This window comes from Mandrillus leucophaeus, unplaced genomic scaffold, assembly GCF_000951045.1.
Source record: "Mandrillus leucophaeus isolate KB7577 unplaced genomic scaffold, Mleu.le_1.0 Scaffold436, whole genome shotgun sequence".
Taxonomy (NCBI): Eukaryota; Metazoa; Chordata; class Mammalia; order Primates; family Cercopithecidae; genus Mandrillus; species Mandrillus leucophaeus.
In genome coordinates, this window is record NW_012104654.1 from 897,196 (window position 1) to 969,284 (window position 72,089).

A 72,089-nucleotide genomic window follows, 5' to 3' on the forward strand; every position below is an offset into this window, starting at 1 on the left:
CTTTCTGGCTGTGTGTCGCAAGGCTATTAAGGCCTGGCCATGTAGGATTATCCCTGTTGCTTCCAAATTTCAGTTTTGTTTCTGAATTTAATTATCCACAAAGTTTCAGAAAGATCCACATAACTCAAGATCAATTACATTCACTTATTTTCATGTTTTCTGGGATCTGGCTGGTGTATTGGCTGGATCATCTGAAAAGCAGATACCAAGATGGAGTTGAAAATAGAAGAGATTTTAGGGGCATAATTCTTGTGAAAGATAAAGGGGAGAAAAAGCAAGAGAAAGCAAGGAGAGCCTTATACCCAGATCTGACACCTGTAAAAAGATAGAGGGAGGAAAGAAAGATTGGCCAGAAAGGGCCTCAGACTGTGGGACAACCACAAGAAGATTGCTCCTAGAGTCACCTTGCATTGGTTCAATGGTGAGCACTTACACCAGTTCTGTGCTCAGTCATTGGTTAGGGGATGTCCAGGTAGCACATAGTCCCAGCTTGAATACAGAGTCAGATTCTGAAGCTACTCATAGCCAGAAATTGACAGCAGTTTCTCTCTTGAAGGTAGAGCTGACTTGCACACTTCCACAGCTGGGCAAAGGAAAGAAGATGGTCACAGCAAGCTAAGTCCCTACCTGTGTATGTGAAAGGCTTCATCTAGTCAGTGGATTTATGCCATATGACAAGAGCATAGATACAGATTTATCCATGCATCCATGTATCTGTGGACCCATGTATGCATGCATGCATGCATCCATCCATCCATCCATCCATCCTTCCATCCGTCCATCCACTCATTTCTTGCTTTAGATGATGGCAGCAATCTGTGGAAGCTTCTATCAGAAGAACCTCTCCTTGGTGCTGCCTCAGAAATCAAATCTAGATTTTGCCTCTTCTGCTAGTAAGGCTGTAAGTTCTGAATGTCAACCAGCTTATATCTCCACCCAACCTGCCTCCAGCTCTCCTTGTAACCATAAGTCAATGTATTATCCATCTGAGACCAAGCCCTTAACCACACCTTAATTGCTGCCAGTCTGATATACCAATTATTTGAATCCCGCTGGTACTTTGCTCCACTGGATGGATCGTAATTCATGTTATAGTCGCTTTGATTCAGTGTTCCAGGCACAAACAATGCACACCAAGCAAGTGATGAAGTTTACTGCAATGTCCTTGGGTTCAGGGTCAACGAGAGCAACTGACAAGCAGCAGAGGTGGCGAGCTGACTTGGCTGTGTGCCTTCCAGTTCTTAAGTCATTGAAGCTGTTCACCTTCAACATGACCCTGGCTTTTGGTAATAATATTTCATAGCAGCCTCTATCCAACTAATGTGGCAACAAGCCATGCAATTTTGAGCCCAGAGAAATCATGGGCCTTTTGAGAGCACATTATTTTGGAGGATGAAGTCGGTGGAAATGTGTAGGGCTTGGCAGGTAATAAAAAGAGGCTGATTTTTTAAACAAATAATTCTACCAATTAGAATATAATTCTCTTTGAAATCAGCTATCTCTAAGGTCCTTTCATTTCTTTCATCCCATTACTTACTCTATCAAAGAACACAAGTTTCACCATAATAGAAACCAATTCCCCCCCTTTTCCCCCCTAGAACAATGTTTATGTTTTGGCAGGCTTTCTCTCATGTGGCTTAAAGTACCACATGTGTTCTCAGGCATTCTATCAAGTAGTTTAAAGAGCATAAAACTTGCAGTAATATTTTTGGGAGTAAATTTTATTGTTATGGCTTTAAAACACGATCAAATAAAAATAAGAATTCCATTAGTAGTCGAATATTGTAATAATAGAGTTGAGAATAAATTTTACTGTTATAGGAACTATAAAACAGCAATAATAAAACACTATTATTGTGAATAAATTGTGTTGAGATGACTAACTGGAAAGCTATAAAACACAATGATAAGAAATAATCTAATCACACCAGGAAAGATGTGATAATAATTCACCCTTGTTAGTGAGGAGCCCATGGTTCCACTTCATTGGCCCTGAGTTCCCTGGGTTACTGCTTGCATTTCATAAGGTCACAGAAAGCTAATCTTTGGCCAGTGGGGTTGGCAGGAGACCACATATTACAGTGAAATTGGACGTGGGGATTGAGGAAAATCCAATTATCAGTGACAGTTAAGAAAATCCTGTGTAGTAATACCAAATGTCCTCACAACACATTTTTAAAATTATTTGCAGGTTTTTACTAACAATTTGTATGTATTATTTGACTGCATTTTTATGTCTTTTTAAACTTTTATTTATATTCTTTTGTTTCAGAATAACTGTATGGAACTACATATTGGTTGGTGGGGGGAAGCCTACAAAAGTCCTTACAAAAAGTCCCTACAAAAGGGACTACCCATATGTCCCTCTGCCATGAATCCATCTCAGTCCATTCCAATTAGCAAGAGTATGGAAGGAAGACACCCTTAACTTCCAGGTCCCCCTCTCTTTCTGTGGAACTGACAGTGCCATTAGAATCCTTGCCCCAAAATTAGTACTACCAAGGTGCCTGCCAGTCCCCTCACTTGGGCGAGGAAGAGAGTGACATGGGTGTTGCATTTTACCCCTCATTCTGAACAGCAAAATTCAAATTCAGGATTTTTGAATTAACTATATACCAAGGGAAGGATGCAAAATGCTAACAATGCAGTTTTCTTTAAGGTGCCATTATCGTAGGCAAGCTATGCTGAGTTTTCTGTACTCACCGCCTCCACTTTCTCACTTCCCTTTCCTTCTTTAACCAGCTCCAGGCAGGCGTTTGTCCCCACCACATATCTCACCACATATCTACTGAAATTGCTCTTTTCAAGGTCTCTGGGAGCCTCTATCCTGCTGGTTGATTGGTTAGTTCTTCGTCCTCGTTTGACCAGTGGGTAACTCCCAGTTTTTTGTTTTTAATGCTCTCCTCACTTGGCTTCTGGGACAAAATAGTCAGCCATTTCTTAACTACCTCACTGGCTGTTCTTCACAATTCCCTCGCTGGATTCTTCTCTTCTACCAAGTCCTCTAAATGTTAGGTCAGCCCAGGGCTCAGTCTTTGTCTTTCTCTGTCTATACCCACGCCCCAGATGAACTCCTCTGCCCCACTGTCTTTAAACACCATCATGATATTGTGATATCATAGGAAATACATATTTTGTCTTTGTCCCTGGTTCCTGATACAGAGCTCCTAAAACCCTTGGAATTTCCTCAGTGATAAGATCAATAAAGGTGAAACGGCCATTTTTGTTATTCATGATGTCCCTTTTGACTATGTCTAAGTTTAAGTGAACAGGTAATTTTTGGAAAGTTTCTAAGTTTCTGGTTGCCAGGAGAATCAGCCATGTGATTAGAAAGTTGGAACTTTCAGTAATCCCTTCCCATCTCTGGGGAGGAAAGAGGGACTGGAGTTTTATTTAATCACCAATGACCAATGATATGATCAACCATGCCCATGTAATGAAGTCTTCATAAAAATACAAGGGAACAGAGTTTGGAGAGCCTCTGGGTTGCTAAACACATGGAGGGACTGGGTGCATGGCATGCCTGGAGAGAGCATGGAAGCGCTTATCTCCTCTAGTTTTTTAACTGCATTCTCTTTACTTGAAATTGTAACATTTGTTTGTGTACTTGTTTATTTTTCTCTCAACTCTACTGTGAGTTCCATAAAAGAAGGGACTCTGCCTTGTTCACCTTTGTATCCTAAGTATCTAGCGTAGTGTCTTGTATACAGTGGTGCTCATGAGATTTTTGTAGAATGAATGCATGAATACAGGGCAAAAGATTTAAACTGGGTCCCTAAATGCCAGGGACTCCATTTAAATACTCTACCTGCCCTGCACTAAAGTTTGCCTTGCTCAATTAGACTATTAGCAGAGGTCTTAACATGAGTCTTTACTTTTACTGGTCAATGAGACTCAAGCATAAGTTGGCTATGTCTGAAAACATGGTGGAGTATCTGACAGAGTCCTTCATGTAAGAGGGGCGTGGGGGTAAAATCCACTTGGGAAAGGATTGCCATTGTTTTCACTGCTCAGATTTGGAGAGATCTGGGTTTGTTTAAGAAGCTGGTGATGTGGTTCATCAGAAAAAGAGAAGGCATCTGACCCCAATCAAAGCCTTAGATTGAAAGAGGAAGAGGAAATTCTGAATAATGACCATGTCCATTATGACCAGAGCAGAGTATTCTTTCTGGTCTCATGAATAGGCTCGTGATTCAGAAAGACTAGCCTACTATTCCCATCCAACCTGTGTGAGGGGAAGAGCAGGAATGACTGCTCTTGAGTATGAGTGATGGGGATTCCCAGAAATACTCCGAGGTGATTTTACATAGGGAGGAAATTTATTTCAGGATCTGGTGAAGTTGAGAGCTCACATAAATTTGGTTTTAGAGAAGAAATGAAATATCAAATGGTACAGCATTTCCCCCATTGGAAAAGGTGGTTTGAGGACATGATAGAGTTAATAAAGCAATTGCCCGAGTCTCTTTCTGCTGAGACACCCACTAAATGACTTATCTCATCTTGATTGTGGGAGCCACAGTCTTGATGCATTCATTCTCAAGGACACTTGATCCACTGCCAGAGAGGCCCAGAGTTTTCTAACTTACTCTGTGGCAGAATGAAGCCTCTGCTTGAAACCCTTTATCTTTTGGGGATGCTGGTTCCTGGAGGGCTGGGATACGATAGGTGAGTGTAAAGTGGGAAGAGGGACTGATTATTATGATTTAGATTGTCTAAACTGAATGCTTTTTTTTTAAGACCAAGGCAGCTGGCTTCTCCTTCCTTACTACTCATATATACCGCCACGAGACGAGAATAATAAAGACCACTGAAATTTATCACTGAATAATAATAGTCCTCTAATAATCCTTGAATAAATGAATAAATATCTAACAAACATTTCCTAACACAATGCATGACATATACCAATAGACATGTCATGTTTTGTGATTGGAAAAAGAAAATTGTAATGCAAATTCTATATCCCTCATTTTCATAGTATCTCAACTGGTAAATCACATTATCCTAATTATTAAGAAAAATGTTAAAATGACCAAATAATTTCATCTAGAGATAAGTACTATTAATGTTTTCAGATAGCTAGCTAATTATGTATGCAGCACTATTTCTGAAATATTTCAGTTAAATTGTATTACAGAAATTTTCCTATGGCATTAGCAATTTATTTAAAACATAGTTGAAATTGCTAATAATATTCTGTCATTTAGTCAATTCTTGCTCTTTCATTTTTACAAATAATGCTGTGATGATCAACCAGCTACACAATTTTTTGTGCTTTTTCAAATCTTTAATTATTTCTCTAAGAAGTGGAATTATTGGGTCAGTAGCTGAGGAAAATCTAAGAATCTTGCTATACATCACCCAATTATCCTCTAGAAAGATTACATCAATCTACACTTCCAATAACAGTGTATGAAAGCACTTTTTAAGTGTTTGGCAAATTGACAAGTAAAAAATACACATTGTTGACTTCCTTTGAATTTTTTGATTTATAATAAGAGTAAATATTTTGTCTTGCTTATTACTAATTTTATCATTTTATAAATTGCCCATTAATGTCATTTGCCCATTTTTGTGGTCTCTCCCTATTCTTAATGAATCATAAGTTCTCTAAATACATTCTATTGAAATCTGTGTCTGTGTGTGTGTGTATAGTTTCCACAGAAAGTGTGTTTTTCCCTTGTTCATACACAAATAATTATTTTGTTGATTTAGCATATCTCATGAAGCATATGTGGTTATAATTGGTATTCCCTCTTTTGCTTCACAGTTAAAGAAATCTTGCAATGAACTTGCTCTCACATAACATAGAAACTCATTCCAATTTTTGTCCAACAATATTTGTGTGACCTCAGCTTGTTCCTTATCTTTATAGACAGTTCAATTTCAGATATGTACAGAGTCCAGGATCTCTGTAATATCAAAAACCTGTTTGAGTATTTCTTTCTCATTTTTCCATTAGTTTACTTCGTTTCATATACATAGTGCATTTACTTTCCTTTCTGAAATTCCTCATCCATAAATTGGAAACGAAGACTCTTACATTTTACAGGAAAATATGAAAAAAAAAAAATTAGGCTGCTTAAAAATATCAAGAGCCTTAAAACATAAATCTTTTGGCCTAGTGTTCCTGCCTCTGGACATCTATAGTGAGGAAATAAACTAAAGTCTGAAAGAGTTTTATGCAGCTCTGAGATGCAGCTTTATTTATAATATATATATTCTAATATTTGGAAACAATTGAAATGTCTATGTTAGGTTACATAAATGCTGATATGTAATATAGGACAATGAGATATTATTAATACAATAGAAAAATAAGTATAAAACTTTTTAATGGCATAGGAAAATATGTGTTTTATGCTAAAGAAAAGAGGCTGCATATAAATCTAATGGAGTACTTTAAAAAATAAAATAAAAACATGTACTAAAATGGTAATTGTTATCTTTGGTTGGTGATATTTTTCCCTTCCCTCAACTATTATTCATTTTGCAAACATTGTTCAATGAATGTGACATAAAACTTTTATTTAAAAAATTAGATTCCAAGCCCAGGTTAAATTATGGAAGTGATTAGGCTCAGGCAGTGCGACTCAGATAAGACAGCTTCCATTGGACAGTTCCTCATGACTGCACTTGACCATGCTTGTCTTTATTGGCTGTTTTTATTTAAATTATTAGTTATTGATATAAAATAATGGTCCCTTTTATGTAACTCTTGCCAACTCAAAACATATGTTAGCTGCAATTTTTGATGGTCTTTATTCACCATGCGTGGTAGTAGTCTAGAAAATTTAAAATTAATAAAAATTACAAGCTTTGTAATACTTCTCTTGAACATTTAGGAAGGTAGTCTCCCATATATTATACATTGCATACATCCTGAAAAAGTGCAACTCTGTATAATCATGCAGGATTTAGCAATATCAATCAAATGGCTTGAAAATGTTCATCCTCTTTGATCTACTAATTCTTCTTTCTGGAATGTAGCTTAAGGAAACAATAGAAAATTAGAACAAAGATTTACACAAAAAGCTATTATCTCTAGAATTATTTACAATAGCATACAAACAAAAAGGGACATAGCTTTAATATCCAGCATAGAAGAAAATATTTAAATAAATGATACTATGTAACATATGCTTACTGTCAAATAGTGTGCAACCATTAAAGAGGTTTCATTGGTTTGAGGAAATGTCTTTGGTAGGATACAGAATACAAAGAAATGAGTACAAAATTATATATAGATATAGATATAATCTGTACGGCATTTAAGAAAAATAAATGCACAGATTAAAGTCTGGAAGGAAATATGCCAAAATATCAGTAGTTGTTACTCAACAAGATGTAATTATTGATAATTCTTCCTTCTCTTTTCTATTTTTCTCTTCCTTTTTCACCTCTCCATACTTTCTACATTTTCCATGTTAGGCATATGTTAATTTTGTAAGCAGAAAAATAAAGTCTGAAAATACAGAACTATCATGAAATATTTATGTAACTATTTCTTCACCAAGTATTTAAAATACAAAATTTGCCTCAATATTCATTAAGATTTTTTTGCCTCTTTATACATTCCAGTCAAAATGCTATCAGACCATCATCTTTGATCTGCAGACTTTATTAATAATGTACCCCAAAGGATCATTTTCTCTATTAAACATTTTATGAATTCCCGTTCAAAAAGAATACACAAAGTACAATAATCTTTTCATGTGATCGGTGAGATGAGACCGGTGATAATTTGGGAGATAGCCAACTTTTTCCCTCCTTTCTACATGTATTATGCATCACCCAAGAAATTGCCTAGAAACAGAGAATAGCCTTTTCTAAGTATACGGTTTAAGCATTCATTTGAACAAAGTATTCAAGTTTCTGAGGCTTAAGTATTATGTTTTAGTTCCATATACAAGTGATAAGCATTTTTAATATCAGGGGCTTTCACTTAAATCCCAGACCATTCACTTTTTTTGCATATGAAATGGACCCAGTTGTTTAGTGCTGGGCTTAGGGAGTAACAGGCTCACACAATTTGTAGACATTAGCCAAGAGTAAGGCAAATGCCTGAGGATGTTAGGTTATCTTTATTTATTAAATTAAATAAATTAAATTTATTTTTAATAAATTAATATAATAAAATAATAATTTATTTAATCAGTGCTATGGCATTGCCAGGGAATCCCAGCCCAACTGAAACAGGAATTCACCAGGTGCAAACCCCACTTTTTAGTGTACTCACTTTCCTAGACCACTGAGTAGATAACTATGATAAGGGAAAACCCAAACATTTGCTAAACTATGTGAAGGAAGGAAGAGCAGCCATCATCCTTGTTCTCAACACCATTGCAGAACCATCGTCAATGATCTCATTTCCTGGCAGGACAGGATGGGCCAAACAGCCAGTGTGAGGAATGAGAGACAGGGAGTGGGGGGTTGGGGGAAGTTAAAAGAATATCCTCGTCATTTGCTTCATTCCCTCTCCTCTTCTCATTCTGAGAAGGGATTAAAATGATTTTCTAGTGACTTTATAATACTTATTTTTACTATCTTTATAGTCCCAATCAGAGATAGACAATTTGGATGATTTTTTAGCCCCTAAAAGTGGACTAATTAATACTTCACCCTTATTTTCTAGGATGTAATAAAAGAATAGTTAAGCATATGTCACAAAGTCTTCAGGAAAAAAAAAACCTGGGATAGTAGTATATACCTTAAGAATTATTGTTACTATCAAATGAAGATAGATAGATAGATAGATAGATAGATAGATAGATAGATAGATAGATAGATAGATAGCTTATAAACAGATAGATGGACAGACATGATACAGATATCAAGTTTTTAGAACAGTTTCTAGCATACACAATTGCTAGTAAAATATTGGTTGTTATTATTGGCTATGCTTGAGTTTGGAATTCTGCTTCTCCTGACCTTAATATACTTTGTGCACCATTTAATGGGTAGTTAATCAGACACCAGCTTATACCTTATGTCTTGTTATTTAATGGCTAAGTTATTTTGCTTTTGATGTGTTTATGTCATATTGTCTTAAGCAGATTTTTAATTCTGCAAGAAAGAAATCTTCTTTTCAATTACTACTACCTATTACTACTTTTGCATAGAGTAGTAAGAGTATATAGCCACTGGGTTGTTGAGTGAGTTAAATAAGATAATAATATAAAGTGCTTTGACCAGTGCCTAGCATATAGTGCTCAGTAAGGGTTAACTATTGTTAGTATAAAATATACATATTTGCTGGTTAGTTTATAAAGACATGAAATGTGCTCCTGAAAATGTATGTTAAGAATGAATTTTTATGAATTTTAAATACAATAGAAAATACACGTATTTTCTTTACAAAATGATACCCTTTTGTAAAGCAATCAGCCTCAAATATTACTTCCACTAGTATATATTTTTGTATTAAAATTTCTCACTCCAAAGCACCTTTGTTTATTAAAAAATCAAATGAATGGTAAATATTAGAAATACATTTGTGAATAACATGAAGAAAATAAGTGTTTCTCAACTATTACAATATAAATAACATTTATTTCTTTTAATCTTCTTTTAAAATTCATTTTTATTGTTTTAACCAATTATTTAGACACTCCTATCTCATGAAGACATTGAGATTGTCTTTTCATTTGGACAAGCTAATAGGACAAACTTCATTCAACAATGTAATAAAACATTTTTAATTTTGAGGACAAAGAGCTTCTGTTAAGTTCAAATTATTATTAATATTACTAACAATTAATAATAAATCTAACTCTAAGTTTAAAGTAGTGGAATTGTGTGGAGAAATTGATTTCCATTCAAGTAGCTTAATGTGGTACATGATGCTAAGTGAACCAGAAAAAAAATAAAATTAGGACTTACATAGATATAACTGGAACTTGTGTTTTAATTAATTCTATCAAAATATTTTGTAGTTTGGCATTATTTGAGGATAATACTAGTTGGATGGCTAAATTATTCTTCGCACAATTTTTATTTTTAATATCATGAAGCAAAATAGGGCTGCTGCTTTGTTTTGAATTGTATTTTAACACTTACTAGGAATTGACTATGTGTCAGAAATTGTGCTCATTGTTAAACACAGATTATCTTATTTAATCCTCATAAAAATCCCTTGGGAAAGTACTATTATTATTCCCATTTTACAAATAAAGAAATGAAGACTTAGAGAAAGAAAAGATACAATACTACTTTGAGCATTTTTTGAATGCTCAAGAAAATGTAGAAGAATAGGTAAAAGTCATAGAAACGTTAGCTAATTAGACCTCTAACACACTTCATTGCAACTCAGTATCACTATACAAAAGTTTGTACCCCAGCAGCTCCACAAGTTCATACTCCAATGCCATTAACATAGTAGTCATTCTGTACATATTTGCTGGGTAAATGAATTACCACTTAATATGCCCTGACAATAAAAATATAACCCCATTTCTTGCTTACATAAAGCATTTAAACTAGGAAACTAAGTAATTCAACAAATATTTGTGTGGCTTAGAGATAGAATATTAGCTGTATAACTTACTAGCTCTGTGACTCTTTGCAAATTACCTAATTTCTCTTGGTTTCAGTTTCCTCATTTGTAACATATGGAGAATAACAATTTACAGAGTTGTAGTGAGAATAAAATTATATACTGTGCATGAATGTTTCTCTTAGGTGTGAGCACAGTATCTGGTAAAGAGGTGGCACTGAGTAGCTCTATTAAGTTGTTTGTTAAAAAATAAAGCATAAATAGACATTAGGAATAAGTCCATATCTATTAAAAAATTGAATAGATAGTTAATTAGCCAGGCATGGTGGCACATGCCTGTAATCCCAGCTACTCGGGAGTCTGAGGCAGGAAGATCGCTTGAACCTGGGAGGTGGAGGTTGCAGTGAGCCGAGATCACACCATTGCACCCCAGCCTGGGCAACAAGAGCAAAACTCCGACTCAAAATAAATAAATATTTAAAAAATTTTTTTTAAAAATTTTTAAGATAGTTAATAATCTTGTAAAACAGAAAGCACCAGGCCAAGATAGGTTCACTGGTGAATTCTGCCAAACATTTAAGGAAGAAATTATACCAATTCTCTGCAATCTCTTCTAGAAATAGAAGCAGAGAGAATATTTCCTAACTCATTTTATGAGATCAGTATTATCTTAACACCAAAATCAAAGAATTAAAGGAAAAGAAAATTACAGGTCAATATCTCTCATGAACACAGATAGAAAAATCCTCAATAAAATATTGGCAAATCAAATTCGGCAATGTATAAAAAGAATTAGACACCATAACCAAGTGGAATTTGTCCCAGGTATGCAAGGCTGGTTTGACATTCAAAAAATCAATTAATACTATCTGTTCTACCCACAGGCTGAAGAAGAAAAATAACATGATTATATAAATAGATGTAGAAAAAGCATTTGACAAAATCTAACACACATTTGTGATTAAAAAGGTGGTAGGGAACTTCCTCAACTTGATAAACAACATCTCCAAAAAATCTACAGTTAACATTATACTTAATGATGAGAAACTAGAAGCTTTCCTACTAAGGTCAGGGCAAGGATGTTCCCTCTCAGCACTCTTTTTCAACATTGTACTGAAAGTCCTAGCTAATGTAATAAGACAAGAGAAGAAAATTAAAAGTATACAGATTGGGAAGAAAGAAATAATACTGTCTTTGTTTGAAGATGACATGATTGTCAATGCAGAAATCAGAAAGAATCAACAATAAGTCTCCTGGAATAAGCAATTATAGCAAAGTTGTAGGATACAAAGTTGATATTAGAAAGTCAATTGATTTCCTATGTAACATCAATGGACAAGTAAAATATCAAATTAAAAACAAGGTACCATTTACATTAGCATGCCTCAAAATAAAATACTTAGGTATAAATCTAACAAAATTTGTACAAGATCTGTATGAGGAAAACTAAAAAACTCTAATGAAAGAGATCAAAGAAGAGTTAAACAAATGGGAAGTCCATGTTCATAGACAGGAAGACTGAATACTGTTAAGATGTCAGTTCTTCCAAACTTGATAGCAAGTTATTTAGTGGTTATTGACAAACTGATTATAAAGTTTTTATGGAAAAGTGAAAGACCCAAAATATTCAACTCAATATTGAAAGAGAAGAACAAAGTCAAAGGACTGACAGTACCCAACCTCAAGACTTAATATAAAGCCACAGTAATCAAGACAGATGTTATTGGCAACAAAATTAACAAACGAATCAAAGGGAGAAAACCGAGATCCCATAAATAAACCTACATAAATATAGTCAAAAGATCTTTGACAAAGGAACAAAATAGTCTTTTCAGCAGATAGTGCTGAAACAACTAGACATCCAAATGCAAAATAAATGAATCTAGACATAGACATTGTACCTTCACAAATATTAACTCAAAATGTATAATAGACCTAAATAGAAAATGCAAAACTATAAAACTCTAGAAGATAACATAAGAGAAAACCTAGATGACTTTGGTTATGGTGATGAGTTTTTAGATATAATACACATGGAACAACCCATGAAAGTAAGAATTGATAAGCTAGACTTCATTAAAATTGGAAACTTCTACTTTGCAAAAGACAATGTTAAAAAACAAGAAGACAAGCCACAAACTGACAGAGTATATTTGCAAAACACACATCCAATAAAGGACTGTTATCCAAAATATATAAAGAACTCTTAAAACTCAGCAACAAGAAAAGGAATAACTTGATTAAAAAATTGGCAAAAGACTTGAACAGACATCTCACCAAAGAAAATATAGAGATAGCAAGTAAACATAAAAAAAGATATTCCACATCATATGTCACTAGGGAATCACAAATTAAAACAAGATAATAATATTTGTTAATAACACAAGAAGATAATACTTTGCACCTATTAGAATGACCAAAATCCAAAACACTATAAAACAAATGACAACACTAAATGCTGACAAAGATGTGGAGCAACAGGAACTCTCATTCATTGCTGGTGAGAATTCAAAATGGTACAGCCACTTTGCAAGACAGTTTGGCAATTTCTTACAAGACTAAACAAACTCTTACCATATGATCCAACTATTGCACTCTTTAGTATTTATCCAAATGAACTGAAAACATGTCAACACCAAAACCTGTACAGGGATGACTATAGCAGCTTTATTCATAATTGCCGTATCTTGGAAGCAGCCAAGGTGTTCTTCAGTAGATGAGTAAGGATAAATAAACTGTGGTATATCCAAACAATGGAATATCACACAGTGCTAATAAAGAAATTAGCTTATTAAGCCATGACAAGACATGGAGGAAACTTAAATGCATATTATTTAGTGAAAGAAGTCAACCTGAAAAAGCTGCATACTGTATGAGTCCAACTATGTTACATTCTGAAAAGACAAAACTAAGGAGAAGTAAACAGAGCAGTAGTTGCCAGGGGTTAGGGAAAGGGAGGGATAAAGTGGAAGAATACAGAGGATTTCTAAGGCATTAAAACTATTTTGTGCCTGGCTCAGTGGCTCACACTTATAATTCCAGCACTTTGAGAGGCTGCAGCAGGAGGATTGCTTGAGGTCAGGAGTTTGAGACCAGCCTGAGAAACACAGTGAGACCTTGTCTCTACAAAAATTAAAAATTAGCAGAGTGTAGTGGCTTGCACCTGTGGTGCCAATTAATTGAGAGGCTGAGGTAGGAGGATATTCTGAGTCCAGAGCCCAAGGCTGCAGTGAGCTATAATCATGCCATTGCAGTCCAGCTTGGGTGACAAAGTGAGACCTTGTTTCAAAAACAAAACAAAACAAAACAATTTAGTATTATATTATAATGGTAAATATGTGTCACCAAACATTTGTCAGAATCCATTCAATGTACAAAGAACGAGCCTTAATATAAACAATGGATGATGTTGGGTGATAATGATGTGTCAAAGTAAGTTCATTGATTCTGACCAATGTATCACTGTGGTGTGGGATGTCTATAGTGGGGAAGATTCTGCATGTGTGAGAATAGTGGGTAAATGGGAACTATCTGTATTTTCTGCTTAATTTTTATGTGAACCTGAAAGTGTGCTAAATAATAAAGTTTATTTTTAAAAAGATATACCATTGCAAAAAAATATTAGTTCTCACTATTATATGCAGTAGAGTAGTTAATATTGCAGGGTCTTCAGTCAGACTGTCAGGGTTTAAATCCCTAATAACACTTTCCCTGTGATTCAGTTTCTTCATCTCTGAAACGGAGATAACAAGAGTACCTATCTCAGAGTTTTAGAGAGAAGTAAATGAGATTTAAATTGCTTAGAACAGTGCATGTCTTGTAAGTTTCACTTCAATAAATCTTAGTTATTATTTCATATACAAATTTTATTTGTATCTACAACATTTTGTCGAATCATCTTAGCCTCCCTGCAAGGTTGGAATAATTGTCCTCACTCTACAGATGAAGAAATTTCAGCTCAGAGTGGCTCAATGGCTGCCTAAGGTCTCACAATTAGTAAGTCACAGACCCAAGGACTCCAACACAGGCCTTTGTCCTCCAAATCCTGTGCACACTGATTCTACTACCTTTTTCATCAACCCACCAACCCTCAGGATATCCCAGTTTCATCACTGCTTTTCCTCTTACTTTATTCCCTTTGCAGATCCTTAGCACAACACAGACAAGAGATTGTGGACAAGCCAGTCAGTCCACAGAGCCTGGAGACGTATTCCTATAACATATACCACCCCATGGGAGAGGTAAGGAAGGACACATGGCGGGAGGTTGGTGGTGGTCACAACCCACTTTCGAACAGGCAAAGAATGGTTCACTATTAATATCCATGCATTAGAGAGGCTGAAAATGTGGTGTTAAGATCTGTCAATACATTGAGTTCAAGGGATTCCTGAACATCTCCTTATCCACCACCACCACTGAAGCTATAAAAGCTGGTGATATGAAATTTTAACCACTGAAGCTATAAAAGCTGGTGATATGAAATTTTAAAAAATTAATAAGAAAAAGAAAATGGTCAAGAACATCCCAATGAGCCAGTTTTGCTGCTGTGAACATGAACCAGAATTAAATTTTATTTTTGTTTGTCAAGTTCTTAGCAAGTTTAAGCTGGCCAGCATTGCTGTTTACATGAGTGTGAGGTGGAGAAGACTTCTGATTGAATCATATTTAGCTGAAATGTATTTTTTGTAGGATTTACAGGACACATGCAATAGTTCTTAAGAGGGAAAAACTTTAAAAAAAATTTTTATAATCTACGCATCTGACAAAGGGCTAATATCCAGAATCTACAAGGAACTTAAACAAATTTATAAGAAAAAAACATCCCCATCAAAAAGTGGGCAAAGGATATGAACAAACACTCCTCAAAAAAAGACATTTATGCAGCCAACAGACATATGAAAAAATGCTCATCATCACTGGTCATTAGAGAAATGCAAATTAAAACCATGATGAGATACCATCTCACGCCAGTTAGAATAGCAATCATTAAAAAGTCAGGAAACAACAAATGCTGGAGAGGTTGTGGAAAAATACGAATGATTTTACACTGTTGGTGGGAGTGTAAATTAGTCCAACCATTGTGGAAGAGAGTGTGGCGATTCCTCAAGGATCTAGAACTAGAAATACCATTTGACCTGCAATCCCATTACTGGGCATATACCCAAAGGATTATAAATCATTCTATGATAAAGACACAGGCACACATATGTTTATTGCAGCACTATTCACAATAGCAAAAACTTGGAACCAACCCAAATGTCCATCAATAACAGACCGGATTAAGAAAATGTGGCACCTATACACCATGGAATGCTACGCAGCCATAAAAAAGGATGAATTCATGTCCTTTGCAGGGACATGGATAAAGCTGGAAACCATCATTCTAAGCATACTATCACAAGGACAGAAAACTAAACACCACATGTTCTCACTCATAAGTGGGATTTGAATAGTGAGAACACATGGACACAGAGAGGGGAACATCACACTCCAGGGCCAATAGGGGGATGAGAGTCTGGGGGAGGGATAGCATTAGGAGATATACCTAATGTAATTGACGAGTTGATGGGTGAAGCAAATCAACAAGGCACATGTATACCTATGTAACAAACCTGCATGTTGTGAACATGTATCCTAGAGCTTAAAGTATAATTTTTTAAAAAAGGGGATGGAACCAAAAAAAATTATGTTGAATGTACCTTTTAAGTATAAATAGACAAGACCATGTAAATTATACCTTACAACCACACCCTCTGTAATCTCCATACAGTAAAACTGGAAAGGTCAAAATATTATTTAATGTTTTACAATTTATATGAAAATAAACTGAATCATAGCTTTTCTCCCCAAAAAAGAAATATTTGTATTGCTATTAAGTTTGGTGGTTTCCAAAATTGGATACAGTGAAAAATTAGCTTCTACTTATGTACATGTGTGTATGTATGTGACATTATGCAAATCTTTTTTGAGGTATAAATTTCTAAATAGAGTTACTGGGTCACATTGCATGTCTACATTTTTATATAAATGCACAATTTGCCCTTCAAATGACCTTTACCAATTTATTCTCTCAGCACTTGGGAATATATTCATATTTTCCAAAATTTTTTTCAACAAGTACAAGAAAAGATTTACACTTTCTTATATAGTAGTCACCCCAAAGTACTGAAAGTTCTACAGTTTTGAAAAGGTCCAGTATGGCCCATGGACGCTTTATGACCTGGTATCAGAGATGTGTTCACACCTGGCTTGAGCACTTGCTGGCAGTGTGACTTTCACAAAGACACTTAAACTTTTTAATCCTCAGCTTCCTCATCTGTGAAACAGAAATAGTAGTATCTATCTTGTAGCATTGTTGTGAGAGTAAATGAAATAAACAATACTACTATGTACTGAACAAGCAATAAATAAAAAATATTTGTTGCTGCTACTGGCTGCTATTTGTAGCTCTCTCAAGACTTAAGGCATCTGCATCTGACCTAGTCCCATCACAGATATAAACGCAACTACGCTTGTGGTAAGCTGTTATTCTTTTCAGTGAGTAGACTGAAATGAAAATACCCTCACTCGAGTAAGTATTATTACTGTTATAATAAATTTTATCTCTACCTATCCCATGCTAAAATGAATGTCAATTGAGATATAACAATTTTCAAATAGGATATTTGTTATCCCTCAATTAACTTTTTTTTTTTTTTTTTTTTTTTTAGATGGAGTCTCGCTCTGTCTCCCAGACTGGAGTGCAGTGGGCAATCTCAACTCACTGCAGCCTCCACCTCCTGGGTTCAAGCAGTTCTCTGCCTCAGCCTCCTGAGTAGCTGAGATTACAGGCACCAGTCACCATGCCCAGCTAATTTTTTTGTATTTTTAGTAGAGATAGGGTTTCACCATCTTTGCCAGGTTGGTCTTGAACTCCTGACCTCTTGATCCACCCACCTTGGCCTCCCAAAGTGCTGGGATTACAGGTGTGAGCCACCACACCTGGCCAATTAACTATATATAATAACTGTATATTATTTACTATATTTAGTAAATAATAATAAATATATTATTTACTGTATTTACTATAACTCTTGGTTGTTGTCTGTCAGAGACATCAACTATATAGAAATTGATTGTAAGAGGTGTGAAATGCTGATGATTGTCTGAATATGTCTTATGTTTGTGAATTTTCTTATTGCATTCACTGTTACGGAACCCCAAGTTATGGACTTCCAGACCAAGGTGTAAGAACTCTTTCTAAGCACAACATAAGACTTGTAAGTAAATCAGCCACTATTCAGGTCTACTCAATTGAATCAAAACAACTAGCTTAGGACTTGATACAGAAACTTCTGTTGGCATGTGAGAACATGTGAGAAGGCCATACTCAGGTCTTCTCTAATCTTGGAACCATGGTGTATTAGTCCGTTCTCATGCTGCTATAAGGACACACCCGAGACTGGGTAATTTATAAAGGAAAGAGGTTTAATGGACTCACAGTTCCACATGGCTGGGGAGGCCTCACAATCATGGTGGAATGTGAAGGAGGAGCAAAGGTATGTCTTACGTGGGGGCAGCAGGCAAGAGAGTGTGTGCAAGGGAACTGCCCTTTATAAAATCATCAGGTCTCCTGAGACTTATTCACTATCATGAGAACAGCTCAGGAAAGCTTGTCTCCCACCCCATGATCCAATCACCTCCCACCAGGTTCCTCCCATGACATATGGAGATTATGGAAACTACAATTCAAGATGAGTTTTGAGAGGGGACACAACCAAACCAATGTATTCCACCGCTGGCCCTTCCCAAATCTCATGTTGTCACATTTCAAAACCAATCATGCCTTCTCAACAGTCCCGCAAAGTCTTAACTCATTTCAGCATTAACTCAAAAGTCCACAGTCCAAAGTCTCATCTGAGACGAGGCAAGCCCCTTCCATCTATGAGCCTTTAAAATCAAAAGCAAGTCAGTTACTTCCTAGATACAATGGGGGTACAGGCATTGGGAAATACAACCATTCCAAATGGAAAAAAAAAATTGGCCAAAACAAAGGGGCCACAGGCCCCAAGCAGGTCCGAAATTCAATAGAGCAGTAATTAAATCTTAAAGCTCCAAAATAATCTCCCTTGACTCCATGTCTCACATCCAGGTCATGCTGATGCAAGAGGTGGGCTCCTACAACCTTGGACTGTTCTGTCCCTGTGCCTTTACAAGGTACAGCCCCACTCCTGGCTGCTTTCATGGGCTGCCATTGAGTGTCTGCAGTTTTTCCAGGTGCATGGTGCAAGCTGTCAGTGGATCTACCATTCTGGGGTCAGAGGATGGTGACCCTCTTCTCACAGCTCTACTAGGCAGTGCCCCAGTGGGGACTCTGTATGGGGTTCCAACCCCACATTTCCCTTCTGAACTGCCCTAGCAGTTCTTCATGAGGTTCTTCATGAGGGCTCTGCCCTTGCAGCACACTTCTGCCTGGACATCCAGGCATTTACATGCATCCTCTGAAATCTAAGAGGAGGTTCCCAAACCTCAGTTCTTGACTTCTGCGCACCTGCAGGCTCAATACCAAGTGGCAGCTGCCAAGGCTTTGGGCTTTCACCCTCTGAAGTCATGGCCTGAGCTGTACCTTGGCCCCTTTTAGCCATGGCTGAAGCAGCTAGGACACAGAGCACCAAGTTCCTATGCTGCACAGAACAGGGGGGCCCTGAATCTGGCCCATGATACCAATTTTTCCTCCTAGGCCTCCAGGCCTGTGATGGGAGGGGATGCTGTGAAGGTCTCTCACATGCCCTGGAGACATTTTCCCATTCTCTTGGTGATTAACAATTGGCTCCTGATTACTTATGCAAATTTCTGCAGCAGGCTTGAATTCCTCCTCGGAAAATCAGTTTTCCTTTTCTATTGCATTGTCAGGCTGCAAATTTTCCAAACCTTTATGCTCTGTCACCTCTTGAACACTTTACTCCCTAGAAATTTCTTCCTCCAGATACCCTAAATCATCTCTCTCAAGTTCAAAGTTCCACAGATCTCTAGGGCAGGGGCAAAATGCCTCCTGTCTCTTTGCTAAAGCATAACAAGAGTCACCTTTGCTTAAATTCTCAGCAAGTTCCTTATCTCCATCTGAGACCACCTCAGCCTGGACTTTATTGTCCATATCACTATCAGTATTTTGGTCAAAGCCATTCAATAAGTCTCTAGGAAGTTCCAAACTTTTCCACATTTTTCTTTCTTCTACTGGGCCCTCCAAACTGTTCCCAACCTCTGCCTTTCACCCAGTTCCAAAGTCATGTCCACATTTTCAGGTATCCTTATAGAAGGACCCTACTCTACTAGTACTAATATACTGTATTAGTCCATTTTCACAATGCTGTGAAGACATACAAGAGACTGGGTAATTCATAAAGGAAAGAGATTTAATTGACTTACAGTTCAGCAGGGCTGGGGAGGCCTCAGGAAACTACAATCATGGTGGAAGGGGAAACAAACAAGTCCTTCTTCACATGGCAGCAGCAAGGAGAAGTGCAGAGCGAAGGGGGTTGGGGGTAGCACCTTCTAAATCCATCAGACCTTGTGAGACTTATTCACTATCGTGAGAACAGCATGGGAAAAGCCCACACCCATGATTCAATTACCTCCCACAGGGTCCCTCCCATGACATGTGAGGATTACAGAATTCAACATGAGATTTGGGTAGAGACACAGTCAAACCATATCGCATGGATATCAGCAAAAGATATCACTGGGATCCATAAAGATGGAAGAAAATCTCACAAAATAAGCCTGACCTGAAATTTCTGGCATGATTGTGTGCCACATGAAAGCTAAGGCTGGTGGTCAATTGAAGGATGTACTGTTACACAATGTTTCTGAAGTGTTACTGGTGGGTTATTCAAGCTGTTAATTCTTAATAACTTATTTGAAAGTGCAATGTTAGATCCTAAGACTTGGTGAGAGAACAGATTGTAAAAGAAAGGGAAAGATGGGAGGTTTACTTTTCTGTTTCTTTTAGCAAAGATAACAGAGTTCAATGTGTCAGTGAAAGAAGCAGTTATCTTAATCAGAGGCATGCAAACAATCTTCCTGCTGATAGCCACAGTCCTCCCTTGCTGTTTCAGATCTATCAGTGGATGAGAGAGATCAGTGAGAAGTACAAGGAAGTGGTGACACAGCATTTCCTAGGAGTGACCTATGAGACCCACCCCATGTATTATTTGAAGGTGAGTGAGAAGGCTGAGAATTACCTTACCGGGAGAATTATCCAATCTGAGGATATGTGTTTACTATTCAGAGACTCTAATCAGAAGTGTGGAAAAGAGGCTATGCAGAATCACTTTGCTTTTTCCACCCCAAACTGGGCTCTTAAAGTTCAAAACTCGTAGATGTTCTTGCCTTAATCATCTGGGTGAAATCAAGTTCAGGAGTGAAGAGAATTTGGGAGAATTGAGTGGGACCATGGGGGTAGGGCTGAAAAACAGCAGGGCCCAGAAGTGGACAATGTCCACTCGTGCTTCAACCAGAGCCCGTTCACTTCTCATCTGTATTTTAAGTTGTTATTTTGTTTATATTTTTAAATTTTAAAACGTTCTTTTAAAAAAAGAAACATGTTTGAAAACCACAGATAACCTTCATTTTTAGCTTCTTCCTTTTATGGTTAAGGGAACAAAGATCCAGAGAAGTGAGGTGACTTGTGAAAGGCCACATAGCCAGATGTCAGTATAGCCAGGGGTATAACCAGGTCTCCAGCATCTCCTACCCCTTTTGCATGCAACATGACCAAAAGTATTTGGGACCAAAAAGCTATTTTTCCACAGGGCCAGGACCCTTGGGCTCCTGGTTCTAGACCAGTGATTTTTCAATTCGGGCTGCAAATTAAAATCACCTGGGAGCTGCCAATAATCCTTATGCCTAGATTCCACCTAAGTTGGTTAGAGATTTTGACCCAGTTGTTTCAGGATGGGACCGGGCGTACTTTGAACACTCTCTAGGTGATTCTAATGTGTAGCCAGAGTTGACAATCTCTGCACCAAACCAGTGGTTTTCAAAGGGCAGCACTTAAATCATCATCATCAGCAGCAGCAGCAGCAGCAGCACCACCACCACCACCACCACCTGAGGGCTTGTTACAAATGCACACTCTCAGGTCCCTGCAAAGGTTTACTAAATCAGAAACTCAGAGGTTGGAGCCCAACAATCTGTTTTAACAAGCCTTCCTCCAGGTGATTCTGATACACACTCAAGTTTCAGAACCACAGTGCATTTTTACACTTGATCATAGCCAAAAGGCTGAGAAGCGATAGCACAGTGCATTTCTAACAAGTTCCTAGGTGATGCTGATATCACTGGTCCTGGACCACTGTTTAAGAACCACTACTAAAGTAGTGCGACATTAAGAACCAGCGTTACTTAGTTCACTGCTCTCTTACTACTTAGTGTAGGTGTGTTAATTTACAAAGCACAGCCCTAAATTTGAGAGTTAACTACAACTCTTAAAAAATTATTGGCTCTGAAATAGAATTTACCCAGGGATTATGTGAGCAACTGGTTGACATATTAAGCATGGAGCACCTGCCTACCTGATTTTCCATAGGCCATCCAAGTCTATGCTAAAGCAGCCAAAAAGACATCTAAATATCCTCTGCCTGGGGCATATTATAAAGAAGAGAACATGCACATAATAAAGAGTTGATAAAGATAAACATGTAGTTAGCATACATGTACTCATAAAAAGGCTAATTATAAGAGAATTATAAGAGGGTGCGGTGGCTCACGCCTGTAATCCCAGCACTTTGGGAGGCCGAGGCGGGTGGATCACGAGGTCAGGAGATCAAGACCATCCTAGCTAACATGGTAAAACCTCATCTCTACTAAAAATACAAAAATTAGCTGGGCGTGGTAGCACGTGCCTGTAGTCCCAGCTACTTGGGAGGCTGAGGCAGGAGAAGCGCTTGAACCCGGGAGGTGGAGGTCACAGTGAGCCGAGATCACGCCACAGCATAATAGCCTGGGTGACAGAGCGAGACTCTGTCTCAAAAAAAAAAAAAAAAAAATTAAGGTAAGAGGTGGATTAGGAATTGTCCTGACAATTTGGAAAATAGATGAGGCTAAAAGGAGAAAATTCCTTGAATATGATAGATCCAGTCATGTATTTATTTAATTTTGTAAGTTTCTCATAGAGAGGAAGGGAGCCTTCATCACCCCAGCTCCCAGTGGTTTTCAACAAATAGCCATGGTCTAGGCTATTTACAAATCCAAAACAGACGTGACTGTTCTAAGCATGGGAGTGTTAACAGCCTCTTCACCAAAGAGAATCCACAGTTAGCAGATTAATTGCCACCCACCCACCCCTCTGAAAGAGGGGAATCTTCCTTAGAGTGAGGCTGCACTGATGTACGAGAATAGCAAATGGGGAGAAGGAAAGAAGATTGGGCTGGCAGGGAGTCAGGGAGTCTCTCAGGGGAAGGGGAATTTGTGTAATTGAATCCATTTGAAATTTCAAGAATTTTGAGTGGAGATTGGGATTCATTTTAAAGACCTATGATTCTTGAATATTACCTCTTGTGCACTTCACCACTCTAAGTGAACTCTAAGTGCAAAGGTTTTATAAAGTTTATCCATATTTAGCCTCTTAGCTTGTGGATTAGAGGTTATGCTTTTATCTATAGTTAGGGAATAATTTAAGGTATAGGCAAGATCATTTTGGGGGTGGGTACCATGGGGAGTCAGTGTATGGTCCTGAGAACAACTATCAAGGTAACTGGCAGGAGAACAAGAGTAGCAGAGGAAATAATCATATTGATGGCTGTCTCATTAGCATCCTTGCCTCCCTCTTGAAACGACAGAATGGATTTAAAACAGGGACCTCTAGGGGAATTAAAAATCTCATAACTTTGCACAGTGGCTTACAATAATCAGCAATTGTTTCATAATGGGGCATGGATGTCTTCTCCAGATCAGCCAACCATCTGGTAATCCCAAAAAGATCATTTGGATGGACTGTGGAATTCACGCCAGAGAATGGATTGCTCCTGCTTTTTGCCAATGGTTTGTCAAAGAAGTAAGTATCTTTAGCTTCCTCATACTGGTAAATCACCCCCATAAAATACCTGTCACTTCTTGGCTACTTACAAACCATGCTTCTTTCACATGTTAGTGATGCAACTCTTTACTGTGCTAATCCTTCACCTCAAGTGAAATAAAATTAATGAGTAACTTCACTGAAAACTGAATATTCTGATCTCTTTCCAGTGCATCCAAAATAATTTTTATTGGAGAGTAAACATATCTAAATGTAGAAGAACAAATGTCTATGGAGTCAGAGATGAGTTTGAATCCTGTCTGTGCCTCTTTCTAATAGTATTTGGCAAATTTTCTAGGTTTTGTTTTTGTTTTTGTATTTTTGAGACGGAGTTTTGCTCTTGTTGCCCAGGATGGAGTTTAATGGCCTATCTCAGCTCAATGCAACCTCTGCCTCTTGGGTTCAAGCGATTCTCCTGCCTTAGCCTCTTGAGTAGCTGGTATTACAGGCATGCACCACTATGCCCAGCTAATTTTATATTTTTAGTAGAGATGGGGTTTCTCCATGTTGGTCAGGCTGGTCTGGAACCCCTGATCTCAGGCGATCCACCCGCCCTGGCCTCCCAAAGTGCTGGGATTACAGGTGTGAGCCACCATGTCTGGCCAATTTTCTAGTTTTTCATCTGTAAAAACGAGTATGAAATAACTACTTCATGGGTCTGTAGTGTGGATTAAGAGATTTAGCATACAGAAAATACCCAGCATAGTGAATTTTTGTGTATTACTTATAATCCTCCCTTGAGGGAATAAGAAACCTTTAAAAGTAATACAGAATACTTTCTTGGTCAGTTTTCTCAGAAACCCAAACACAGAGAAACCCATCAAGAGTAGTTCTCAGAGTGTTGTCCCCAGATCAACAGTATCAATACCAACTGTAAACTTACTAGAAATGCAAAGTCTTGGGCTCCATTTCAAACCTAGTGAATTAGAAACATGCGGAGACAGGGATGGCGGGAGGTGAATGGGGTAAGGGAGAGCAGAGGCCAGCAATCTGTGTCTTAACAGGTCCCTCAGTGATTCTGATGTGTGATAAAATTTGGGAACAACTACCGTAATAAGACAACGGAGGAGGGCTTGGGGGCTGGAGGGTGGAGGTTTGATGTGCAGTGACCTCTTATAATCAAGTTGAAATTGGTAGGAAATTAAGAGAGAAAAGATCTCTTCTCAAAATAATTCTGAACATTTCTTTCTTAAATTTCCAGATTCTACAAAACTATAAAGACAACTCAAGGATACGCAAGCTCCTTAGGAACCTGGACTTCTATGTCCTTCCAGTTCTTAACATAGATGGTTATATCTACACTTGGACAACTGTGAGTACACCATGTTTGGTCTTGGGATGCATTCATGAACTAAAGCTCAATTCAGGTTAATTTTTCAGCATTAGCCATTCCAGCTCTAAAAATATTTTATACCTATGTAAAGAAAGGAACCCCATTTGGGATAAAAATCAGCTTAACATCTTTAATCAAACCATCTACACTAAGTTTAGGCCTGAGGAAGCCTAAGGCCTTTTTAGAGTTGAAGTCCATTACAGGTTTTTTCTTTGTTTCTTCCTCTCCTCTTCCATCTTCTTAATGTTTGTGGATTGCCTGCCACCCAATTAGGATTATATTGATAAAAATTCATGTACCAACTTGCATCCATGTCAAATCAATTCTAGAAGCATAAAGGGAATGAATAATGTATCAACACAAAACCAGCCTACATTTTTCAATGCACTCATTCACACAGGGGGGCAAACATCACATAAAGGCTTTTTATGCAGCAGACAACTGTCTCTTTAAAATGTCCCTGAAGTCTATCACTCCTCAAATAAGAGCCCCTATTTCTAGAGAGTATTCATTGCCTCCTCTTTTCCATTGCTCCCCTAAGGACTTCAGGGGCCCCTTTCTCTGGAATAGCCTTTCTGGCCTCGTGTGTGAATCGAGTCCTCCCTCTGTGCTTGTCTGATGACACTTGTCTTTATTCCCATCTCCATTCATCAGTCTTCAGCTTCCAGAAATGTGCAGAGACCATCTCTGACACACCTGGAACGGCCTTTTTCCATCTGTCAAGCTATTTCCCTTTCATCCCGTATCACTTGGACGTAAAAAATGACTCCAAAGCAAACGTTCCCTGAGTAAGCAGATCACGTCCACAGGCACTGCTAATCTGCTCATAAGGAAAAGGCCAAACTACTTCCTCCAATTTAATTGTTTACATGTATGTATACTTTTGGTTGTACAGATGTTCCTATTATTGGGGGCTGCTAGCCCATCTGTAAGACTAAAAATTACACACACAAGCTGCCTCATGTTAAAGGGAAGTTCTTCCAGATAATCCCAGGAAACATTTTTCATGTTCAAGGACCACCTATCATCACCAACACTGTGATTTATGAAACCTTAGAACAGCAACATCCCTATGTTCCTCTGCTACAGGATCGTCTTTGGAGGAAATCCCGTTCACCCCATAATAATGGCACATGTTTTGGGACGGATCTCAATCGAAATTTCAATGCATCTTGGTGCAGTAAGTACCTGCTTAGTAGATGAATTATGAACAAATATAAAGCTGAGAAGTAAGAAAAGAGATGAATTACTAAATGTATAATTTTTGAAAATAAACATCTAATATGGTGCAGCTTTCTGGGCTTCCTAATGAGTTTTATTCCCTCTAACAGGATAATATCATCTAGATAGTAAGAGCTATCAGCATTCCAGTACAGGACTCTCTTCAAGTGAGGCTGGCTAAACAAGAACAAAGTAGACCTAGACCAGTGTGGATATATTTCAAATCCATCCCTTTGTTTTTAAATATATGAATTATCATAAAGAAAAGAAAAATCAGAGACTTATCCTTGCAGATTATTTCATAGCAGAGGGTGGGCAGTAAACAAACCAAACATTTTTCTCTCCTTATGGCATTTTCATGTTTCCAAATCTCAATATGCCCAGTGAATTGGAAGCAAATAAAGAAGGAGGAATGGCTGAGAACATTGCCATTAACCAGATGGGAAGGGTTAAAATTGAGACTTGGCAGCTGTGTGGTCTTGAAAAAATTGCTTCATCTCTCTGCTTTAGTTTTCTTTTATGTAAAATGTGGGTCACAGTAACCCTACCTTATCAGTAGGTTGTTGTGGGGATTAAATGGGATGCTACTTAGGAAGTGTTGGGTACAGTACCTGGCAGATAAGAGGTGCTCAGCTGATCATTCTTATTATTATTAATGAGGATTACAGACCACTTATGTCCTTGCTAAATAGCTCTAATGAGACTCAAGCTAGTAAGACATGAAGGAGAGACTTAAATCAAAAAGACAACGTCAGAACCTTACCCAGGAACCCAAGAACTGCTTTCCAGGCATTTGTTTCAGGGCCCACCACAGGTTTAAGTAAAAGTATACTAAAATGCCATTTCATTTTGTAGCCCCTTTCCTGGGCCATGGAAGCATGGAGTTTGTTTCTAAATCCTAACGTTATCCCTTTCTGCCACTCTGAGTTCCTTCTAGAATGGTTATCCTTCAGTGACTATACAAGTTGACTAATCTAGCCAGGACTAACTCAACCAAGGGCAGGCGCTGATTCTACTCACAGATGCCCTGAGTATGGATGACTCCTTGCCATTGGTCATTTCCAAACTGAGATCATGCAGCCTTCTTTGTGGTTTCTTCCATATTCTAGGCATTGGCGCATCTAGAAACTGCCAAGATCAAACATTCTGTGGGACAGGGCCAGTGTCTGAACCAGAGACTAAAGCCGTTGCCAGCTTTGTAGAGAGCAAGAAGGACGATATTTTGTGCTTCCTGACCATGCACTCTTACGGGCAGTTAATTCTCACACCTTATGGCTACACCAAAAATAAATCAAGTAACCACCCAGAAATGGTGAGTCCACAGCATCAAGGCCTCCAGAAAAACCTCAGCAAGACCTCTGCCTTCCTTTTTCTGATTTCCATTTTCAAGATTTTGGCTCCAGTTGCCCTTTTGTTCTCTCTGCTTATCCCTATATTCTTTTTCCTGCTTTTGCACCTTGCCAGACGCCTGCTGGGAAGGCTTTGGGTTAAATGCTGCTTTACCTACGTTAATTAACTACCTGTTTCATAAAGTGTCAAGTTGGGAGACATCTTAGGTATTCATCTATAATATAAATGAGATGATTATGTTAATAATCTGCAGGAATGCACTTTCATTTCTGTAAATTCTCTTGAAGCTCCGTTCAGCAATTACAGCTTTTGAACCATGCTTTCAAGAACTTGCCAGCTGTTAGTGGAATATGGCATATCTAAAATAACATGGCTAAATAATATCTGCTCTCTTCTTTGCTAAACACAATGCTCTATTTTCTTCTAAACTCTTCCTTCAGTATTTGCTTAGGATTATTTGTAAGGGGAAGTGCCAGCAAAATGCAAGCTGGAGCTTGCATTTGGGAAACTGTTTTTGGTCTTATCCGGGTCCTTCTCTGAAGCTGTGTTTACCCAAGCACTGTTGGGCAGAATTACTGAGAAGGACTGGGCTCTTTGCCCTTTTGTGAACCAGAGGACAACAGACACAAATCAAAGAGAGGGTAAATTTAGAATTGCAAATTGCAATATTTGTTTTCCTTTTATTTTTTATTTTTTTTCCATTTTTAATTGTAGTAAAATAAACATAAAATTTACTATCTTAACCATTTTTGAAGTATACAGTTTGGTAGTGTTAAGTATATTCACATTGTTATGCAGCCAATCACCAGAACTTCTTCATCTTGCATAATTGAAACTATGCCCATTAAACAACTTTCCATTTCTTCCTATACGAGTCCCTGGCAACCATCACTCTACTGTCTGTTTCTATGAATCTGACTACTCTAGATACCTCATATAATAGAATCATGCAGTATTTGTCTTTTTATGACTGGCTTTCACTAAGCATATTATCCCAAGTTTCCCCATGTTGTAGGGTGTATCGTAATTTTCTTCCTTCGTAAAGCCAAATAACATTCCACTGTGTGTATACACTACATTTTGTTCATCGCATCCACTTATCTGCCAATGGACACACTTGGGTTGCTTCCACCTTTTGGCTATTGTGAACAATGCTGCTCTGAATATGCGTGTGTGAATCTCTCTTAAGACTCTGCTTTCAATTTTTGTGGATTCATATCCAAAATGTAATTGCTGGATCACATGGCAACGCTATTTTTAATTTTGGGGGGAACCACCATACTGTTTTTTATAGAGGCTGCTCCATTTGATATTCCCACCAACAGTACCTAAGGGTTTCTCCACATTCTTGCCAACACTTGTTATTTTCTGTTTATCTTTTTATTTTTTTAAAAAACATGCTCCTCTTTATATGCAAATGCTGAGAAGGAGTGGGGCTAAGCTTGCTCTGTTCTTAATATCACAGAGGCCTGATGACCTCTTGGTTAGGTTACACCTCTTGCACATCTCCCTCTGGAGCACAACGCAGAAGACACAAGGCCTGAACACTAAAAGAAAAACTACTATAGACCTATGTTGGAGGGAGCCCTTCTCCCAACACTCAAAAATATCCAACAATACTCAAGTACCTTTCTTGCAATTATTCTTTCTTTTCTTGGTCCAGGAACACTTGTACTGCATGATCATTTTGTAACACGTGGAAATAACTAACATCTGCCTAGATCTTTACAATTTACAGAGAGATTTATAGCTATTATCTCCTTTGACCCTCATGATAATATATTACATTCACTTTGGAGTATAGAAATTGAAACTCTGAATTAACTTTATCTTCAGAACTCTATAAATAGAAAGTGGTGGGGCCCAGGCTGGAACTCATGTCTTTAGACTCCAGAGGACACATTCATCATCCCACTACCTCACACTGCCTCTCTCTACTCAGAAAGGGTGTGCAACTTCTAGGAGTCTATCAGCTAGATTCCCAGTCAACTATACGCTATTTCCTTCTCATTTGTGAGAACTGGAAGTTCTATTTCTTCAATAAAGAAATATACAGAAGCAGATATTTCAGTCAAGAAGCCCAGAATGCTCCCTTTTTCCCAGTTTTGGGGATATTTGTTGTAGATTCCTACCTTCTGCTTAAAGGGGTCTGTGACAAACACAAATGAATCTCCAAAGACAGGTAATTAGAGATGTTTGATGGAAAGGGGTCTTCCACCAACAGAAAAAGGAGGCTAGTATATTCCAGTATGTTTCTTGGGTACTTCATTCTCTAATTGGTTCAGGAAAACAGATACTATGTGACCATTTTGCAAGTTTGTATTCAAAGGTTGGAGGGTCTCCTACTGCTGATTGACTGTCTGGTTAGAGCCCTGTGCTGTGGCCAGAGGCTAGAAGGAGCAAGACAGCAGGAGGGACCTGAGGCAATGGCACCACCACTGCTGGACAGTAACTCTAAGAAGGGAATAACTAGCAACTTCATAGCACTATATACAGAAAACAGTAAATCAAATTGAGAAAGATGGCTTCAATTCTGTGTCTCTTACAGTCTCAGGTGCTGAAGAGTTCACATAAACAGTCATCTCCAAGCCTTTTCAATAAAAAGACTGTGAATATTTTACTACCACATGTCTACCTTATTGAAGCTACTTAGCAGTGTTTTTAGGTTCTTGGGGGCAAGTTTTGATAGAGTGCACAAAGACACAGAATCAAGCCAACTGCTCCAAGGAGATTTCCATTTCTAGTACTATTTACAAGCAACAGAGACTAGTAATTAATCTTTATTATTTACAAAACCAAAAGTTTATAGAAATCATGGTAAATATTATACTACGTGATAGACAGCTTGGCAATCACTATGTAGGAGAAACATAACTATATATAGACTCTTTCTAAACTGCTCTGGAAATTAGAAGAGCTATAAGAATTCTAATGTTTTACATGCTTACATTCTTTCCATTTGAATTCTCTTCGGATCAGCCTCTGTACTCCATCCCAAGCTCTGTTGCCGCCACCCCTACTAGGCCAGGGCTTTATTCAACCATTCTGTGGGCCTGCCTCTGAATATATGCTTACAGGAAATTCTCTGGGCCCAGAGAAGGAGTTGTTAAGCAGGCCAGAGGTTTTTAGAAATGTGTATTATGTACTATTGGCAAATGAGTTTTTATTATTTTTATTAGGAAGTACCTGTAAGCTGAGAAAAAAAGGGCAGCAAAGAAATTGGCTCTATCATAGCCTTGCAATGTAGTGTCAGGAGAGAGAAGTACAATCAGGAGTTCCACCTCCAGAGACAGAAGTTGAATTCAGAAGTCTAGGGGATTTCCATTTTATCTTCTCAGAAGGGCCCAAATAGCTAAGCTGAGGATCACAACTGAATGCCTCTCATATCTATCTCTTACTCCTCTCCGCTTCTCCATAGTAATTCCTCATGGAATTATTAAAATAGAACTCAAAAGTTATTTTATCAACAAAGAAGGGTAAACTGGAAAGACTATTTCCTACCCCACAGCCAGGATTTGAGGAAAGGGAATGATGTCAGATAAAATAAATGATGGCTGGCAATGAGAAAAAAAAATTTGTTGTCAAGGGTGAGCTGCAGGAAAGAGAAAAAAAAAGCAAGGAACCATTTGGTTGGCAAGTATAGTCTGGGTCTGATGCATATATCTCAAATGAAAGGTAAGGCCTCACATGGACCAGTTAGCATGGTGTTCCATTAAAACACACACACACACACACACACACACACACACACACACACACCCCACATGGGAATTAAAAATAATTAAAAGCAATTCGTATCTCTGCTAGAGACCCTTAAAGAACTTCAGAAGGGAATGTGGTTGGTAAATCACAATGCTTTTCCCAGGCCCCTTCTCTCAACTTCATTACATGCAGCAGCTACCCTGAATCCTGCCCACCCCTCACTCTCATTTCCTTACCAGAATTTCTCTCTCCAGCAGACCGTTCTTGGACCTCCTCCCAGTGTAAATGATTAAACCAGCTTTTTTGGCCTCTCCTATCCATTATCTCAATTCTGGATAACACAAACCCAGGAACTGAGGCAGACTCAGAATCCCTTTTTAGGAAGTGAGGGAGAAGGTGAATGGCCAAAATGGCATTCTTAGTGAGTGGAGAGAGAGCAAGTGACTTGCAAGTATGTCTGACAGAGTGTTTTTTCTCTGATCTTAGTCATACATAGAAAGCCCCAAGTGCCTAAGAACACTGCCCACAACCCCCCAGTATGATCCCCCCAACATCCTTATTGCCTTTTTGCCAACAGAAATATTGTTCCTTTTGAATTTCGCTGGGCCAGTTTCCTCTCTAGACAAGCACTACTCTGCAACATCTCAGGATTCAGCTGGACGATACAGAGCTGGGAGAAAGAGAATCTAAAATGAGGCCTGTCCCTAGTCAGGTATCCAGGGAGCTGGTGCACCTGGAGTGCAGTCAGTCAGCCCTGAGGGGTAAAGCTATGGTGGATCACAGTACAGGCAGGGAGGAAGACTATCACGGGAAGCAGTGGGATACTCCATCTGACGGGTAGAACACACATGTCTAGGCTAGGGAATACCTAGAGGGTCTGTCGGCAAACCTAGAAGAGATGCATCAGAAGGTCAATGAGCCCAGCCAGTAGACTTGGGCCTCACTAACGTGACTCTGATCTCAGGAAAGGGGCTGCAGAGGTGAAGTGGTGGTAGGTGTGGGGACAGGTATGACTTCCAGCTCTGAAATGCTATGAGAGATAAACACTATAAGGAAAACGAAGAGGGGAGTCAGAGAGAGATATGAAGAAAGGGCTATGGGGGTTCAAAGTGGGAAGAGATAGAATCCAGTTGTAGGGATCAGGTAAGGCCTCTTGGAGAAGTTGGCATTTGAAAAAGTCCTTTGAGGCTGGGCAGAATTTCAATAGCAGAGATAAGAGGTAGGGATTCCATGTGGAGGAAACATCCTGAGGAAAGATAGAGGCTGAGGAATATGGGGCAAGGCTGAGGAATGGTAGGAAAACGAGTTTTTGACTATCATCTGGGGGGATGACAAAATGTGGTTTGGGGAAGGTGGGGTAGAGTCATATTGGAGAGGATCTCAAAAACTAGGCTGAGAAGTTTGTACTTAATTCAGTGAGCAACCAGGAGCTCTTGAAGACTCTTCCACAGGATCCTGATCATAGCTGTATGCTACAAAATTTCATCTGGAAGCCAGGTGGGAGAACTTGAAAGAAGGATTGGTGAGAGGAATGGAAATCTATTAGAAGATGCCACAGACAGCCAGGCGCGGTGGCTCACGCCTGTAATCCCAGCACTTTGGGAGGCCGAGGCTGGTGGATCATGAGGTCAGGAGTTCAAGACTAGCCTGGACAAGATGGTGAAACTCTGTCTCTACTAAAAAACCACAAAAATTAGCTGGGTGCGGTGGCAAGTACTTGTAATCCCGGCTACTTGGGAGGCTGAGGCAGGAGAATCGCTTGAACCCGGGTGGCGGAGGTTGCGGTGAGCCAAGATTGTGCCACTGTACTCCAGCCTGGGCAACAGAATGAGACTCCATCTCAAAAAAAAAAAAAAAAGGATGCCACAGACCATTTCAGAGGTAGAGTCTGACATAGAATGATGACACTGGAAATGCAACTTGGCAACTGTTTTAGAGATGGAATATCAGAGATGCCTGCAGAATTCTACATGTGTGTTTGGTAGAGCATGCAAGCCCAGAAATATGAAAGTCAGAGCAGCCTTATTAGTGGGATAGATGGTGAAAATGGATTTGAGCGTGTTGAATCTGAGGTACCAGCAGGCTACCTAGATGTAGACGTCCAATGGGAAGTTGGAAAGGTGGCCTAAAACTCTGGAGATGAATCTGGACAAAACACCAAACGCTTGGATTGTTGGATTTATTTTAAACACCAGATATCTGTCTCTGCATTTCCCACCTACAGATTCAAGTTGGACAGAAGGCAGCAAATGCATTGAAAGCAAAGTATGGAACCAATTATAGAGTTGGATCGAGTGCAGATATTTTATGTAAGTATCTTTTTTTGCCTCTTCAATAGTATCTAAGGCACAAAAGAAGTCAGTGGACTTTGGGTGGCGAGATAGGCGGGAGAGGAACAGAAGAGTTCCTGGGATCAACAGGGAGTTGTACAAATCAAAATGACCAAGGATAAAAGGGAGTCTGTACAAATCCAGAATTATACTCTCTAGGGATAAGGTATGAACTAAAAGAAAAAGAATTAATGCGCTGGCTCAGACCAGAACTTCCCCTGGCTTCAGTTGAAAAGAGCTGGCAAGCTAGAAGGCACAGGAGTTAACAGGAAGGACATTGTCCACTGACCTTTGGTCAGTCAATTCAGTTCCCAGAGGACCCATCAAGCTAAGAAAGCCCTGGAGAAAAATATCTAAAGACAAGAATTTAGTTGAAAGGAGAGCGCGCTGTTTCTCCCAACCCCAACCTCCACCTTCTCCACCCTCCATAAGCCCCCCTCTAAATACTTGTATAATATTTTTCTTGTGGGTCATTTTGTTTCTGTTCCTTTCTTTATATGACTCAGTTCACTCTTGCCAGGCAATATTAGGTTGCCAAGTCAGTGACTCAGCTGAGAAACTTTAGCCAAACCTCCCCATGTGCTAGACACAGTGTCAGGTATGATGGGGGACAGAGACACTAAATAAGATGTGGTTCCCGCCCTGCAGAGGCTTACAACCAAGGAGAAAGAGAAGACAGCTATTCCTGAGACCCTGATCTAAAACAGCTTCTTTATTTTACTAAGTGAACCTTTAGTTCCTGAAAAGGCTATAGGAATCTGTTCTTTCAAAGTGCGACTTCTACCTCTGCCTTCATGTTTTCACCTGTAGATGCCTCATCAGGGTCTTCAAGAGACTGGGCCCGAGACATTGGGATTCCCTTCTCATATACGTTTGAGCTGAGGGACAGTGGAACATACGGGTTTGTTCTGCCAGAAGCTCAGATCCAGCCCACTTGTGAGGAGACCATGGAGGCTGTGCTGTCGGTCCTGGATGATGTGTATGCAAAACATTGGGACTCGGACAGTGCTGGAAGGGTGACATCTGCCACGGTGCTGCTGGGTCTGCTGGTGTCCTGCATGTCTCTTCTCTAAGTGCATCCCGCCCAGGCCTGCTCAACCCCAGTGGCTTGGGTATGGCTGGAGGAACAGTGTGCTGTGGTTGTAGAGAAACCAAATCATTTAACTAAAAATACTTCCTATTTCAATAAGGAAAAATCATGTCTGCGTTTTAATATTTGTTTTTCTGTGAGTTGAGCTTTATTCCTTTATACAAGGAATTAGTTAGGTATTAGTTAGTACAATAATGCTACAAACCAAACCTCTCTAAAACCAAGTGGTGCAAATCTACAGGTCATGATGCAGTGATCTTGGTTGTGCTTGCTTAGGCATCCGTGGTCAGTTTCAGGGCAGCTGGTAGATCTCGGATGAACTCACTCTGGGGGTTGGCTACTGTAGGCTAGTATAGGATAGCCTCAGCTGCAATGAGGAATGGGGTCTCTGCTCCCTGTATCTTCTCCTCCAGCACATTGGTACCATGCACTCATGGCCATGGTGAAGGAGCAAAAGCAGCAGGAGAGCAAGTCTCAATGTGCAGGCACTTTTCAAACCTCTGCTTGCATCCTATTTGCTAACATCCCATTTGCCAGAGGAAGTCACATGGCTGAGCCCTGCATCAAGGGGTGGAACAGAGCAGAAGGTGGTGAGTGAAGAATTGGGGCCATCAGTGAAATGACTCTATCTGGTGTTTATATCGCACCCTTGACCTTCACTGGCTTAGCTTCAGAGTCGGTAGCTCAGCTACAATTCGAGGCAACTCAACTAGATGGCTATTATCCTATTCAGCTTTAAATGCAGAGAAACCTGTGAGTTCCAGTGGAACCCCACTGCTCTTGAAATCTAATTAAAAGTCACATGATGAGATTCTGATAGGGCCATTTGTGTTCTACTAATTTTTGTGATTTATGATCTTAACATTCACTAAGGAAAATGAAGTAGGAATAGGTCTTCTACCCTGGTGTCTGGGAATTTTTTCTTATCTGTATTCTTCAAAAATTTTGCTTCTGCTTTTGAACCAGGTTCTTGCTTTCTTAATTTTGTGTTAATGAGTTAGTAGCAGCATTCAGAGGATAAGTTATACAATCTCTCTTGATGACTGTTGTTGGTTTTATTTACTTATTTATTCATTAAAAAATTTAAGGATCTACTAGGTGCATTTTGATAGGTTCTGGGATTACAATGGTGAATAAGATAGACGTGGTGCCTGTCTATTTGAAATTTATATTCCAATGGGTGAGATCAGGAGTAGCAGCCATAAATAATTGGAATGGACATGTTATTTCATACCAGGTGAATCCCAGCTCTAGGGGAATACAATAAGCAAGAACACAAATAAATAAACTAAATATTGCAGTTTGTGACACATACTATGAAAGAAATGAAAAGTCAATAGAGAGGAGAGGAAGGCCCACATTGTACGTGTACAGATATCTAGGCATTTAATTGTGCTATCTCATCTATTAAATTGTAAGTGCTGTTAAAGTAGCAGCCATGACTGTCATTTCCTATGTATCTCTATGTGACACCTTGAAATGGTGCTAAGCAGTTGTCAGGCTTCGAATAAATGTAGTTGTGACCAGCTGACAGGGCATCCTTGGGTGTTCAGTCACCCATTGCCAAATATCCTTGTTGGTCACAGTCACAATACACTTCTTGGTTGTAACCCTTTTATTGCCTTTCTTTGTAGTCTTTATTTCTTCATGTTTTGCTAGTGTGTGGCTGATAAGGGTCAGAAAGGAAAATGTCAGAGGCAATAGGGTTTAATGAATCAGAGAACAGCTATTTACATAAAAATGCCAACTCCACAACTGTGGCATTGTCAGGATGAAATGGTTTGGTTTCATCAACGGTCAGCCTAGAAAGGAAGAAAACTAGTGTGACCACCCAATGCTATATTCAAGAAGAAAGCAGGGGATCTGTGCTTACAGACACTGGTTATCAGTGTTCATCTAGCCTGGGTTTTAGACTCCAAGGCTATTTTAAAAATAACTCGAACCTCTGAGTACTACGGGAGCTCTGATCTACAAAGTTTAATTTATGTCTAGAGATGAAGCTCATGGGCAAATAAAGTCAGAAGAGAATAGAGAGAAACTCAGTTAATCGATCAGCTTGCCTGAAACTTCCCACATGGATTTTTCCAGTTTCCAGGATGCGATCGTAGTTTCCTTGAGGGGACTTCACCTGTCTCTGGGGGAATAAGGTACTGGGAAACATGACACATTTTTTACTGCTTCTGGAAGTTTTTTATTTCCTGTGAAAGGATCCTAAGAACAGGGATAGAAAGATGGTGAATGACCACACTGATCTTTCTAAGAATGTTTTCAACTTCGTGGTGGAAAATGATATTTGTTTGGGAAAACTTCACAGCTGATGCTACTAATGCAATCTCGAGAGTATCCTGGTTGTAGTTTGGTTGGGTCTGGGATTTGATTTTATCATACTTTAAAGCTAAGAAGTTAGCTTGTTAATACTTCATGTATGTTAGTAGAAGACTTGAAACTCCCAGTCAGAGTCAAAGGACACTATTTCCCAAAGCACATGAAGCAGCATGAGCATCAGCATATTTACAGGGATTCCTCCTTCTCCCAAGCTCCAAGAGGATGATGCAAAGAGCCCAGATGCCACGTGCACATGCAGCGAGTTGTGCAACCGAGAGAAACAGTAAGCTTTGGAATTCACTGCTTTTACAGCAAGCAGTAAGAAGCCTGATCTTATCCCAGAGGAAGACATGTCCCCATCACTCAAGGTTGCTTGCTTACTGCAAATAAAACTGAGAAATGGCCCAGGTAAAAGTGGTCAGGGCCTTGCATCCTTGGCCCAGCCAGGAAGATGTGCAGGAGAAAAAGAGGCTCTAAAGGACTGTCTCCTACTAAGTTTTATGTGTCAGGTTGAATCCTATGAAATTGCTGCTTTTGTGGGTCAACAAAGTTCAAGTATTGGTGATTTTTACGTGGTTCAATTTAAGTTTATCTCAGTACTAATCAAAGTACTTTTATAATGCCTCCCCTTTTATTTTTAGGAAGTTTGACTATTCTGCCTTTTCCATTACTATTTCTGTCTTTCCACCAAACTCTATCAGTGCTTTTTCCATAACTATTCCTACAAAGGATCTAGATCTTCTTGACTTACAGGTGAATTTAGAGTTTAAAATGATGCAAAATAATAAATGCAGATGATATACAAGCTTCTAGCTGTAGGGTTTTTTTTTTTACAGCACTATCAAGGTGAGTTATATTTTTATTTTCACTATGTATGACAAAGCTCCTATTTCTCTTCCTTATGCAGTTTATCAGTCTCCTGATGTTATTAAAAATATATTCTTTATATCACCCCAGTATTATTCATATCTTATGTATGTAATTTGAATCTGGTATAAATTTATTATGGCACTAAGAGAAGCCCACTGCTCAAGAACATAAAATTGCAGTACTAAATACAGAGTTTTTTAAAAACTAAAATTAATAATTATTTATTTTATGATGTGCAAAAATTGAAATATTTTATGTGTATTATCTTGTGTGAAGATGTTACCAGAAACGGGTCCCAATCCAGAATCCAAGAGAGGGTTCCTGATCTCATGCAAGAAAGAATTTAGGGCAAGTCCACTGAGTAAAGTGAAAGCCAGTTTATCAAGAAGGTGAAGGAACAAAAGAATGGCTACTCCATAGACAGAGGAGCCCCAAAGGCTGCTGGTTGCCCATTTTTGTGGTTATTTCTTGATGACATGCTAAACACGGGGTGGATTATTCGTGCCTCCCCTTTTTAGACCATATAGGGTAACTTCCTGATGTTGCTATGGCATTTGTAAACTGTCATGGCGCTGGTGGGAGGATAGCAGTGAGGACGACCAGCGGTCACTCTCATCGCCATCTTAGTTTTGGTGGATTTTGGCCAGCTTCCTTACTGCAACATGTTTTATCAGCAAGGTCTTTATGACCTGTATCTTGTGCCAACCTCCTATCTCATCCTGTGACTTAGAACGCCTTAACGGTCTGGAAATGCAGCCTAGTAGGTCTCAGCCTTATTTGACTCAGACCCTATTCAAGATGGAGTTGCTCTGGTTCACATGTCTCTAATACTCATAAGAATCTTGAGTTAGATATTTTTATTTATTTGATGAAGAAACTGAGACAAGTTAAGAAATACGCCCAGTCATGGGCACACGTTTGTTTGTTTGTTTGTTTGTTTGTTTGTTTGTTTGTTTTTAGAGACAGGATCTCACTCTATTGCCCCAGGCCAGAGTGCAGTGGCACAATCATAGCCCGTTGCAGCCTCAAACTCTTGGGCTCAAGGGATCCTCCACCCTCAGCCTCCTGAGTAGCTGTGACTATAGGTGCACACCACCACATGTGGGTAATTTTTTATTTTTTTGTAGAAACAGCTATGTTGCCCAGGCTGGTCTTAAACTCCTGGCCTGAAGCAATCCTACCTCAGCCTCCCAAAGTGCTGGGATTATAAGTATGAGCCACTGTACCCGGCTAGCAACACTGTTCTTAATGATTGATTAGTTGTATTGGAATAGGAATTTTCCAGTTTTAGGATGTCTGAAGTGCTCTCTAAGGGATACTGCCAGTGCTTTGCCAAAGCTCCTTCAGGTAACTTCTCCTGAATCCCTCTCCATCTTTGACATGTTTTTACCTCCAATGGCTCATACTTGCATGACTTTTTCCAGTGGCTACCCTTGAGCTACTGCATGTACTTTGCCTACAGCTACAGAGAGTTAGAAGTGTGTGACAGTGACACCTGTTAAAAGAAAACCCTTAGTCAAATTAAAGTCAACAGATTTTAAGTGAGCAAGGAATGATTCACAAATCAGGCAGACTCCTGAGCTAGAGCAGGCTCAGAGAGACTCTGGCACAGTCACATAGTGGAAGAAGATTTATAGACAGAAAAAGGAAAGTGACATATAGAAAACCCAAAGTGAGGTACAGAAACAGTCAAATTGGTTACAGCGTGGCATTTGCCTTATTTGAACACAGTTTGAACAGTTGGCCCCCTTTGATTGGCCAAAACTCTGTGATTGGCACAAGAATAGGTTACAGTCTGTTCATACCTCCATTTAGGTTCTAGTTCACTATGTACAGAGAAATCTTTAGGATGAACTTAAAATATGTAAGAAGGCAGCTTTAGGCTAAACTTGATTGAATACATCTACCACCAGAAACCCCCAGCCTCTGCCTGGAGGGTAACGGATGAGTCTAGGGGTATGAAAGCCCAGTTCTCCTGCAGTGGGAAGTGTAACTTGTTCCAGAGATACTGTGGGATAAGGTTAAAGTTACCCTCCAAAGAACTTGCCTTGAGGTTGCAACCTTGCTTGGCTTCCTCCCTTTCTTTGTCTTGCTTCCTCACTCCCTTACTAGTTTCTCTTGGGAGTACCTCCTTAATAAATCACTTATGCATGACTCCTCACATCTGGACCTGCCTGTAGGGAACCCAATGTAATTGTCAGTGTTTTGGAATTATTACCAAAACATCATAAGTTTTTAATTTCCTAAAATAACCTTTAATACAAGTATTACTATTACTCAATATTCAGAATATGCCTGGAGATTACAAATGTTGTATGAAGAGAAATATTTCTATTTTGAATATTTTCTCATTCTAGAACATGAAGACTCTTATTCCAGATAAGACTTTTATTTCAGGATAACATGCATTTTTAGTTGAACCTCTTATTGAAGGCACAGTAAAAAAAAAAAAAAAAGATTAGTCTTTATGGACTTGTAAATTTTAAAGTATTTGGTATTACGATAAGACTTTATGAGAAAATAATAGACACTTATTATAGTTTTCCACTCTACTGTAATCAAGACTGCATAGTCTTTTCTCAGCTACTCTGAAAAAGGACTTTTATTTCTGTCTCAGGATTTATTCATTTAAAATAATTAAAAAATAAAGCTCCAAAGAACTTTAATCGTGAGTGTATTAACTCTTATCCTGCCAACATGTTCCTTTCCTACAGAGCTCTTATTATGTTTTTGCTGAGGATTTAAAAAAAAGAAAACATTTTTGAAAGTCAGCTCCAAAATGATGCTTCCAATAAAAGATGAACAGTGTCCTTTTTATTTACATAGATGGTGCAAAAGCAACCACAGAGACACAAAGGAGGCAAAGAGTAACGTGTCTTCACACTATGAGTCTGAACCCACAAAAACCCAGTTGATTAGATAGAGGATCTTGAGAAGGTGAAGTGTAAAGTCAGGTTAGGATCAGGTGGTTGAAGAGCCTGAATGCCAGACCAGTGTCTAAACATTCTCCCTATAGGCTGTGGGGAGTACTAGCAGAGGTAGTAAAGGAGTAAAGAAGTAGAGGGAGTAAAAAGTAAAGATCACTCTGGAAGGATGATCTAAGGTGAAATTATTAGAGAGAAGAAGTCAGGAAAAACAGTTCAGAAAATATTATACTGGGCATGTAACCACCCAGTGGGTTCATTTTGCCCGCTGCCTAGATAGAGCTCATTTACCAAGACAGGGAAATTGCAATAGAGAAACAGCTTAACATACATAGAGCTGGCTAAACGGGAAATGGGAGTTTTATTATTACTCAAATCAGCCTCCCTGAAAATTTGGAGGCTAGAGTTTTTCAAGGACAGTTTGGGAGGAGGCTAGGACAGGGGGAATGCTGATTGGTTGGGCATGCAGTCAAAGGGATATGGAAAATGGCCCTCATTGTGCTGAGTCTGCTTCTGGGTGGGGGCCACAGAAAAGTCACTAGTCCAGGTGAGGCATCATCAGAAATGCAAAGGCTGGAAAAGACATCTCAAAGGGCCAATCTTAAGTTTTACAATAGAGATGATATTTACAGAAGTAATTGGGGAAGTTGAAAACCTTACGATCTTCAAAATAAAGGCTGGTCTTAGCATAAATCAGGCCCCTCATCCTCCTAACATAGTGGCTGTCCATTAGTTTTACAAAGGTGTTTAGTTTGGGGAAGGGCTATTATCATTTAAACTATAAACTAAATTTTTCCCAAAGTTAGCTTGACCTATGCCCAGGAATGACCAAGGACATTTTGGAAGTTAAAGGCAAGGTGGAGTTGGTTAGATGAGATCCCTTTCACTGTCATAATTTTCTCACTATTATGATTTTTGCAAAGGTGGTTTCATACACATATGAATTGAATAACAACTACATTGAGTTGGTGGACACAGAATTTTCCATTATTTCCCCACAAAGGGACAGAAATCAGAGAGGTTATTCAGAAGGATTCAAGTATTATAAGATCATGAGAACTTGTCGTCAATCATCTTTGTTTCATCCCTGCCTGAGAAAGTATAATAATGCTGAAAATTGACTGATAGACCTACGGAATCCAGAAGGGAAGCAGAATGGAAAAATGAGGAGCCATGTGGTGTCAGATAGGAAATAGGGAATGCAGAATTGTCACGCTGAGGTGTCAGTTGAAATTCAGGATTAGTTTTCAATCTTATAGTCAGGTGTTGAGTCACATGCAACCTTCATTTCAATCTCATATTTCAAACTTCATTCAATATGGAAACTTGAAAAAGTTTTTAAAAAATTAAAAACTGTAATCTCCATCAGTTTCCTCTTACACATACGCTAATTCACCCTATGACATTTACTTTATAATTAGGTTTGCAAGTCTATCACTTCAAAGGTTGACTATTTTCTCAAAGGCTGTTGCTTCAAAGATTTGTTTTGCAGGAGAATTCTTATTTCAAACAAAAATTTACCTTGAAGCATAAAATATAAGTCAGATAAAAACAGAACTGCTCTGTCTGATTTGGGAAGGCTGGGTAATGGGTCTAAAGGTACTCCCTGTCCCCCAATTTCCCTGCAGACCTGAAGCACTTACTACTCAAATTGTGGTCCGTGGACCAATAACATTAGTTTTAGATGAAAGCTTGTTCGAAATTCAAATTTTTCGACATCAGAGCTTGCGTTTAACAAAATCCCTAGGTAATTTGATGCTCTTGAAAATTTAGTTAGCACAACTTTAGAGTACAGACATCACTTGGACAGCTTGTTAAAACAGATTCTTGTCCACATCAATAGATCACTGGTAGAGCATGAGAGTCTGCATGTTTAACAAGCTCCCAGGTGATGCTGATATTGCTGGTCCTCAGACTACTGCACATCAAGTGGCAAAAAGCTAGATTAGTGATTCTCCAATGTTAGTGGGCATCAAAATCATCTGGAAGGCTTGTTAAAACCTGAGCTGGTGGGTCCCATCTCCCCATGAGAGTTTCTTATTCAGTAGTGGGACGGAAGGAGGGAATGTGGAGAATCTGCATATCTAACAAGTTCCCAGGTACTGTTGATGCTGTTTCTCTGGGGAATGCACTAGAGCATTTGGCTCATAATTAGGAAAAGTTGCCACTAGGTAAGCAGAGGTATTTTGATTTAGTTTTTGAGTAAAAAGAAGTAAATACAAAATAAAGACAAACATCTCTGCCTTTAAGGATCTTTCAGTCTAGTTCAAAATACAGAAAAGTAAACAAACACCTCACAAAATAAGTACTCAAATGAAGACCGCGTGCAGGCAACTAACTGAGAAGAGCCATTAACTCAGCCTCTGCGGGATGGGCGTGGGAGGGGGCTAGGGAAGGGTTCATTCGTTTTCTTAGAATGTGAGAGTAACTTGGAAGTAGTCTGATGGCTTAAATGATCCGCACTCTGTGCAAGACACAGTCTTTAATTTCAGATCCTGATAATAGCCATGGATATACCAGTTAATTATGCATTTGTAATTAAAAATAATCTCAACATCTTTTATGAGGCAGGATGGGGTAGTTGGGGAGGAGTGTTGAGAATCAGGGGTTTGCAGCGGAAGCAATGGAGAAGGGGTTAAACCTGAACACGCCCTCCCTCAGAGTGAGGAAGAAGAGGCTGGAATTAAATCATAGTCAAGAAGTAACCTGGTTGTCTCTGGCTCTTTACTTCTCAGAAAGTCAACCATCTGATGTTAGCTTCTGTTCCCAAATTCATTGGTTCATCTAACTAAAAGATCTGAAGGGAGTGAAAGAATAAAAGGATCCAGGGATTCCAAAGATGTTATCAGAATTTCATGAGTTTCCATATTTTAATTTTGCATTAGACCTTTTTCTGTTGGTTTTATTAAAGCAGGCTCTTTCCATGTGGGAGCAAAATGCAACCCCTGCCCTTGTTGTCCTCCCACCCATTCCCTGCAGCTCTAGTCCTGGATCCTATCCTCTCCACAACCCTGGAAAAAAAGTGTTTCTCTTAATAGTGGTTCCAATACAATTCCCAAAAAGGGACTGAATGGGCCTCCATGAGTCAAGGAGTTGGAACAGGCTGTTGTCCCAGCCAAGGTCACATGGTCACTCATAGACCAGCTTCCCAAACTACATAGATTGAGATAGGAAATAAAATCAGGCCGCTTATGTTGGAAGAAGAGTAAGCAGACACTGGTCAGTTAAAAAGCAACAACCGGCCGGGTGTGGGTGGCTCGCACCTGTAATCCCAACACTTTGGGAGGCCGAGGCGGGTGGATCACCTGAGGTCAGGAGTTCGAGATCAGACTGGCTAACATGGTGAAATCCCGTTTCTACTAAAAATACAAAAAAATTAGCCAGGCGTGGTGGCATGCACCTGTAATCCCAGCTACTCAGGAGGCTGAGGCAGGAGAATCGCTTGAACCGGGGAGACGGAGGTTGCAGTGAGCCAAGATTGCACTCCAGCTTGGGCAATGAGAGCAAAAATCCATCTCAAGAAAAAAAAAAAAAAAAGCGACAGCTGCCCCCATCCCAGAAAAAGCACAGGGCCTTTCTACAAGTCTCAGAGTTCACCCTAGCAGATTCTAAGTGTCATATTCTCAAAAAGAAGGTAAAACCATTTATTTCTCAGCTATGTGATGGACATACATTCAAAATTAGGTTCAGGATCCCCCAGAGCAAAGTCACAGTGCATTCTACTCACAGTGTCTACTTAATTGTAGCAGCCATGTCTCTGCACTTACACAAAATCTTCAGGAATCTATTATCATGAACCATTCCCAGGATTCAGGTAAGTGAGAGACACTGTAGGGAAGTGTTAACAGCAAAAACTCTGAAGCCATATTGCCCAGGTAAAGCTCCGCCCACTCACTTCATGGCTGTGTAGCTGGGGCAAGTCGCAGAACATGTTTGTGTCTCAACTGCCTCACTGATAAAATGCAGATAATAAGAGGACCTACCTTACACTGCTGTTGGGGAGATTAAGTGGGTTAATGTTTGTAAAGTGCTTTGAATGATTTTCCATGACAGAGTGACTTGTCCACCCTAGACCACCTACTCTAACCACAATGTTAGTGCTCCATAAATATTAGGAGTGAAGATTATTAATACTAATGATACTGTCAGAAAATGTGGTGTCTGATGCTCCTGCCACAAGGAAAGCTATGTTCCCAAATCACTTTCATTAGGGTTTCTCTCTAGGGGTAAGGACAGAGAACGTGTCCAAACAGGTGCTGTGGCAGAACCCTGATTCAGCTTTGTTTTCCTGGAGCCTGGGCTGAAGCAAGGTGTTATCTGAGCTTTTCAGATGTGTGTCACTGAAGGTCCAGGATTTTCAAACGATGAACATTTAAATCTAGTTTCAGTGTGAGACCAGGGAACAGAAGAGAAGCGGAAATATCCTTGGCCATTTCTTGTAGGTGCCCAACCCAGGGATCTGCTTATTGCAAATATTCCTGTGGCCCCTCCTTTCTCCCCATATTAACCAGGATGCCCGAAACTTGAACCCAGGCTTGCAGAGAAAGCTAGCTACAAGAGGCATTTTTAATTAAGAGCTGCTAAGATCACTTTGGCAGTGGTGATGGGGTTTCACAGACATCATTAAATGATAGAAAAAAATGTGTATACATTTCTCTGGAAGAAGCATACAGACATTTTCACATTTTAAAAATATTTTTCAACGAGTCTCTAAACCCCCTTTCAAAAGATAAGAACTGCTGACTCAGGGGGATACTAGTTGAATTTAAGCAATTCAGGTAATTAATTGAAATCAATCAATTCGGTTAATGAGAATATGTTCTTACTTGCCTGATAATCATATTTTTGTTATTTTAAAGGAAAGCTATTGATAGAGAAATCTGTTATCCCATTCTTTTTCATGATGATGAGGCTGACATCTCCCCAAATGTATTTTTGCTTTTCTGGTCAAAATCTGACAGCTAGCCTCCTCTAGTCAGCAGGGTGTGCCTCGAAGACACAACACAGTTGTGTGTGCTGGCCTTCATTTGCTGTGAGTCTAAATGGAAACCTATAGGTGCTTTTCTGTGTCTTTGGTGTTTTCTCAAAATATCTCATTAGATGTCTCTACATGCTGGTAAGGTGGAATCTCAAACAATCACCACATAGCAATAGGGCCGAATAACTCAGGGTTTCCTCCACTCCAACACTCTGCCTGTGCATGTGACTTCTGCTCCAAGTCCTTGGTCCAGTCCTTAACCCATTTATGCCTGAGGTTGCAATTTTTTGAATTTTTGCAATCAGACCTTGGCAATAACCTTGAGCAGTGGGATATAAATAACTTCCACATGCTTAGCGTTCCAATAATGGAACACTAGGCATAATGGTGTAAATAATGCTGGCACTTCTTCCAGAGATCCCGAGGGCAGGATCCTACTGGTGCCAGGCACTCATTTACAGTAAGCAGCATCTGTTACCAGCCTCAGGAGCAGAAGGTGAGAGTAATGATCACAGATCTCTGCACCAGTGGCTTCCCCAACCTAGTTACTTGTTTTTAATTAAGATTACAATGCAGCCGGGCGCGGTGGCTCACGCCTGTAATCCCAGCTCTTTGGGAGGCTGAGGCAGGCAGATCACTTGAGGTCAGGAATTGGAGACCAGCCTGGCCAACATGGTGAAACCCCGTCTCTACCAAAAATATAAAAAATTAGCCAGGTGTGGTGGTGTGCTCCTGTAATCTCAGCTACTCGGGAGGCTGAAGCAGTAGAATCACTTGAAACTGGGAGGTGGAGGTTGCAATGAGCCGAGATCATGCCACTGGACTGCACTCTGGGCGACAGAGTGAGACTCTGTCTCGAAAAAAAAAAAAAAAGACAATGCAACACCTTTTCATTTCCTTCAGGAATTAGTACATTCCAATTTGAAGGGGCAGGAGAAGATGGCTAGGTGTGCCCACATCTTGGGTTCTAAAGACAGAAGGCCATGAACAAGTGCTTGTTTTCTGGTCGGTGGCATTGGAGGAAGGATATAGCAGGCGCCGCACACAGAGGGTTTCCAGGAGGTGGCAGTGCGCCCTAAGGCTGAATCTTGGCTGTGCCTGCCTTGTGTATCAACCAAAGAATATTGTAATTGAGACATAACATTATAATGCATTCCAGACCACACAGCTACTCGAGTGTCACCTCAAAATGCTTCTTACTAGTTTCAAAGTCACTGTAACCAGGGTAGGGAGCTGGAAGTGAGGTAGAGGGTGGGGAGAAATGGGAGGGAGCTCTTGGAGACAAATCCAGCAGCGACACTTAGCATTGCTGTGAGTGGAGTTTCAATACCACCAGACCAGGAGATACCCTGATGCATATTTACAACTGCTCCCAGGTTCACCTCTGAAGACCAATAAAAGAAACTGAAGGACTCGTATTGTCTGCATTTTAATTCCCAGGTTTACAAGAAATATTTCATTATTCTAATTCACAGGGAAATAAAGCATCTTCCCTTTGGAAATGAAAGGTCTCCTTGTTCAGGGTGAAGAGCAAAGCAAATCAGTCTCTCCCCTGAGAGGTAAGGCTGGCCCCAGATACCAGGCAGTGAGGGGAATGGCCACGTGTGGATGATGGTGGTGGGAGGAGGGAGGAGAAAAAAGAACACTGGCTGTTGACCAGATCGTGCGTGTGAAACACACATAAGAGATGTATTCACACGGAGTCCATCACAGGCGGGGCAGATTGACTCTAATTCCCAATACCTGACAGCGACATCTCGGGACGGACTAAGCGATGGAGGAACAAGAGGGAGGCTAGGCAGGTGTCTTTCCCCTGCAACAGGCTGTTGGCTGGGGTACTGGTTTACGCAGGCACATTGACAGATATGAAAGAGCTCGATAAGATCAGAGCAAGGAGTGCTACAATGACTCCTTAGTATTGTCACATCATTTACTAGATACGTTTCTCGCTTGGGAGCCTGCCTTTCTGTTTACACAGTTCTTATTTGTAGTTTTTTGTTTATGGCTCCTTGGACTTAGCCAGAGACCTCCATATGGATGAGAGAAGAGTAAAGTCAGCCAGGTGGATTGCTTGGGAAATCTGTGCAAACAAAAATGATGCTTAAAGAAAAAAAAGCCCAGCCTTCAAATGCCTTTGAACTCATCCAGAGTCTGTATGTGGTTTCCCTTTAATTTAGAAAACTAGTTGCTTTCTGCTTTCCTCAACACTCTTCCACTGGAACTTTGTTCTATAGTCTCCGCAAATCCTTTCTTCTGCAAAACTCTCTTTATTCAACTCTCTTACCTAATTATAAGAGTGATCCATGTTGAGAATGTACAGAAGTAGTGTTTCTATGCCTTGCTGATAGCACTCAAAATATGCCTGCCTTTCCCATGGCCAAGTGATGTTTTTAAATCTAGAAAACAAAGCAGACAAACAAACAAAACATTTACACACCAAAAAATTGGTTTTCAGTGCTGGGGTGATGTTCTTCCTATGGCCCTCTGCCAAGAGGCCAGGCCTTCCTAGCAGCGACCAGACTGCTTTCTGGACAAGAAGGGAGAAGTGCCTATTTTGCAGAGAATGGGAAAACATTCACCAAGTGCAGAACTGGGTTATTCAATGGGGTGGTGGCAGCTCAAGAAAGCTCATCAATAATCATCAAGTGAGGGGGGCAGAGAAGGGGGAAGCTGGAGAACTACTGAAGCAGGTGGGCTTTCAGCATGGGGACTCAGCAGAAGGCAGGAGTGGAATGTAGACTCCTCTGGGCAGTGCAAGACACAGAACGTTCAGATTCCCACAGAAGAGTAATGTGCAAGAGGTGAGATGCAGTACACTCCCTAGAGGCAATGAAATCATCAAGAAAACCTATAAACATTATGGTGAGGCAGCAAGGTCCTATAAACAAAATAAGTAGACACTGGATAGATCACAGAGAAAATGCATGTTAACTCTTTGCAACCTGTACAGTAACAGGAATCCCAAACAGAACACACAGCTAGAACTCTAAGGCATGCAACAGTCCTAATGAGATACCAACTACCCACTCTAGTGAGAGGAATGCATGGTCTACCCTCAGCTCACTATGATGTTTATGATTCCTGTATTCAATTGTTTTCCAAAGATAGCTTTTTGTTTGAGTCCCAATCTAAGAAATCAAGCGTTTGCCTGATGCCCAAATATCTAAATCCAGTATTTCCTACATTCTGGCAGGAATGTTATATCATTAGCCATATTTAAACTCAGAAATATCAGCCAGGAAGATTGTAGAGGTGGTACTAGGATGATACAAATTATTCATGGAAAATGGTGTCATTGTTGTGCAGAAAGGGCGTGGCTAAAAAGCACCTCATTCAAAGTCAGTAAGTGCAGGAGTGCAGGAGATAATGTTCCTATTCTTCATCACAGAGAGAAGTATACAGCGAGGTTTACAAGAGAAATCCGTATCACACAGCTCCAGAACGTGCAGCAAGCCTGCAGCTTTTGAATATTTAGAAACATTTAAGAAAAACGTCATTTAAGAAATATTAAGAAAGAGTTAAATTTCACAGGCCAGTGCAGGAAGATTGGTGGGAAAGAGATTGAGACATCTTTTACATGATCATATTACTGACCTAGGTTTCTTTGTGGTTCCTGTTGGTGGTAACATTTGCATTGAGTCAGCTGCCAGATCTGCAAAACGCATTTTCTTCTGTTGTTTTTTAAGCTTAAAAGCATAAGACTAGGAGCAATATCTAAAATCATTTGGTCCAAACTTTAATATTTTAGCATGGAACTCTTTGCAAAAACCAATCAAGAAAGCAAAAACGTACCTTGATAAAACTTTATACCCTTAGGGTTATTTGGTTGCAGGCAAGAGAAAGTAACGAGCTAACTAAAGCATAAGGAAATTCACTTGAAAGATACTAATGCTTGCACATGATTGAAGAGAGAATGTAAACATGGGGCTTTGAATATACAGGTAATTTTCTTTGTGATGAAGAGGAAGAACATTGTCTCACACACTTACTGACTTTGAACAAGGTGCTTTTTAGGGTTGCGCCCTTTCTGCGCAACAGCGACACCATTTTCCATGACTAATTTGCATCATCCTAGCACCATCTCCTCCATCTTCATGGCTGATATTTATGAGTTTAAATATGGCTAATGATGTAACATTCCTGCCAGATAGTCAATAGGAACTATCTGGATTCAGATATTTGAGCATCAGGCAAATGCTTGATTCCTTAGATTGGGGTTCAAACATAAAGCCATATTTTGAAAACTAATTTAATACTGAACAACCAAAGTGGCAATGAATGAACTTTCACGTTTTCTTTTGCCATTGTAGTTGCTGATGTGAGGGTCAAAAGCTAAGGGGAGAGAGTCTGATTAAGCTGGGGTCACATGTTAACTGTACCTAGGTGGTGAGAGCTTCTCATAGAAACCAATAGCCTGTGTGGCTGGCAGTCAGGACATCTTGAGGCTTTATACAATATGAAGGGTGTAATTCTTCACATGGAAATTTGGGAGTTGTTAGAAGAGAAGACTGGGTGCTGAGAAACCAAAATTCATCAAACACACACACACACACACACACACAAACATGCACCCACACACCAAATAAAACAGATGAACAAAGTTGAGGAGAGGAAAGAAAAGGAGCCTGGAGCCCCACCCCTTACCCGTTATAAAAGTGTCTGGGACATTCCACGACACAGAACGGAAACCACTAACATGACTCATCTTCTGAAGATTTGGTATCATGAGATCTAATTTATTATTCCCCACATTTTCAGGGCATGCATTCCACACTATCTTTCCACCAATATTTCCTTCAAACATTCTTAATGATCATAGTTATAATTTAAATATCAACTCAATATTGACTGCTATCAAAATTTGATTGTGCAAATCACTAGTGTCTCAAATCCATATGACTTTCTACTTCTGGTCTCATATGATTGTACTTCTTCAGCTTCTTTGAAGTTAGGTGTGACCAGGTGTTGTCCAAAGAAATGTGAGTGGAAGGGTTGTGCATCACTTCCATGCAAAGTGTTAAGAGACAGTGCACAGTTTGTGATGCTTTCTGTCTGCAGCTGCTGTGATGAGGTAAGCACACGGCAAGATAAAGCCTGTGTCAGCCAGGCTCCCTGACTATGATGGGAAGACTCCCCTGCCGATCCCTGCAGGAGGTATTGGGTTAAGCCACTGAGATTTAGGGATTGTTTATTTCTGCAGTTTAGCAGATCCTTACTATCTATTTTCTTTTACTCTGACCTCATAGAAGAAGAATATCTTGTTTGTTCTTCCAAAAAAATACTTAGAATTATGAGTATGCTGTACCCATACAGAGATCATGGACTTTACTGGGCAGAATCTGAAGCTCGGTAAGCTGGTAAAATTAGCATACCAATCCTTACTATTTGTCTTCTCCAACCTCCTTCTGATATGGTTTGGCTGTGGGTCCCCAGCCAAATCTCATCTTGAATTGTAGCTCCCATAATTTCCACATGTGGTGGGAGGGACCTGGTGGGAGGTAATTTAATCATGGAGGCGGGTCTTTCCTGTGCTGTTCTCATGACAGTGAATAAGTCTCATGAATGTGATGGTTGTATAAAGGGCAGTTCCCCTGCACACACTCTCTTTTCTGCCACCATGTAAGATGTGACTTTGCCCCTCGTTACCTTCTACCACAATTGTGAGGCCTCCCCAACCACATAGAACTGTGAGTCATTAAATCTCTTTCCTTTATAAATTACCCAGTCTTGGGTATGTCTTTATTAGCAGCATGAGAACAGACTAATACACCTGCTAAGGCAGGAATTCACTTGGCTATATCCCTACTTTGAAACTACACAGACATGGGTTTGAATTCAGGCTGTGCCACTTACAAGTAATAAGATATTAAGCAAGTGATGTAACCCCTCTAGACCTCAGGTCCCTCATTTGTAAAATAGGAGTAGTATTTTTTTCTACCTTGACAGATTATTGTAAGGATTTGAGGTAGTGTATATAAAGCACGTATCATGGAAACTGGCATATAGCAAGCTAGTATGACGGTTGTTAACCTTCTGTCTCTTCTTGGACACTTCGAAAGGCAGCATAGACTCCTCACTTGGTAACAAACCAGTTTCATCACACAGAACATCTCTAATTGTAGCAAACTCTTTCTTATTCAGCATAAATCTGCCTTAGCTTCCGTCTATTAGGCACTTGGTGTGCTTCTTTTACCTTCTTGAACAACACGGACCAGTCTTAGTCTTTCCTCCACATGACAATCTATCATATATCTGAACACAGCTATCCTGTTCCTTCTAGAGGTCTTCTCTCCTCTCAGAAAAACATTCTCAGTTTCAGGTGTCATAAAATTGAATTTCTAGACAACTCATCTAACCTGGGGACTGTGTTTTAAAATCTCTCCGTAGTACCTAGTAATTAGTAGGTGCTAGTAGTAGCACCTACTAGTAATTAGTAGGTGCTAAATAAATATGCATTCCTCTACTCCTGCATTCAGATTTCTGAGGCCTTTAATATGGACCCTAGGGCTGAACACACCTTTGATCTAACAAGCACAGAGCACAGAAGGAGCCAACTTCTCCCATATTCCCTGCTCCCTACTCTGATCTGATATGGATACTGTACTTGTAAATGCAGCCTGAGATGGCAAATCTTTTATTTAAAGCGAAGTCGTGCCACAACCAGCTCGTGGTCAACTAAAATTCCTAGATTTTAAAAAACTAATCATTGTCAAGTCAAGGCTCTTCCATGCTGTTATTGCCAAGTCAATTGTTAACCTAATTAAAGAGTCTTTATCCCATTATATATGATATTATTGTTTTGGGCACTAGGAAAGTCTACCAAACTTTCAGCGTCCTTTTTCTGTCACCTAACATATTAGCTATTTCTCCCAGTTTAAAGTGTCCCGTGAATCTAATCAGCATGCTGCCCTCATCATTAATAACTGTTTTGACTAGGGCAAAGATAGAAATCACGTTCAGGGTGGTAGAATTCATAAAGTGACATTCCCTTGGGGCATGTTACTTTCACTAGCATAGTGGGCATCCGTAATGTTATCTGCCAATGGCCTTTCTTGGAGAACCATCTCTTCTCTTTCATGTGGCCACAAGAGTAGGCTTCTGGGGTGTGTTTGTACAATGCTATATCTGCCCCAAACCTTTGCTTCTGGTTGCTGTGCCAAACTCCTGTTTACCTCAGTGAGGAAGGCACCAGCTTCAAGAGGCCAAAGAAGAGACCTAGAACCAGCAAACAAGACATAGGGTTTTATTAGAGGCTTACACAGAGAGAGAGTCCAGTGGCAGTGGTTGAGCTGTACAGGATATCTGACTTACCTATAGCCCAGTGGTGCCAGATAAGATACCCATATGGCCCGGTGGGTAACTGCTTGCAAACAGCGTGCAGTTTATACAGCATTTTCACTTAACACCCTCCCCTAAATGACCTCCACCTGGTAACCTTGATTTAACCCAAAACTCAGGACCTCAATCTCCATAGAGCTTGTGTCCCAGGGGATGGGTCTGGGGCTCAGATGTTTCTCATAGGCAAGGAATGATCTCCATGTTGCCCAGTCTCAAGTTCCCTAGCTTGGAGCACACCTTCAGATGCATCTACCATCCAGGGTCGTTCTAGGGGTGTGCTTAAGTCACTGCCCTCAGGTACGTTTACCCTACACTGGCTAAGACTGATTGGTCCAGGGCTAACTTGACACAGGACCAATAAACATTCCTTCTACTGGAACCAAAAATTGGGACAATGGAGTCCAGTCCAATCTCCCAAGTGGAAGAGAGTGAAATATTCAGAGCTTTATCATAACTGTGCTTTCCTCCACCAGGCCTGGTGGGCAGTGAAGAAAACAGTGAAGCAGGTGCAGAGGTGACAGAGAGGAGGAGAATGTGGGTGGTCTTCTACTGCGGCTGACCTACAGCCCATAGGTCCTCTGTGGCAACCCAATTCTTTTTTCTTTTCTTTTTTTTTTTTTTAGACAGAGTCTTACTCTGTTGTCCAGGCTGGAGTGCAGGGCCATGATTTTTGCTCACTATAACCTCCACCTCCTGGGTTCAAGTGATTTTTGTGCCTCAGCCTCCCAAGTAACTGGGATTACAGGCGTGCACCACCACACCCAGCTAATTTTTGTATCTTTAGTAGAGATAGGGTTTTACTATGTTGGCCAGGCTGGTCTTGAACTACCAACCTCAAGTGATCCACCTGCCTCGGCCTCCCAAAGTGCTGGGATTGTAGGTATGAGCCACTATGCCCAGCCTGCACCCTTATGCTTTGAAACACATCATCTTCTTGCATTCAGTCACTTCAGAGGGCTGTCTGTTACTGGGAAACCACAGGGTCCTAATTAATTGAAGCATCTTCTGATTCTTATAACCCATTACTCATCAAACCCACCTTGAACCAAGGCTCTGACTTCTATTCCATTTATTTGTTAGCTTATGTTTTGGTTTTTCTTTCTCTCTACCAAGTAGTCCCTGTTTAAAGCCAGATTCTCTAGAACCAGAGCCTGAGGTTCTAGTGATCTGATTTATGGAGGGGTGCTCTTCAGGAAATGGCTGTATGGGAGTGAGAGGACCAAAAGGAAGGGAAAGGGTTGAGCCAGGAGGTGGTTTCAGGTGAAGTCTAGACTTGGCTTGAGGCCTAGGAGGATCAGAAGACAAATACACCACAGATCGGCCCCAGCTCAGGGAGAAGGGGCTGGATTTTTGTGCCTTGTCTGTCAGCAACTGACTAGGGGACAGGGAGGGAGGTGGGCAAGGCACTGCCGTCAGTTACTAGCAACTCCCCAGCAGCCCTCTAGCGGCTGTGGAAGGGCCCTGCAGCCTCATGAAAGGGATAGGGTGGGGTGCCCGTCAAGGCTACCACAGCTTTCTTCATTCTAACTATTCCATCATCTTCCTTCTTCCAGCATGCCACTTCAGGGACAGGTCCTCTCAGACTGCTCAGGACAAAAAGCACCTGATGAATCCCAGTGGTCCTTTTTTACCTTTTGTTGTTTTTTATATATATATATATATTTTTTTTTTATTTTATTCTGTAAAATATGTTGTAATTAGTATCAAGAGTAGAAGCCGTTATACGAAGCCCATTAGGGCAGGGGTGGGTGGTGCTGCCCATCATGGTTCTGCATATTGTAGAGGATACCTGGGATTTTATTGCCTATGTCCATTTCCCCCCCCCTTTCATGATGACAGCACCCCGGATTTCCTTCGGGAAAAAGCCCCGCTCCCAATAGAAGTGATCTGACTTTGTTCCAGGGGTGAGTTCCGATTGACGCAAGCTGATCTGCAAACTCCATCTACCCCTTCCCAGGCCTCGCAATTACCTTTGAGATGAGAACATAATCTAATTTGAACCAACAAAATGCAAGGAGACTTTGAAGTTCCAGAGGGAAAATGCTTCCTAGCTCTTGGTAAGGACTAAGGAAAGATGCTTTCTCATCTTCTGATCAGCATGGGGAAAGGATGTGATGTTTGGAGACATACAGCCATTTCTGGAACCTCAGCCTGGGACCAACCTGAAGAAAAGATCTGACACCCAAAGTGGATGAACGTCTCTCAAATCCATGGTGCCCCTGAGAATATGGTGAGTCTCTGCCTCAAACCATACCTGAAGCCAAATACCTTGAAGCCATCAGTATGTGAACCAACAAATTCCATTATTTGCTCAAGCTAGTTTCAAATGGGTTTTTGTTTTTTGAAACATAAACTATCCTAAGTGATAGACTGCAGCGAGTGGGAGGAGGAATAGATTACAGTCGGGGAATGTCACCACCCACTTGTTTTTGGCAAACTTTCATGTGTAAACTCTCCTCTTAAGTCTCATAATTTGTTCAGATTTAAAAGCCGGAACAGACGATTCAGCATCCTCGATAACCCTTCATAAAGCATCCTGGCCTGAATGCTGAGTGCCTAGCCTTCCACTGCAGGCATCTGATTTTAGGATCTGGTTTCTGGTATACTAAGCCATTGAAATAACATCAGCTTCATTTGGAAGACCTCCAATTGTTAGCAGAGCTGTGCAGAAACATCTCCTGAAATGAGAAGAAAATGACCTCTCCCGTGGGGGTCTCTTTGAAAGTTTATTAATAAAACATTTGATTGAAACTGTGCATTAATGTCCTTCTGCAACTACTTTGGAAATTATAAAAGTGCTCCAGATAGCTTAGGAGTTACATGTATCATTTCATACTGTGCCCTGTGCTGTCCTAGAACTGATTCCAGGCCTGGGCTGGGTATAAGAGTCCACGGAGGGCTGCCCAGGGGGGACACAGCAAGTCATGATCTGGTCCATTTCTCTTCATCTTTCTTCCTCTCCGCAGCCCTTCCGGAGCTCTCTCCTATGAGGGCTGTGGAATTTGCCTCATGCCTGGAGGTTGTAGTGCCCCTAGATGATTTTTAAAAATAATAATCCCAGTTATTATCATAGTTAGATATCTCTTTGTTTCTTTTCTCCATTTACGGTGCCTAATGCCATCTTTGACCAGATGGAGAATGCAATTAAAATAAATATAATGTAATATAAAAATAAAACAGAACATATTGCTTTTGCAGGGCAATCTGGGCCCAAGATTTTCTGCAGTGGAAATTACTGGCTAAATAAACCTATCTTCTCATTGACACAAAGCTGCGAAGAGAGATTGGTTACAACAACAAGAGAAAGAAATGTGATTATTTCCCAAATTGAAGCAAAAGAAGTTTTGTCCAAATGGAAAATTATTGAAGCAGAAAGTTGGAGTTTTTTTAAAATTTCATTTTACATGAACACCATCAGCAAATTCAATAACATCACAGTGCAGGTGTTACAGGGGATGACAAGATGAGTAGGAGAGTCATCTTCCAGAAGAAGATTCTAGCTTAATTGGGGAGAATACATGTACATGGAGGGAAAAACAGAAATACACCGTGGGTGAACTTAAATAAAGAGATTGTTGTAGCTTTGTTCTGGCCGAGGCCCTGCTTCCTTGTATGGCTGCATAAGAAACTCATCCTTCCCAACAAGACATTTCTAATACAGATTGGCTGAATAATAACCTTGACCACTAAATCATCATAGACCCTATCTCATTAAAGAGATCTCTGATACAAGTAACAGACTCCAATGCATGAAAGTGAGAATTTGTTGGAAGGACCCATGCATATCACACAGAACTCAATAACCCTTCATCTCTAGGAAAGAAGAAATCAGAGCCTGGAGAATCAGTAGGGACCAAGGGAGCTATTGCAAATCTTTCTGTGGCACTAGTGCTCCTTGCCTCTACTTCCCTCCATGTGCCTACTTTATTTTTCTCTCTTTTCATACATTTTGCACATGGAGAGACATCTCTATCACAGCCCTAGCATCACACTGCTTCCTGGCATCAAGACCCCCAAGTAACTGATGACCATACTAGATCCAAACTTCTGACAGAGAATCTAATTGGCCCAGATTGGGGCAGGTGTCCATCTCTGCTCCAATCAGCTATGACCAGTAAAGTAACTGTTAGTCAGTACAGAAATAGCTACAAGAGTCCACCCATTTGGGTGAACAGTTCCCAGAAAAGGGGCTGGGAACACATACCAAAAGGTCTTCCACTACAAATTTGGTTCCAATTCATTATATTCATTCTTGGCAATGTATTAAATTCTTTCACTTATGATCATTTCTGTGGTTGCAAGCCATAAGAGATATCCTTATTCTTAGGTAGAATTTATGTTTGATCTCTATGTCCCATATCTAAAACTTAAGAACATGGCTGATATAAGTGTTTCCCAAAGTCTATACCCTTAGAATAAAGGCCTATCTATAATCTTCATTCTTTTCAACTGTTCTCTTTAGAACCATACACATACTAACTTAGCGTATCAAAATTAGTATAGGCAAAATTTTACCCAAAGGATTTCTAATTCTAGATAAACAGAGAGGTTGGGAAAGATTAAAGAGCTATATTCTGTCTATTGTATGCCAATAGGAATATCTGAAAAATCAAAAAAAGAGGCAAACAAATAATTATTCCAGAGAGAAGTCTGATCAGAAGGCATACTACAGTCATGGTTAGGTATTTCTGTTGATATCTTGATTATGCTTAACCAATTACAGATCTTTTATTTCTGTTACTCTTCAATATTTTGATTATCAATGCAGAGAACAAATCGTAACATTTCTTGAACATTTGCTACATGCAAATCATTTTATTTAGTGTAAGGATAACACTTAATTCTTATATTAGTCCCATGAGGCAGATATTTGTGTTATTATTTTGCAGATGAGAAAATGAAAGCCCATTGAAGTTGAGTGACTGGTCATAGTCACACAGCTAGTGAGCCTGTAATTGTCCATGGGTACAATAACCCAGCTCTATCCACCACTCAAAATTTGCCTCCCCACACTGATGTCTCCCTTAAATGTGTGTATATATATAATATATATGATGTATGATTGCATATCCGCAGAAAGAATAAGAAAATGCACAGAAGTTCTAGGTCTTACCTCTGAAATCAGTAACTCTACAACCTTAGGAAAATCAGTTCACCTTTGCAAACCCATTTTCTTCACTTCACTACACATAAAAGAGTTTCCAGTGGCAGGTGCCATGTCAAAGTACTGAAACGAAATGTTATACAGACCAGACAGTGGGTCCTCCTCAGGATCCCCACAATGTTAAGTCCTCTGCTTCCTATCACTAATCATCGGATTAGTACGAGAGGTAACCAATAAAATAAAATAGCATCCTCTGTTTCCCTTGACTTCCAGTTCCTAAAGACAGCTTGGAGATGTCTATGAAAGTTTGGGTGGTAATAGAAGGGAAAAAGTTAGCTCTATTTTTAATAACTTGGTATTTTGGCTCGTGATTGAATCATCACTGTTCTCCCACTGCCGGTTCCTCCTTTCTGTATGCATTGCTCTTCCCTTCTTCTGCAGCCAGAAGGTGGAGTGGGGTCATATTCTGAGCAGACCTTAAGTTCTTCCCAGCCAAATCACCCTAGTGCTATGCACAGAGCACTATATTGGAGAGTTGCAAGACCTGGGCTGGACTGGAAGTCTCGACTCTGCCATCACCAACTTAGTAGCTGGGGAATCAGATCCTATCTTTGGCCTTCAGTCTCCCTATCTGTAAAATGAGAGAGCTAGAGAAAAACATCTTCCTAGGCTCCTTCCAGCTTTAATGTTTTATCACCTTGCGTGAGAAGAGACAACATTCATCAAAGTTTACCTGGTCTCTGCAGCCAGTCCTTTCCAGGGCTTTTTGGCCCTGAGAACACTTGCAGGGTTTTCTTTCAAGCCCTAGTTCTTCCTGCTTTCTGAGCCTAACAGATGTGAGGTCAATACACAGAGAAGAGCACAGCGGATGATATTCACTTCCCATGTCATTTGCACATTTCATTGTGACATTTTGTGGTTCATTCTGCATGTTTTGCTGATGTCTACTCTAAAAAGGCATGTACTTTAAGTGGTTCCTTTTCATAGAGAATACTTGAGTGAGCAGGGCCTCCAGGCTGCACAGCTCCAGGTATAAAAGACACCTGTGGACTGTGCAACCTGAGGACCTACTACAGTGGTGGGGGGCCGGGGAGGAAGAAGTGGTGCAGTCTGTAGCAGACTTTGGCACTGCTGCTCAGGACTGTTATACTCAGAGTGTCAGAGGGGATAACCTGGTAGCACTTGGTTCAGGTATTTTTAATTCAGATATTTGAAATTCCAGCTTCACTACTTATTTGCCATTTGATCTCAGGCAAGATATTTAACTCTCTGCACTTTCCTTTCTGATCTGTAAAAAGAGAATAACATTCATTCCTACTTCACAGGATTGTTGTTGAAGACAGAAAAAATCTTTCATATAAAACGCTTAGCGGAGTGCCTAGTAATAAAACATGTTAATTAATACCATTACCCCTTCAAACACACATGCACACGTACAGAATACATTTTTTAAAAGCAAAGTTTTGATTATAAGGCACCAAGACCAATTTCCCTATTGCAAAAGCAACAAGAAAAAACACATTTTTCATTTCTTTGAGTTTTCAAGTAAAACCATGGGTATACAATTCAGAGCTGGGCCAAACTGAATTTCCAGGAAAGCAATACCTGAGAAAGTTTTAAAGAAGAGCAAGATTTGTTGGCTGAAAGGCATAAACACATCTCAACCTCAGAACCAGAATGGGAGCAGACAGCATGGCTGGCCTCTGACCACTTACTAATGAACTGCCACCTGCATGAAGACCAGGGTACACTGGTCAAATTTAACTCCATTCCATATCTCTACTCCATGTTCCTTTGTTTCATTTCCTTACTGAGATATTACATCTCCAGAAGGAGCTTAGGAAAACTGAGTGCTTTCATGCAATAAACTTATCATGGGGAATGTGGCAGTGATGGAATATATCATTTTGGACATTTTGAGCATTCTTCCAGCTATGGTTTGAATGTTTGTCTCCTCTAAGACTCATGTTGAAATCTGATCCCCAGTGTTGGAGGTGGGGTCTAATGGGAGGTGTCTGAATCATGGGGGTGAATTCCTCATGCATATTTTTCCTTTGAGAGCTGGTTGTTAAAAAAAGAACCGGACACCTCTCTGTCTCTCTCTTACTTCCTGTCCCACGATGTGATTTCTGCACACATAGGCTCCCCTCACCTTCTGCCATGAGTGGAAGTAGCCTGAAGTCCTCACCAGATACAGATGCCAGTACTATGCTTCTTCTACAGTCTGCAGAACTGTGAGCCAAATAAACTTCTTTATAAATTACCCAGCCTCAAGTTTTCCTTTATGGCAACACAAAATGGACTAAGACACCATCTATCTGTAAAATTTTCTGCCCACATGCTGAGGTCACACATACAAATAGCTACAGGGATCAGACAGGCAACATCACTGACTAAAATGAACCGGCATGGGACTGTGGGCAGACCAGAAAATACACACCCTGTCTAAAGAAGGGAACTGCTAGACTGCTTCAGACTACTATTTCCATGCTCATTGAGTGCCATCTTATCTTTCCATCTAACAAAAAAAGTAAAAACTCTGAATTTTTATGTGAAACTTCTCAAACTTTTAATTAATGGCAACTTGTGCAAAAAATTTAAAATACTGTTGGGGTCTGTCTTGTCCACACAGTCTTAGTGACATTGGAACACCCAACAATAATCAGAGCTCAGAATCTTCAGATGACTGAGTGGGATGAGGGTGTCATCCACTTCAGTTCCTAATTCAATGTTTTTATCAAACCCATTGTGGTTTGTCATAATATCTTAAAGGTACAAATGATTTTCATACTTCTGCTTCCAATCATTAGGGAATAACTAGTAATGAATCTTCCTTCCCACCATAAACAAGTATAAATACAGTCAAAATATATGAGGCATCTGTTTTCAAGCATTGAACAACAGGTAGTGAAAGATTATGATTTCTGAGAGAAGGGAAACAAACAAGGTTTCTGTAGCTTTTTGCTGGGGAAGCACTTTCCTTCCACAATGTAGAAAACTGGGACCCAAGTGGAGTGGCAATCTTGCCAAGTTAAAAAGGCAGAAAATAAAATTTCAGGCTGCAGAAGTAACTGGAATTTGCAGGGCAGGGTACCAGAAAAGAGAGACCTTCAAAAGCAGATGTCTCAGAAGTCTGTGTGAGGATTAACTATAGGTCCGTGACAAGAATGTACTGAGATTTTTTCAAGGCAAGACCCAACAAGGTCTAGTAGAGAACAGCTGCTGTGGGGCTGAGAGCTGAATGGAGAAATAGGAAGTTGTGCAGTACTGAGAAACATTGGAGTCCTGGCACATCCAGAATGAAGAGAAAGTAATGAAAGTTATGGCAAAAAAAAAAAAAAAAGAGAACGTAATGAAAGTAATGCCATTGAAAGTAACGGCAAAAACCACAATTACTTTTGCACCAACCTAATAGAAAAAGAACCACAACACAAGATTAAGGTCAAAACCACCACAGAATTGCCCTAAAAATAATTAAATCTAACAACGTCTATAGTTACTCAACTGCTTCCCAGAACAAAACTAAACATTCTTTAAAAGAAGATGAAACAATTTAGGTTCCTACAACATATCATCCACAAGGTCCATTATACAACACAAAATTAATAGATACTGGAAGAGGCAGAAAAATATGACCCATAATAAAGAACAAAGGCAATAATATGCCTAGCCAAGACAGAAAAGAACATGAAAAAAGCTACTGTAAATGACTTCAAAGGCTTAAAGGAAAAGATTGTCACTGTAATTGAACAGATAGGAAATCTCAGCCCAGGAATGGAAACTATAAAGAAAAGAATACAATTCTCCAACTGAAAAGTACTATATCTAAAATGAAAAATTCACTGGATAGACTTAACAGCACGTTGGAGACTACAGAAGAAATAGTGAATGAACACGAAGCTAGATCAAGAGAAATTGTCCAATCTGAAAAGGAGGAGAAAGATGAACACAGATTTATTAATTTGTAGTGGAATATTATGTGGTCTAACATAATAACATATGTGTAAGTGGAGATCCAAAAAAGAAGAGAGAGAGCTGGGCAGCAAAAAATAAATGAAGATATACATGAATAATTTTTGACAAAAGTTTACTCAATTTGGAGAAAAATATCAATATAGACATCTAAGAAACTTGACAAACTCAAAAATAATGGTAAATTTTATGTGTAAACTTAACAGGGCTAAGAGATGCTCAGATAGCTGGTAAAACATTATTTCTGGGTGTGTTTGTGAGAATGTTTTGGAAGAGATTACATTTGAATCAATAAACTGAGTAAAGAAGATCATTGTTACCAATGAGGATAGACATCATCCAATTCATTGAGGGCCTTAATAGAACAAAAAAGGTGGAAGAAGGGAGGATTTGTTTTCTTTTTCAGCTGAAACATTTATTTGCTCCTGCCCTGGGACATCACCACTCCTGGATATCACATCTCTGGGCTTGGACTGGGACTTACATCACCTGGCCCTCTGGTTCTTAGGTCTCAGATTTTGACTGAATTACACCACCAGCCTTCCTAGTTCTCTAGCTTGCAGATGGCAGATCATAAGACTTCTGAGCCTCTATAGTTATGTGAGCCAATTTTCATAATAAATATATCTATACATCTATGTCTATCTATCTATATCCATCTATCTCTATCTCTACATCTATATCTGTCTCTTGTTGGTTCTGTTTCTCTGTAGAACTCTGACTAATATATCAAGCAGAACTTTTTTTTTTTAATCACATAGATATATCATAGCAAACTACTGAAACCATATATATTTAAAAAAAATTTAAAGGAACCAGAAGAAAAAAGAAGACATCTTACATCCAAGATAATAATAAAGTGGAATAAAATAGCTGATTTATCCCTGGAAACAATTGAGGTAAAAAGACAATGTAATGACACCTTTAAAGTGCTAGAAAACAGTAAAAACAACCTCCACTAGAAGTCTATATGCAGGGAAAACGTTCTTTAAAAATTAGGGTGAAATAAAACATTTTCAGGTAGATGAAGGTTGACAGAACTCCAGCATGTGGGTGCTACAAGAAATACTAAAGGTAGCTTTTCAATTTGAATAAAGTAATATCAGTTAGAAATCTGGATCTATAGGAAGAAAGGAAGGGAATCTAAAATGGTAAATATAGGATTAAATGTAAAATACGCATTTTTTCTCTATTTATTTTGCTGAGTAACAATTCACTTTTTAAAAGAAAAACAATAAAATTGTATTTTTCATTACTTAGGCACATTATCTATACACACACAGATGGCAACAATATACGGCAATAAAAGATAGTAATTAAATAAAATTTTATTATTGTAACATTCATACATTTTATGTGAACTGGTAGAAAATCAACTCTAAGTGCATTATGATAAGTGAAAAATGCATGTTTTAATAACCAGAAAAGTGGTTCTCAAAGCTTGGCTCACAGATCAAGTGTCAGCATCACCTGAGAACTTGTTCAAAATGAAAACTATTGGCCTCTACTTGGACTTACCGAATTAGGAGCTATGGGTAAGGGTCCATCAATTTTTGTTTTTAATAAGCTTCCCAGATGGTTAGGGAAACACTAGACCTTAGAGTCACAAAAAAGCAAACAGAAAAATGTATCAAAGACATCTTTCTAAGGCAATAGAGAGTAATAAAGATGTCTATAGGAGTAAGTACTTCTCAGCTCATTTTATGATGCCAACATATCCCTGACACAAAAACCTGTCAAAGAACATTAATTACAAGTACAGAGAATTGTAGACTAATATCTCTAATGAATATAGTTACAAAACTTCTTACTAAAACGTGAGCAAATTAAATTCTGTGGAACCTAAAACGAATAATACATCATGGCCAAGTAAGGTTTAGTGCAGGTATATAAGGCAGGTTTAATATTTTTAAGAATCAATCAACATAATCCACCACATTAACAGGAAAATAGAGAATAACTATATGCTCATCTTAATAGAGGCAGTAAAATATTTGACAGAATTGAACACTCATTCATGATAAAAGCTTTCAGTAAACTAAAAATGTAAGTGAAATGTTTTTCAACCTGATAAATGGCATCTACAAAAGGGCTAAAGCTACTATCATACTCAAAGGTGAATTGCTGGACTTTTTCTCTAATATTGGAAGCAATGCAAATTCTCACCACTTCTATTCATTGAACTAGAAATGTTAAGGCAAGAAAAGAAATAAAGGGCACAGTGACTAGAAAGAAAGAAAAGCAAAACTACGTATATTCACATATTCACATGATACTATATATAATATTCTAGGTATATTTTCATATACTAGCAACAACTAAAACTTTTTTAAATAAATATTTTTATTGCATTTTAAAATGTAATAATAAATCTAATTAAAGATCTGTAAGACTTCTACCTATAAGAAAATTAATAAAACCTATTGTAAATGAAGAAATACACCATGTTCATGGATTGGAAAAACCTCTATTGTTAAGATGTCAATTCTCCCCAAACAGATTTAAAGATTCTACACAATATCAATCAAAATCTCAATTGGGGAGTTTTCTTTTTTTAATTATTTGAAAAATTTTTAAAAACTTAAAATAACCAAAATAGTTTTGGAAAAGTTGAAATAGCTGTACTGTTTTCTAAAGTCACTACGAAGGTGTAATAATCAACAGTATGGAATTAGTATCAGGATAGACAAATAGGTCACTAGAGCAGAGCAGAATTTAGAAATAGACACATATAAAATCAACTGATTTTCAACAAAGGCTCCAAGGCAATTCAATAGGGAAAGAAAATCTTTTCAGCAAATGGTGTTGGCTATTTATAGGGAAGAAAAATAAACTGTGACCCTTACCTCTCACCCTCCGCAAAATTAAGTTAAAATGGCCTCTAGACCCAAACAAAGGGGCTTAAATTACATAGTTTTCTAGAAGGAAACAGAAGAGAAACACTGAATCCAGGCATTGGCAAAAATTTAGACAAGACTCAAAAGCACTGATCATGAAAGCAAATAATTGTATGGTAGCCAACAAAATTCAAATTTTTCTTCTCAAAAAACAAGTAAGTGAAAAGGCGAGTCTGCGAAAATATAATCATATTAATTGTACCTGAAAAATTATCGCCCATAATTTATTTTTATTTTTATTTTTATTTTATTTTTTTTTTTTTTTGAGACGGAGTCTCGCTCTGTCACCCAGGCTGGAGTGCAGTGGCCGGATCTCAGCTCACTGCAAGCTCCGCCTCCCGGGTTCACGCCATTCTTCTGCCTCAGCCTCCCGAGTAGCTGGGACTACAGGCGCCTGCCACCACACCCGGCTGATTTTTTTTTTTTGTATTTTTAGTAGAGACGGGGTTTCACTGTGTTAGCCAGGATGGTCTCGATCTCCTGACCTCGTGATCCGCCCGTCTCAGCCTCCCAAAGTGCTGGGATTACAGGCTTGAGCCACCGCGCCCGGCCTATCGCCCATAATTTATAAACAACAACAACAAAATTTCTATAAATTCACAAATCAAAGACAACCAAATTTAAAAATAGGTGAAAAACATGAACAGATAATTCACAAAAGCAGATATATAAATAGCCAATATGCATGTGAAAAAGTGCTCAAAATTATTAGTCATTAGGGAAAGGCATCAGGAAATTTCCAGTATAATGGAAATATTCTATGTCTTGATTGGAGTATTATTTACCTTGGTGTATATTTTCACAAAACTCACTGAAATTTATAGTTAAGATTTATATCTGTGTGTATATTTTACCTCAATTTAAAGGAGTATACACAGTTTGTATTTTTTTCTAGCTGATTTGTTGCTATCATTCTATTTGTGCTTGATAGTAGATTTCATTCTAAATGGTTCATTTTTGTTTTGTCATTCATTCATTCATCCCTTTTAGGTTTTAGAGAAAACAACCTGTCATCAATTTGAATATGAATAGGGAAGCATGGGAGGGTGGAATTCAGTGGCCAGTTCAGTTTAGTTTATTATAGCACTAATACAGCAGAGAAATGACCAGGATATCAACCGCGGAGTTGACATTGATCATGGAGAAGAGGGAACGTGTGAGAAAATTTGGTGGTATATACAATAGGACTGATTAACCATGGTGGGCAGAGTAGGGCAGTACAGTAGAGGGAGAAAAGTAGAAGTACTTCTAGGTTCCTGTCTTGAGTGAGTAAAGATGAATATCAGTGCCCATTAAATAAGAAAAAATAAATAAATAAGAAAAAAAATACAACAGGCAATAAGAACAGGAAAGGCAAATGAGTAATGGGCTGATAAAAGATGAGTTCAGTTGTGCACAGATTGAGTTTAAGTACCTAAGGGAACCCCAAAAGGAGAGGTCAAATAGGCAGCTGGTCATAATATCCAGATCCACTAAATCCTTACTAGGTTGTTACAAAAGTAATTGTAGTTTTTGCCATTAAAAGTAATACTTTCGGCCGGGCGCGGTGGCTCACGCCTGTAATCCCAGCACTTTGGGAGGCCGAGGCGGGCGGATCACAAGGTCAGGAGATCGAGACCACGGTGAAACCCCATCTCTACTAAAAATACAAAAAATTAGCCGGGCGTGGTGGTGGGTGCCTGTAGTCCCAGCTACTCAGGAGGTTGAGGCAGGAGAATGGCGTGAACCCGGGAGGCGGAGCTTGCAGTGAGCTGAGATCACGCCACTGCACTCCAGCCTGGGCGACAGAGCGAGACTCCGTCTCAAAAGAAAAAAAAAAAAGTAATACTTTCTGCTTTGCAGTAGAAACTTGGGTTGGTCCCTGCATATCCTTTTTCAGTTTCATCTATAAAAATGAACTTAATCCTTCTGACTCTTTTCACCAAAATATTCCAAGGTCAAGGACAAATTTTTGATTTGGTTTGCATTTTGAAAATAATCATCTCCAAAGTTTAGATCAGGCTCTATTATGAGCTATCATGGTAGGAGTAAAAAGCATCTGAGTTTTGGAATCAGGCTGACCTTGATTCCAATCCTTGTTCTGCCATTTAGAAGCCAGTTGATCTTGGATAAGTTAATTTATGCATCTTGGCCTCAATTTCTTCTTCAGCAAAAGGGGATTAGGAATTCTATCTTGCAGGAGTGTTCTGAGATACTGTGTGGGAAAGAACCTAGCATACAATAAATGCTTAATACATATCCATGTATTTGTAGCCTTCCTTTCAGAGGATGAAGGGTTAATGTTTTACAAGCAAAACAGTATTGGGTAAAATTGTAAAGTATGAAAAAATGCTAGACCATTTTCCTCCCCATGCCTCTTCAAAGTCCAAGACTTTCTTTCCTCTTTTCATCATCAAAAATCAGCTCTCAGGAGAGGATGTGACATCAGTTCTTTGCCTCTCTTTGTTAAGTTTACATCATCCTCTCCTTCATATGCCTGGGGGGACTTCACATTCCAGGCCTTCTAGGCAACAATAGAAAGAATGGCTTTGTTTCTGGTTGAAGTCTCAGTGTGCTGGTTAGAAGGAGGCTGTGACTGGCAGGGTCCCTTCCTGGAACTCCTGAAATCCTCCTGATGAAAGTAGCTAATACCCTCTCTCCTGTGCCTCCAAGTTAGTAGCTTAAAGCAAAGGAAAACATGATTTCACCATATCTAGTATTTACTTGTCTCCAACTAGCCATCTGAAGCTTCTCTCTCTACCCTCCCCATCGTCTACCCACTTCCCTGGCTGTGTGGTTTTATTTTGGATTTCAATTATTTTGTTATTAGTAGTAGTAATTCTCCGTAAGAGACAAATAGGGGGAAGGGGAGTATTTGTCTATTATTTATTGCTGTTTAGGCTAAATGTCTGCAGGTTAATTACATAGAAAAGTGTTCCCCCCGGGAATGTAGTAGGTCCCTGATGGTCCAATAAGGTAATAAAACCATGGTGAAACTGAAAGCGTTATTGCATGCTGCTTTATTCTCATCAGCAAAGACTTCCAAATACAAATGTAGTCAATTATTGGGTGATTCAGAACAGGAATTTCTGGAATTTAATTATCAAAGTGGTCTGTGTGGGCACTGCAGTCACTGATGGGCAAATGACTGGGAGCTGTCCAAGGGCCAGTGGCCTGATGTCTTGACTAAGCACATTCACCCAGAAAGGGATGGCTGAACAAAGTTTGCTCTGGCTTTATCAAATAAAGTGTCTACCGCTACAACAACCTCTCTTCAGTGTGAGTGTGTGTGTGTGTGTGTGTGTGTGTGTGTGTCTGTGTACCACCTTATTTTCTTTGTTCCTTCAGCCTCCCTCCATTAATTTGCTAAGTCTTCCTAAGGATCTTAAATTCCTCCAAACAATAGGACAGATATCTTCAGCATCTGAGCAACAATGAAATCAATAAAGACTTTGGAGGGGAACAAGAAGAATGGTGTGTGGTAATGGCAATTATTCACTGAAAGCAATCTAACCCATTTTTAATTTAATTTGGAGTGCCATTATTTCAGGATTCCAAATGCTAAGGTCATTTTAATCATGCAGATCTCATGTCTTATTGAGTTGTGGCAGAGAATTACTCTTTTTTGTGACCCTGAGTTAGCAAGGACATGCTGGGCAAACAGCCAAGGTGCAATACGCTCAATAATAATAATAATCTATACTTAAAGTTAGAGTGATGGTTATTAGCCATTGGATATTCTGATAGGAGGAGTGTCACCTCTTCAGACCCTCTAGCTGTTTGACTTAGCACTTTCTTTAGTGAATGAAAAGCATCATCAAATAAATTATCTTTCTTTCATGGGAGGAAAGAAGGCATAACACACAAACTATAGAGAAAAGTTGTAAAGTAACAAATTTTTTATATATAAAAGAGAAGTAGGTATAGGGGAAGGGGTTTGGGGGGAAAAAGGAAAATAATCTGACCTTGGAAAGAAGGGGAAAAAACCTCTTTCCTGGGGGGTTGTCTTAGAGTGCAGGAGGAACCAGAGATTTATTTTGAACCCATTTCCTCTTCACAAAAAGAAAAAGAACTTGGAGATCTACTTCTTGTAAAAGGGCAAACAGATATTAAGTCCCAGGTCATTTTAGTCTGTAAGGTTTGTATTCTCTTTTCTGATAGCTGTTGTTTGTTGAACTCAAATTGTATACAGGAAAGTTCACAAGTCCTTTGCATACATTAACATTATATAATTATCACTGCAAAACCTGCAATATATATTTTCCTCATTTTATAGATGAGAAAAGTGAAGCTTTAACAGGAAATATGTAATTTGTCCACAACTAGCAAGAGACAGAGCTGGAATTTTTCATTTAGAATTCCAAGCCTCCCACTTTTTATTCTGCGTCACCAGGCTTTTTTCTACTTACAGAGGTATTTTGTTGTTGCTGCTGTTTGTTTTAATGAAGAATTCAAATACAGCCTTCCAAAATATTTTTTCTTGAGTTAAATAGGTTTTAAAGCTCTCAAAAAAGTACTGAAATATCTAATCATGTATTCTCTCCTTTTCAGAGTGCTCTAAATAAGTTTGATTTTAAAGGCACAATTAGTTAAAACAGGCTTAAAAAGTTGGCGTGCACTTGATTTGGAAGCTAAGATTGGAACCCATGGTCTTAGCAATTAGCTATCATGAGAAAGTAGATGCTGAACCAGAGGACAGTTGATGTGTCCTATCCTGGGCCAGCTCGTGCTAGAAGATTCTATGAATGGGCTGAAACCAGTTTGCTCTGTGACGTTGAAAGCCACTTACCTTCTCTGTGCCTCACTAGACAGTGATATTAGTAGAAATTTTGGTCACTATCTCATTCTGCAAAAAGCTGCCAGGACAGCTTTTTACTAACAAGTTAGCTACAAGATTAGCAAAATACTATTTGGTATAAAGATGTAAGGGAATTAGCATGGTTTTTTTTTTTCTTAAACACAACTCCAAAACATTAATTCCTCTAATTCACCTTCTAGGGAATAAAGTCACAAGCTAGTCAATAATTCAAATTCCCCAGTAAAATGAGAAAGTATTATTGACCCTGAAGAGCACAAAGGTTAATTTATTTGCAAAACTCACCTCCTGCCACTTGCTGTGGGTGGAACAAAAATATGTCAAGACTCATGAGAAAGCAATCACCTCCTTCTCCCTGCACCTCAACGTTTCTGTTTGTTTTGTGTGTGAGTTGGTAGGGGACCTAGGTCTCAGGAGGACATGTTGGAGAGATGTTTGAGTATGCTTGCTACATATCTAAAAATTTGTATGTTCTAACTTTGTCCATGAAGCCATAGGGATCAAGAGGAATATTGGCAAATGTGAATGACAGCCAAGCACATTTCGCTGGCCAGGCAGATTTTTTGCTAGCCCCTTTATTTATTTATTTTTTAATGATTTGCAAGCCGGTAAATTGAATTACTCCGTGTTGTTTATAAAATAGGTTAGTAGGGAAGCCCAGAAGGTCAACTTGTTCACCACTACAACTACTATCTTTTCTCTCTACCTGATACTGTTCTTCAGGGAAATCACTCCTATTTTTATTTTTTTATTTTTTATTTTATTTTATTTATTTTTGAGACAGAGTCTCACTCTGTCAGCCAGGCTGGAGTGCAGTGGCACAATCTCATGCTCACTGCACCCTCCGCCTCCTGGGTTCAAGCGATTCTTCTGCCTCAGCCTCCTGAGTAGCTGGGATTACAAGCATGTGCCACCACACCCAGCTAATTTTTGTATTTTTAGTAGAGATGGGGTTTCACCATGTTGGCCAGGCTGGTCTCGAACTCCTGACCTCAGGTAATCCGCCCACCTCGGCCTCCCAAAGTGCTGGGATTACAGGCGCAAGCCACCGCACCCGGCCATCACTCCTATTTTTAATCTAATCTACAAAAACTATGGCATTTCCTCAAATTAGTCCCAATAATTCAAATAAGAGAACACTAATTTTAAGTCATGACTTGTCGACATTTGACTTTTAAACTTAGTCATGGGCTCATTAAGAGGCTTTTTTATTTAAAATAAACTTGCTTTGACCAGGTGCAGTGGCTCACGCCTGTAATCCCAGTACTTTGGGAGGCCAAGGCTAGTGGATCACTTGAGGTCAGGAGTTCGAGACCAGCCTGGCCAATATGATGAAACCCTTTCTATTAAAAATACAAAAATTAGCTGGGTGTCATGGCACGCACCTGTAATTCCAGCTACTCAGGAGGTTGAGGCAAAAGAATTCCTTGAGCCTGGGAGGTAGAGGTTGCAGTGAGTTGAGATCGCACCACTGCCCTCCAGCCTAGGCAACAAAATGAGACTCCATCTCAAAAATAAATAAAAATAAAATAAGTAAAATAAAATATTCCTGCTTTAAAATGCATTTGGGAATGATGTATAGTGGATAATTGTTCTTTTTTTATTATGATACAGAATCCATCCTCCCTTCTTTCAGTAACAGAAACCCAATTCCCTTTAGGGGACAAGTATCTCCCACAAGGTGTGTAGTCTGAATAGGACTATAAATGAAGGCTCCTCCCCATCCCCTTGATAAGTGATGGAAGTGTAACCACCCAACAGGCTCTCCTTGCCCCCTGACTACACAGAGACAATTTATCAAGACAGGGGAATTTCAATAGAGAATTGCAACTCATACAGAGCTGGCTGTATGGGAGACCAGAGTTTTATTATTGCTCAAATCAATCTCCCCCAGAACTCAGGGATTGGGGTTTTAAGGATAATTTAGTACATAAGGGGTTGGAAAATGGGGAGTCCTGACTGATAGGGTCAGAGATGAAATCACAGGGAGTGGAAGCTGTCTTTTGTGCTGAGTCATTTCCTGGGTGGGGGTCACAAGACCAGATGAGCTAGTTTATTGTTCTGCCTGGTGCCTGCTGAACCATCGGGTACAGGATCTGCAAAATATCTCAAGCACTGATCTTAGATTTTACAATAGTGATGTTATCCCCAGGAGCAATTTGGGGAGGGTCAGAATTCTGCAGCCTCCAGCTGCATGACTTCTAAACCGTATCTTCTAATCTTGTAGCTAACTTGTTAGTCCTGTAAAGGCAGTCTAGTCCCAAGGCAGGAAGGGGGTTTGTTTCGGGAAAGGGCTGTTATTGTCTTTGTT

At 39.4% G+C, this 72,089-nt stretch overlaps 1 protein-coding gene across 1 annotated transcript; it reads left to right on the forward strand.

Annotated features, from left to right (window-relative positions):
• The first annotated feature begins 4,557 nt into the window (after nt 1-4,557).
• Nucleotides 4,558-34,596, forward strand: CPO (carboxypeptidase O). The gene is made up of 9 exons (XM_011993883.1): nt 4,558-4,665; nt 14,640-14,736; nt 20,590-20,691; nt 23,424-23,528; nt 24,751-24,861; nt 25,972-26,062; nt 27,213-27,415; nt 33,380-33,464; nt 34,296-34,596. The coding sequence occupies exons 1-9, from the start codon at nt 4,598-4,600 to the stop codon at nt 34,556-34,558; spliced, it is 1,125 nt and encodes a 374-aa protein (XP_011849273.1). The 5' UTR covers nt 4,558-4,597; the 3' UTR covers nt 34,559-34,596.
• Nucleotides 34,597-72,089: the final 37,493 nt, after the last annotated feature.

What these genes read in the sequence shown, in the direction of transcription:
- CPO (XM_011993883.1), top strand. Translation starts at nt 4,598, where the DNA reads ATGAAGCCTCTGCTTGAAACCCTTTATCTTTTGGGGATGCTGGTTCCT. An exon ending in TTTCAATGCATCTTGGTGCA is followed by an intron (nt 26,063 to 27,212) that starts GTAAGTACCTGC and finishes TCCATATTCTAG; the next exon opens with GCATTGGCGCATCTAGAAAC. An exon ending in CAAGTAACCACCCAGAAATG is followed by an intron (nt 27,416 to 33,379) that starts GTGAGTCCACAG and finishes TCCCACCTACAG; the next exon opens with ATTCAAGTTGGACAGAAGGC.